At 57.0% G+C, this 50511-nt stretch overlaps 2 protein-coding genes across 5 annotated transcripts; one reads left to right on the top strand and one right to left on the bottom strand.

Moving 5' to 3' along the window:
* Positions 1-26794: 26794 nt before the first annotated feature.
* On the bottom strand, positions 26795-38432 carry USHBP1 (USH1 protein network component harmonin binding protein 1). The gene is given in 14 exon segments (XM_050934465.1): positions 26795-27361; positions 27918-28040; positions 28361-28452; positions 28945-29157; positions 29812-30094; positions 30455-30605; positions 30818-30918; positions 33105-33245; positions 33915-34063; positions 34731-34868; positions 35992-36276; positions 36901-37064; positions 37915-38182; positions 38184-38432. Coding segments are annotated over 14 exon segments (2343 nt in total). The 5' UTR covers positions 38238-38432; the 3' UTR covers positions 26795-27180.
* A 4708-nt stretch (positions 38433-43140) lies between these two features.
* BABAM1 (BRISC and BRCA1 A complex member 1) lies at positions 43141-50037 on the top strand. Of its 4 annotated transcripts, none has more exons than XM_050934519.1 (10): positions 43141-43207; positions 44161-44488; positions 44764-44822; positions 45332-45452; positions 45900-45978; positions 47014-47038; positions 47715-47844; positions 48461-48547; positions 48787-48879; positions 49535-50037. In XM_050934519.1, exons 2-10 carry the CDS (start codon positions 44213-44215, stop codon positions 49733-49735), a joined length of 1071 nt encoding a protein of 356 aa, XP_050790476.1. In that variant the 5' UTR covers positions 43141-43207; positions 44161-44212; the 3' UTR covers positions 49736-50037. The 4 variants fall into 4 exon arrangements, 2 of the variants coding, with proteins under 2 accessions (XP_050790476.1, XP_050790477.1); XR_007771431.1 differs by lacking the exon at positions 43141-43207 and adding an exon at positions 49262-49417 and having other exon boundaries at positions 43941-44488; positions 49535-49632; XM_050934520.1 differs by lacking the exon at positions 48787-48879.
* Positions 50038-50511: the final 474 nt, after the last annotated feature.

The following is a 50511-nucleotide window of genomic DNA, read 5'->3' on the forward strand; positions in this document are numbered from 1 at the left end:
TCCCCCTCACTCCTTCTCCTCTCCCTTCCCTCGCCTGCTGCCTTCGTCCTCCTCTTCCCCTGCCCTCCCCCTCACTCCTCTCCTCTCCCTTCCCTCGCACCCACCTCCCTCCGTCCTTCCTCCCCCTTGTCCTCCTCTTCCTCTGCCCTCCCCCTCACTCCTTCTCCAGTTCCTTTCCTCGCACCCGCCTCCCTCCGTCCTTCCTCCCACCTTCGTCCTCCTCTTCCCCTGCCCTCCCCCTCACTCCTCTCCTCTCCCTTCCCTCGCACCCGCCTCCCTCCATCCTTCCTCCCCCTTGTCCTCCTCTTCCTCTGCCCTCCCCCTCACTCCTTCTCCTCTCCCTTCCCTCGCCTGCTGCCTTCGTCCTCCTCTTCTCCTGCCCTCCCCCTCACTCCTCTCCTCTTCCTTCCCTCGCACCCGCCTCCCTCCATCCTTCTTTCCCCCTTGTCCTCCTCCTCCTCTTCCTCTGCCCTCCCCCTCACTCCTTCTGCTCTCCCTTCCCTCGCACCCACCTCCCTCCGTCCTTCCTCCCCCTCACTCCTCTCCTCTCCCTTCTCTCGCACCCGCCTCCCTCCGTCCTTCCTCCCCCCTTCGTCCTCCTCTTCCCCTGGCCTCCCCCTCACTCCTCTCCTCTCCAGTTCCTTTCCTCGCACCTGCCTCCCTCCATCCTTCCTCCCCCCTTCGTCCTCCTCTTCTCCTGGCCTCCCCCTCACTCCTTCTCCTCTCCCTTCCCTCGCACCCCCCTCCCTCCGTCCTTCCTCCCCCCTTCGTCCTCCTCTTCTCCTGGCCTCCCCCTCACTCCTTCTCCTCTCCCTTCCCTCGCACCCCCCTCCCTCCGTCCTTCCTCCCCCCTTCGTCCTCCTCTTCTCCTGGCCTCCCCCTCACTCCTTCTCCTCTCCCTTCCCTCGCACCCGCCTCCCTCCATCCTTCCTCCCCCTTCGTCCTCCTCTTCCCCTGGCCTCCCCCTCACTCCTTCTCCTCTCCCTTCATTCGCACCCGCCTCCCTCCGTCCTTCCTCCCCCTTGTCCTCCTCTTCCCCTGCCCTCCCCCTCACTCCTCTCCTCTCCAGTTCCTTTCCTCGCACCTGCCTCCCTCCATCCTTCCTCCCCCCTTCGTCCTCCTCTTCTCCTGCCCTCCCCCTCACTCCTTCTCCTCTCCCTTCCCTCGCACCCGCCTCCCTCCATCCTTCCTCCCCCCTTGTCCTCCTCTTCCCCTGCCCTCCCCCTCACTCCTCTCCTCTCCAGTTCCTTTCCTCGCACCTGCCTCCCTTCATCCCTCTCTTCCCCCTTCTCTTCTCCCTTCCCTCCGTCCCTCGCACCCGCCTCCCTCCGTCCTTCCTCCTCCCTTGTCCTCCTCTTCCCCTGCCCTCCCCCTCACTCCTCTCGTCTCCCTTCACTCGCACCCGCCTCCCTCCATCCTTCCTCCCCCCTTGTCCTCCTCTTCCCCTGCCCTCCCCCTCACTCCTTCTCCTTTCCCTTCCCTCGCACCCGCCTCCCTCCGTCCTTCCTCCCCCTTGTCCTCCTCTTCCCCTGCCCTCCCCCTCACTCCTCTCCTCTCCCTTCCCTCGCACCCACCTCCCTCCGTCCTTCCTCCCCCTTGTCCTCCTCTTCCCCTGCCCTCCCCCTCACTCCTTCTCCTCTCCCTTCCCTCGCACCCGCCTCCCTCCATCCTTCCTCCCCCCTTGTCCTCCTCTTCCCCTGCCCTCCCCCTCACTCCTTCTCCTCTCCTTTCCCTTGCACCCGCCTTCCACCATCCTTCCTCCCCCCTTGTCCTCCTCTTCTCCTGCCCTGCCCCTCACTCCTTCTCCTCTCCCTTCCCTCTCACCCGCCTCCCTCCGTCCTTCCTCCCCCCTTGTCCTCCTCTTCCCCTGCCCTGCCCCTCACTCCTCTCCTCTCCAGTTCCTTTCCTCGCACCTGCCTCCCTTCATCCCCCTCTTCCCCCTTCTCTTCTCCCTTCCCTCCGTCCCTCGCACCCGCCTCCCTCCATCCTTCCTCCCCCTTGTCCTCCTCTTCCCCTGCCCTCCCCCTCACTCCTTCTCCTCTCCCTTCCCTCGCCTGCTGCCTTGGTCCTCCTCTTCCCCTGCCCTCCCCCTCACTCCTTCTCCTCTCCCTTTCCTCGCCTGCTGCCTTCATCCTCCTCTTCCCCTGCCCTCCCCCTCACTCTTCTCCTCTCCAGTTCCTTTCCTCGCACCTGCCTCCCTTCATCCCCCTCTTCCCCCTTCTCTTCTCCCTTCCCTCCGTCCCTCGCACCCGCCTCCCTCCATCCTTCCTCCCTCCTTCGTCCTCCTCTTCTCCTGCCCTCCCCCTCACTCTTCTCCTCTCCAGTTCCTTTCCTCGCACCTGCCTCCCTTCATCCTCCTCTTCCCCTGCCCTCCCCCTCACTCCTTCTCCTCTCCCTTCCCTCGCGCCTGCCTCCCTCCGTCCTTCCTCCCCCTTCGTCCTTCTCTTCCCCTGCCCTCCCCCTCACTCCTTCTCCTCTCCCTTCCCTCGCACCCGCCTCCCTCCATCCTTCCTCCCCCCTTCGTCCTCCTCTTCCCCTGCCCTGCCCCTCACTCCACTCCTCTCCCTTCCCTCGCACCCGCCTCCCTCCATCCTTCCTCCCCCCTTCGTCCTCCTCTTCCCCTGCCCTGCCCCTCACTCCTCTCCTCTTCCTTCCCTCGCATCCACCTCCCTCCATCCTTCCTCCCCCTTGTCCTCCTCTTCCCCTGCCCTCCCCCTCACTCCTTCTCCTCTCCCTTCCCTCGCACCCACCTCCCTCCATCCTTCCTCCCCCCTTGTCCTCCTCTTCCCCTGCCCTGCCCCTCACTCCTCTCCTCTCCTCTCCCTTCCCTCGCACCTGCCTCTCTTCATCCTCCTCTTCCCCCTTCTCTTCTACCTTCCCTCCCTCCCTCAAACCCACCTCCCTCCATCCTTCCTCCCCCCTTCATCCTCCTCTTCCCCTGCCCTCCTCCTCACTCCTTCTCCTCTCCCTTCCCTCGCACCCGCCTCCCTCCATCCTTCCTCCCCCCTTCGTCCTCCTCTTCCCCTTCCCTTCCTCCTTCTCCTCTCCCTTTCCTCCTTCCCTCGCACCCACCTCCCTCCATCCTTCCTTTGCCCTTCGTCCTCCTCTTCCCTCCCCCTCCCTCCTTCTCTTCTCCCTTCCCTCCTTCCCTAGCACCTTCCTCTCTCCATCCTTCCCTCCTTCTCTGTCTCTCCTAGTGTTTAGGGCCCTAGGGGAGCCAGTACCCAAGGGAAGGGGAAGGGAGGCAGGGCTGGGAGGAGATATTGGAGTCCCAGGCCCTGGGAGGAAGCAGTGGATCCCCCATGATACCCCAGAGCCAGGCACATGCCCCCGCCCCAGATCTAACAGCTGCCCCTGAAGTCTGTGGGGACTGACCCCAGCCCAGTGAACAGGGCAACTGACCTTCGTCAGCTTGGCCCAAGGTAGCCACCCCCCAGCTTCTCCTTTGCACTAGGTTCTCTTTCACGAGCCCTTCTGCCTGCCCCCCGGGCTCACCCCCCAACCCACCAGCCAGCCACCACTGCACTCCCCCCCTCGGCCACTCCCCCACAGGACCCCTTGCCCCCCCGGCCCTACGCTCCCACACAGGGTCCCTTCCCCCACAGTGTGTGCTGTTAACGCGCATGGCCGCTTTCCAGAGCGTGCTGTGCGATGCTCTGCGTTTCAGTTTCCCTGGCAGTCAGCAGCCCCTCTGCTTGCCCGGCTGCCAGCAGCCCTGTTTGCTTTCGCCACCGTCCCCGCCAGATAACAGGAGCCATTTACAGCGTCTCCAGTCTGCTTCCCATAGGGCCTTCCAGAACATTAAACAAGCTGCACATTCCTGAAAGCCCTGCAGATAAGGAGGGTGGCAGAGGCCTTTCAGGAGCAGGGGAGGTTCAGGGTGCAGCACTTCCTGCTCTGGCTGTTTGTCCAGTGTTACAAAATGTCCAGGATCGGCAAAATCTCACCACCACTGGCTCGTACCCAGGCACCCCGTGATTGTCATCCTGGGAGCAGGGGTATTGGAAACACCCAACCCCAGCGTGTGCCCCACTACAGCAAATTAACCTTAGGAGCAATAATACGATCCATGGGCCTGGCTTTACAATGACCTCTGTGCTGCACAGCATTACTCCTGGGGGAATTCTGTGCCACTGCACCTACACAGAATTTCTGTCCCCCTGCAGATTTCTTTGCTTCCCCACAGAAAAATGACTTTCTGATGGGGAAGCCATAAGAGTGGTCATGTGACCCTCCCCAGCAGTATGTTTCAGGTGCCCAGAGCAGCCGGCAGAGAGGTAAATCACTGTGGGGCAGAGGGCGGGACTGGGAAAGACCCAGCACTGGGCTCAGCTGCTAGTCCTGGCTGGGCTGGGGAAGACGGGACTTCCTCTTCCCCTGTGGCATCCAGGACTGGGTCAGACCCACCTCCAGGTTTCTCCCTCAGCTAAAGGAAGCTCTGCCAACTCCCCCTCCCCTCCGCTTCCTGTGCCCATCAGGCCTTGGCTGCAGGGGGAGAGATCCCTGAGCAGGGAGCTGCTCCCCCAACCACTGTGCATCCAGACCCCCTCTACCCAGACCCTCCTATTGAGCCCCACTCCCCCTGCACCTGGACCACCCCACTGAGCTCCCCACACGCAGAAGCCCCCCCCAGTGAGCTCCAACCACCTTCACCTGGACCCCCCTGCAGAGTCCCATTACCATTGCACAGCAAACCCCACAACAAGCCACTGCACATCCAGATCCTTCCCGCACCTGGATCCTCCACTGAGCCAGCCGGACCCAGATTGCCCCACACAGAACCCTCTCAACCCCCACCTGGATCCCCCCACACTGAGCCCCTCCACACTTGGATCCTGCCTTGCTAAACCTGCCTGCTTACACCTGGTGCACGTGGCATAGAGGGGCAGGGCCCTGGGGTGTTTCTGGGGCAGGCCCCGTCCTTGTGCTGTGTCAGGGTTGGGTGCAACCTCACTGCTGAGTCTGTGTCCCGGGGGAGCTGCACCGTGATCTCCTACCTCAGTGCAGCTAGGGCCGGCTCCAGGCACCAGCGGAGGAAACACGTGCCTGGGGCAGCACATGCTAAGGGGCAGCATTCCAGCCATTCTTGGGGTGGCACAGTCTGAGCGTCTTTTTTTTTTTTTTTGCTTGGGGCGGCAAAAATGGTAGAGCTGACCCTGTGTGCAGCCAGTGGCCTGTGCTACCCAATGCCATGCTGGAGCCTCAACATTTATTTGACAAATAAAATTTGCAGACTTCTTAATTTTTTGGCATAGAATTTTTAATGTTTTGGCACAGAATACCCTCAGGAGTAACAGCATGGCCCTCTCACCTTCACCGCAGCAAACACACACCCTCCTGTTCCAAATGCACAGGCCCCTTGAGCTAAGGGAGAATCTCTAGTGGCTAAATGTAGTATAGGGTTAATGCCACACAGAGCGTGTCCACCCTGCAACTGGGAGGTGTGACTGCAGCATGTGTAAACATACCTGAGCTGGATCAGGTAGGTCTGCACATGCTGCAATCACACCTCCGACTGCCGTGTATTGAGACCCAAAGCAGAGCAGTTGTGGTTGCATCCAGTAGAAGATAGTGGTTACACACACGCACACAATTATTATAGTGGCATCTAGAGGCCTCACCCAAAGCAAGGTCCCATTGTGCTAGGCACTGTACATGCACAAGCACCAGTAAGAAACGCTCCCTGCTCCAACCAGGATACGATACAGATGCAAGGCATGAGAAAAGGAGGATTCTTTCCCTTTTACAGATGAGGAAACAGAGGCACAGAAAGACAAAGTGACTTGCCCAGGATCAAACAGGGAGTCTGAAGGAGCCAGGGGTTGAACTTAAGCCTCCTGAGTCCCCCCGCTGTACCCGAGGCCACCCTTCCTCTCTATTATAATGTAACTTTACCCTTTACTAAATACAGCAATTCTTTCCGCAAAGTACTTCCCACACTGTTCACTCACCTGCTACCCTAGGACTGTGAAATGTGACGCTCGTGCATTCAGTGTGGGCTTCTGTTGACAGGGCAGGACAAGGTCCCCCAATTGAAATGTGACATATATATCCTAGGTCACTGAAAGGTTATCAGTTTACACAAAGGATATTAGCAGCACCTGTGGAATTGTCACCCTGAAGAGGAGGCCTCCAGTTGGGAGGAATTAGTTCTGCGTAGCCAACTGCAGCTGGGGGCATGGCCAAAGGTGAACTGTCTAAGGCGGTTTCTGATAGTTGCTTCTGCCCCAATGGCTGGACTGTGCCCACCTAGAAGATGGAGAGGAAGACATGGATCATTTCACCCCAGCCCTGGAATGCAGCCACCTCTGGAGGAGAACATGGCGGCTGCTTAACAGCACACAGCAGCAACGTAATTTAGGGCCAGAGAAAAGTATCCAGCTGTGGGGATCTAGCAAGATAGAAAGTAGTTGCCCCAGTTTGGCATGTGGCCAGGACACAGCGTGAGCACCCTGCCCCCCTTGCAAAGGGCTCTTCACTACCGAAGTTGCACAAGGTCTTCGTTTGAAGTCTCATCTGAAACACAGCTCCCGCATCAGCACAGCAGCCCTTGTGCAGCACGCTCCCCGCCTGGGTTTTCTCTGCGGGTCTCCCAGGCACCCAGGAAGCAGGTCTGCCTGTGAGCTCTCCAGGGGGGCACAACTAGACGGGGCATAGAGAGACGACGGTAAAGAGCGCGGATGCGATGTGCGGGCCTGCATGTGCAGTGCCTGCTAATTAGCACACGAGCTCCAGATTTATTTTGGTTAATGAAATCTTATTAACGAATCGGTGGCAGGGAGAGCCCCTGTGGGAGCCAGGCAGCTTGCAGGTGGGAATGCATTCTGCCGAGTCAGTGTAATGCTGGCCTATTAATAATTAACAAAGAAATAAACTACAAACAAGGCAACTGAACTGGGGCTCGGGCCCTTGCTGTTGTGTTCATAGAACCATAAACTATCAGGGTTGGAAGGGACCTCAGGAGATCTAGTCCAACCCCCTGTTCAAAGCAGGACCAATCCTCAGACAGATTTTTACCCCAGTTCCCTAAATGGCCCCCTCAAGGATTGAACTTGCCATGCCTTTCACCTTGGGGCCAAATTCTGCATTTGGTTGCGCTTCAGCGGCCTGGTTTTGTAGCAGAATTATCAGCCTGGCTTTGAGGAGCAGAGCCCAGAGCAAAGCCAGGGGACTTGCGTGCTATTCCCTGACCTGCTGTGTGACCTTGGCCAAGTCTCCTCAACTCCCTGTCTGGCCCAGCTTGGTTTAGACTGCCAGCTGTTTGGGGCAGGGACTGTCTCTTCCTGTGTGCGTACAGCGCCTGACACAATGGCGCCCTGCTCTCGGCTCCGGCCCCTAGGCTCTCCTGGAATAGAAACAGGACTAACCTGAGCGTGGTGTGTGGTCGCTGCACTACTGTTTCTAGATCAGGGAGGCAGGTTTGAAGGGCATGAGCAGAGCTGCAACAGGGCTTTTCCAGTGCTCTGTGTATTTCTCCTTCACTTTCACACCTCACACTCATCCTGAAATACAGAAATGTGCACCAACAACGCTGTGACCCAAACAAGCGCAGGGCTTGAGTCAAGCCTGCCCTGAGACCGCAGAGAGCACAGCTAAGGGATGTCTACTACTGCTCAGGACATAAATAAAACCTCCATTTCCTCTCAGCTGACGGTGGTGGCTCAGGAGATACCCACTAACACACAGGGAGGGAGGCAGCCGCTGTGTGGCCTGTAAACTCACAGCGGGGGTGCCGGATGCTAGGTCTTAAGGTGACTCGGTTACTGGAGCTTCTGACGTACTGGCCCCCAAGCAATGGGGAAGTGAGCCCAAACTGTCAGCTTCTTGCTTTTGTGGTTTCACTCGGCCTCCAGGGTCTTTACATTGTAGTTTCTGCAGTGGCAGGTGGGTGGCTTGGTTCTAGTCAGCAAAAAGCTGAGTGTTGGTTATGCAAAGTGTGATTACAGACAGAGTCACTGTCCTGTGAAAGTGACACTCCAGCAGCTCCCAGATCCAACACTCAGCTGAAGGACATTTTCCCCCCCTAACTTCTAATGCTGCAGGCCAGCTAAGCATCTTGCCAGGCCAATTTTGCTTCCTGGAGCATCCTGGCAATGGGGTGGGAGCAGTGATTTCTGTAGATGATGGAGACAGAACCCGTTTGTTTGCTTTTCCTGCAGGGGCTGGCTGATGGGAATGAGGCGGGCACAGCGCTTACAAACATCCCAAACCTGGAGGAATTTTTAGTTAGTTTGGAAGAGAAAGAAGCCCCCTGCTTTCTCTGCCCTTGGGTCTCTGATCTCAAGAGTGAGGCAGGGAGGGGTGAACATCAGCAAGCGCCAAACCTCTCCCTGGTGGAAGTCCAAGGGCTTAGGCCATGTTGCACTTGGGATGAATTTGTCGCAGGCTTTTCAATCTGAGAAGCGTGACAGTAATCCCCCCATAGCAGAGCATCTGGCTTGCTTTTCCCTGCTCCTCTGTCAGCCATTGATTTATGGCCTTTTCCCCTACTTTCCCCCCCTTCCCCAAAAATAATAATCCAGGAACAAAGGAAGAAATTGGATCTTCTTTGCCCAACCTCCCGCATCTCCCCCTACCCCCGGAGGCCGTGTTTGTTTTGACATCAGTTGTCAGTTGGTGAGGGCTTTGGATCTCAGAAGGAATTCCTTTCTCCCCTCCGCTGCCCCGTGCTGCTCCGCTGACTCAGCAACACAAAAGGGCCTCTCTCAGTTTTCAGCAGGAGGAGGTGGGTTTTTTTGTCATTGCTGTTTTGTTTGGGCCTTCAAAAGGGCAGCTCCATGCCTGCCCCCAGAGGCTGCTGCACACAGGAGAGCAGGATGAAAGCAGCAGTGGAGGAAGGAGTCCACCGCGTCCTTAGCACTGCCCTGAAAGTGACGTGAACATTTCGGCAACGCAAAATTTCCTGCAGGCGTCTCTCTGCCCTTTCCTCCTAGGCCACCAGCTGCAGACCCAGAAATGCCATTTCCTCCCCCCCCCCCCAAAATGGGCCATTTTCCTATCAGAATTCATAGATTCATCCATTTTTAAAGTCATTCTGATCATCCAGGGCCTGTTCTACGAAAGTCTTTAGGCAGACAGGTACCTAAAGAGATCTATCAAAGCAGCTAAGTGAGTTAGGCACCTCTGGCCCCTCGTCTGACCCCCTGCATAACAGGCCATATGATTTCTCCTGCTGAGTGTCATCTCAAGAGCCTCGTCTTTTCATCAAATGTGGTTTTCTGTGCCAATTGATTTTCATCAAATAAGTTGGTATAGCCAAAACCATCACATTTCCTTCTCAAGACCATTTCCCATGGCCTTTCAGGCCTGCGTTCACTCCTTATTTACAACTCAAAAAGCACCATGGGTTCTGAACTGCCTTGTGGAGGGTTGAGGGGTGCAGGGGGAACCGTGGGACTTTCAAACCGTCTCCTGCTTTCTACCCGTGGGAGTTCCTCCATTTAAGAAACTGCCTGTCTCACCTGCAGATTGGTGTATCTTACCGCTGGGTAGGTAAACTCCCCAAAACTGCCATGCCCTGAAACATTCCCCCCACCCAAATGAACAATCTTTGTGAGTTATTTGTGAATTTCCCAGTGGTTTCAAAGCTGCAGAGCTGGATAGATAATAACACATCATCTTGGGTCTGACCCTGAATCTCCTGAAATAATTGCTTCTCTCTTTAGCAAGTGACATAGAAAAGCACAAAATAAAGTGCATGGAGCAGAAGTTGGGGGCAGGGAAATACTCCCTGGATGGAATAGAGCCAGAGAACAATTCAATTCAACTCCATACTTTAGTGGCATGGCAAATGCTGCCGAAGCGAACGAGGGAGAGGCAGATTTTCATTCCCGGATCTGGTGGCCAGCGGGCTATAGTATGATGCCACCATTGATTTTACGTGGAAGATGCTTGGATACCATAGCAATGGGTGGCCGGAGAAAACCCTCAGTTAAACAGCCGGCTGCTCTCTCTACTGACACATCTCCTTTCTCCTAAAATCAGGCACATGTTTTTCCTCAGTGCTTTTTCATAACAAATCTTTGACCTTCCCTGAGCATTTGAGACAGTCTCCTCTCATTCCCTTGTATTTCTGACACCAGAGCAGAAAGTGGCTTTCTGTAGGGTGACCAGATGTCCCGATTTTATCAGGACAGTCCCAATATTTGAGGCTTTGTCTTATATGGGTGCCTATTCCCCCCCTACTCCGTCCCAATTTTTCACACTTGCTGTCTGGTCACCCTCAACCTCTCCTCTTAGCACACCGAGTGGCCTACCAGTGCTCTGGGCTCAGGCTGCCCTTGCTGCCTCTGTAGGTCACCGGTTCTGGATTTGGCATGGGTGTCTGCCCTAGCTTTGCACAGCCAGCTTTGCACAGCCACTAGCAGCGAGGTGTCTGCTAGTGGCATGACAGCTCTGTGCAGGGATCTGCAGTGGTCTAGCTTGTCGTCTGCGATTTGTTCTCCCTCCCATGACGTGACTTGGGGTGTTCATAGGGCTGGAGGTTGGAGTTGCCGAGAGCCCGGGAAATGACAGCACATAGGAGTGGGATTGTACTTTCATTTGGCTCTTACGTTTGAGCCTCCAGTTTTTTGGGCTGGTGGCCGGAGAGCTGCTTGCTGATTTGGCTGAGGAGGCACCAGACTTTTAGGGTTCGTTTTTTCAATTCCCCTCCATCTTAGGCTGTCACTGAGACCAGGGCAAAGGGATACGGGTGGGGGTGGGGGCGGGGGAATAAAAATCACTGCTATTGTAGTGAGGCCACGTTTTGCACCTGTTTTGCCCTGGTGTAAATAACTACCCTTCCCAAAAGAACAAGGGGTCCTTGTGGAACCTTAGAGACTAACAAATTTATTTGGGCATCAGTTTTCATGGGCTAAAACGCACTTCATCAGATGCCTGGAGTGGAAAATACAGTAGGAAGATATATATACACAGCGAACATGAAAAATGGGTGTTGCCAGACCAACTGTAACGAGAGTCATCAATTAAGGTGGGCTATTATAAGCAGGAGAAAAAAACACTTTTGTAGTGACAATCAGGGTGGCCCATTTCCAACAGCTGACAAGAAGGTGTGAGTAACAGTAGGGGGAAAATTAGCATGAGGAAATAGGTTTTACTTTGTGTAATGACCCAGCCACTCCCAGTCTTTATTCAAGCCTAATTTAATGGTGTCCAATTTGCAAATTGGCCATCCTGATTATCACTACAAAAGTTTTTTTCTCCTGCTGACAATAGCCCACCTTAACTGATGACTTTCGTTACAGTTGGTATGGCAACACCCATTTGTTCATGTTCTCTGTGTATATATCTCTTCCTACTGTATTTTTCACTCCATGCATCTGACGAATGGGTTCTAGCCCACGAAAGCTTACACCCAAAGAAATTTGTTAGTCTCTAAGGTGCCACAAGGACTCCTCGTTCTTTTTGCTGATATAGACTAACACGGCTACCGCTCTGACACCCTTCCCAAGTGGCCTTTTCTAGGGAAATTGAGCCACCTCTTGCTTGCAGTCACTGTTGCTGGCGTTCATCGGTTCCAAGGCCAGAAGAGACCACTGTGATCAGCCAGTCTGACCTCCCCTGTCCCCTCACACCCTTCCCGGTCTAGCACAGGGCAGAGAATGTCCCCAAAATAATTCCTATAGCAGAGAAGAATGGCCAAGCTTGATTTAAACGTGGCCAGGGATGGAGAATCCACTGTTCTAAAGGTTCACAGGTACTATGGGGTATTTGTTTTGCTGAACTGCAAATGAAGGGTTGATTGAGCAGTTGGTAGCCTGCCTGGTGTCATCAGCTGGTGAAGTTGGACCCCAGATGTCACTCCCCGTCCAAGACGTTGTCCTGTCATATAGTTTTATCGGTAGTTTTACGGGTAGGTTGCGGGGGAAGTTTAGGACATTGTCCTGGCTGCTCCACTCCAAATAAATCTGTGCCCAGCTCTTCCCACCCTAACTGCCCCTTCATTCACTGAAAGGAAAAGCTTGCCTGGGTCACCATGCTCTTTTTGGAATCTGTTTTCTTTCTGTTGTGTAGGGGGACGAGGCTGGGGGTGTTTGACCTGTCACACAGAGATGTTTTATGGTGGCCCCAAGAGAATCTGCAGCTGCTTCCTAACTGGCTCCAGTCTGGGGAGGGGCCCTGCTCCTTGCAGATGTGGGTCAGGGGGATGAAATTGCCCCTGTTAGCAGCACTGTGGATCCATTCTTCTGCTGGGAGCCAGGGATTTTCTTGCCCATTCTCCACTGTTCTGTGTGTCTGCAATCGCTCCCAAATGAAGATGCATGTGGGAAGCTGCAGTAGCTTCGCTTCTCAGGGGCTGATATGGTACAAATATCGTCCCTATTTTCCAGCTCTGATCTAAACCCTGAAATCAGACCTACATTTGCTGGGAGCTGGGCCCTGAGTCCCCAGCTCTGTTTATGTATCTTAACGAACCCCAGCTGAGTAAGTATCCCTGAAACTACCTCACAAATATCTCGCTCAGCCTCAACTCCAAACACCTTCCAGAGCACGTTAATCCACATCTAGGCATCTGACTTTAAACCAACAAAAGCGGGGTAATTTGGAGAGAGAGAGGACAGTGCCAGATCCCTTCTCATCTACATCTGTGGTATTTAGGCAAGTGCTTTCCCCTTCACAAATAAGAGTAAGCATCAGATGAGCTCAGGCTCTTCGGCTGTAGCTGAATTTGCAAAGCCAGCCTTTGCCTCTCACCTTAAATGTCACGTAGCAGCTGTGGCTGGCTGGGGATTTTTGCTTTTAAAATGCAGTGAACGGTCTGAAAAGCAGTGGCACCACCTTCTTCCGTCTCCACAGACCTGCTCCCCCTGCATATAAGAGTCACAGCTGCTGACCATCAACACTGGGGACAATAATCTTTTCTTTCTCCCTCCTTTTCCCTGTCTGGTGTATATAGACAGTGAACTATTCTTTGCAGGGTCCGTCTCTCTCTCTCTATCTGTTTGTACAGTATCTAGCATAATGGGACCCTCAGTGAGCCATGCTCTGATTGCAGACTTTCCCACCCATGTCACAGGCAGAAAGAACCCAGCTCACTTTTCATATCCTGAGGTTCGGCCTTTTAACCATAGCAGAACTGGCATGGCTCAGGGCACAAGTGGTAGGGGATCTGTGCTGCTGATTTTCACAAGCTGATCATCAGTGTCATGAACTGTGGAGGTTTCCTAAAGCCCGAGCTCCTAGACTCATGTTATTACATGAGAATCTTGGCCTTTTTTTTTTAATTTAATATTTCTTAAAGTAAGTTTCTGGGCCTCCTGGACATGGCGAAAAGCTTGGAAAACATGATCTCTTCATGACCTAGAGCAGAGGTAGGCAACCTATGGCACGTGTGCCAAAGGCAGCACGCGCCCTGATTTTCAGTGGCACTTACACTGCCAGGGTCCTGCCCACCGGTCCGGGGGGCTCTGCATTTTAATTTAATTTTAAATGAAGTTTCTTAAATATTTTTAAAACCTTGTTTACTTTATATACAACAATCGTTTAGTTAGATATTATAGATTTATAGAAAGAGACCTTCTAAAAACGTTAAAATGTATTACTGGCACGCGAAACCTTAAATTAGAGTGAATAAATGAAGACTCAGCACAGCACTTCCGAAAGGTTGCCGACCCCTGGCATAGAGGCTCAGAAACTAGAAGGTGAAGAGAAAGAACCCAGCATAGATTATTATTGCAGCAAGGGAGGTTTAGGTTGGACATTAAGAAAAACTTCCTAACTGTCAGGGTGGGTAAGCATGGGAATAATTTGCCTAGGAAGGTTGTGGAATCTCCATCACTGGAGATTTTTAAAACCAGGTTGGACAAACATGAATCAGGAATGGTCTAGATAATACTTAGTCCTGCCTTGAGTGAAGGGGACTGGACTAGATGACCTCTTGAGGTCCCTTCCAGTTCTATGATTATTTAAGATCTCATGATTCTTAAGCCAAGCTCCTGATTTTTGCAGGACTTACCCCCTGATTTCTGATCATTCAGAGATGATGGCGGGGCGGAGGGGGAGAGAGGAGCAGACCCTTCATGTTTCCTGCGGGCTGAGTCCCATCAGTCCTAAGCTAGCACAACCTTCTCTAATGTCAACAGGAAGCTGCAGGTGCTGCTGAATATCAGGCTATTGGTACTGAAAAGGAACTGCCCAGGTGGTTTCTTATCAGTTACATTGCTGGGGCCTGATTCTCCAGGAGCCAAGGACCTGCCAGCCAATTGCGTGTGTGTGAGTGGGTGGGTACGTACATGCTGGGGGTCAGGGTCTGCGTGGATGAGTGCATGTGTGTGTTTGTGTTTACACCTCTGTGTGTGTGTGTGCACATGGGTCTGTGTGTGCATGGCTCTGTGTCTCTGTGTGTGCGTCAGGAAAGAATTCAGCCTCGAGGGGGAGAGAAGGCGCCTCCTGCCCTGGGATGGGCGCTCCCTGGCTAGGGCCTCCCGGCCTAACCATTAACCCATTGCGCCGCGCCCGCCCCCTCCCATTGCAGCGGTGACCTTTGCCCCCTGTTCCTGTCAGGCTGGGGAAGGTTAACATTTGACCTTGTCGGGGCCGCGGGGCCGCCCCAGACGCCGGGGGGGGAGGAGCCCCAACAAAGGGAGCGCGGCCCCGTGGCCATGAGACATCTGCCGGGGAGGCCTGTGAGAACAACTAGCCCGGCCTGGGCTGCCAGGACCAGAGCCAACAGGAATCAGCTTCCCCAGCAGCGGGCAGGGCCAGTGACCTCTCCTCTGCTCTGCACAATGGGGCTCCGCCTTGGGCTGCGTGGCTGCCCAACCATCAGAGCACGCACACACACACGCATACACACACAGAGAGCATAGACACACACATTCACACAGCACACACTCACACACAGCACACACACACACAGCATACACACACACACACAGCATACACACACATACAGAGCATACACACAGCATACACACACAAACACACACAGCACACACACACACTCACACACAGCACACACAACATACACACACAGCATATATACACACAATGCATATATACAACATATTTACTCTCGCACACACAGAGCATACACACACACACAAACATGCACACACAGCACATGCACACATACCCAATCACACAGATAGCATACACACTCATACACTCAGCATACACACACACACTCACATACAGCATACACATGCACACAAAAACAGCATACACACACACTCACAACATATATACACTCACACACACACAGCATACACACACACAGTATATGTATATATACAAACACACACAGCATGCACACAGAGCATATATACACTCACAAGTACAATATATATACACTCACACAGAGTATACATACACACACATAGCATATATATACACACGCACAATATATACACACAGTATATATACACACACTCACAGCATGTATTCACACACAGAGAGCACATGCACATACAACACATATACACTCACAAGGACAATATATATATACGCACACAGCACATATACACACATTATACATACACTCACATACAGCATCTATACACACCCACACAGACACATGGCCTCTCACACACACATGCAGACTCACACACAGACACTGTCTCACACACACTCACGGAGCGTGCACACAGCACAGACACAATCACACAGCACAGATCAGTCTCTCTCTCCCGGTCTCACACACATACAGCCACTGTCTCACACACAGACACACATTCTCAGAGCACACACACCATCTCTCTCACACACACAGAGGTAGAGACACACAGACTGTCCTGATTTTGAGGAGTTTGTCCCGCGTCCCGAGCAGAGTACGGTTGGGACGCCATTTGTCCCAACATTTTGTTTCCTGGTCTTCAGCGGCAATTCGGCAGACAGTCCTTCAGTCGCAGACGGCCTTCGGCGATATTTCAGCGGCGAGTGCTTCTGTCTTTGGCAGCAAGGTTTATTCCCCGCCGCCGAAGACCATCCGCAACTGAAGGGCTCTCCGCCAAATTGCCACCCAACTCCCGAATGGGTGAGTGTTAAAAAAAAACAAGAAAACACCCCCCCCATGGCAGTCCTGATATTTTCCCCTTAACATCGGGTCACCCTACACAGACCCCGTGTCTCACACAGTCCCTCTCCCTCTCCATCCACAGCCACCAGACCCAGACATCTCGTCTGATCCTGCTCAGAGCATTGTCACAGTGACAGGAAAGTCCTGGGCTGAGCCGGCCTGCTAGCTCTGTGGCTAGTGCCAAGAGATGCGGCTCGGATTCCCTCGTCCTGCCCCATGCTCCCTTGGCTGGTGCAAGAACCCAGTGACTGCCTCTCCCCTGTGAGGTCTGATTCCCACATCCTGTCTCGCACAGCCTGTGGCTAGTACTTCTTCTTACTTATTATGGTAACACCAAGGAGAGCAGAGCCCCGCTGTGCAGGCGCTGCCCAGACACTTAGGCACCAACAGCCCTTGCTTAAGTCTCTTACAGTCCAAAGAGATAGGACGGATAAAGAGTGAGAGGAGAAACTGAGGCACAGCGAGGGGACGTGACTTGCCCTTGGTCACACAGCAGAGCCAGTAATAGAACCCAGGTGTCCTGAATGATCCCTCAGCCCGTGCCTCATCCTCCATTAGACCCCGTTGCTGACTCTCAGATATCTCCCTTCCCTCGAATATCCTGCAGCACAGAAGGGGTTAAATGGCATTAAAACGTTGCTGCTACAGAGGCTAGGTGGTGGCTGTGGGGTCCTGCAGGGGGAAAGGCTGCAGAGAACAGGATTGTGGGTGTGACGGGCTTTGGTGGGGCTCCACATAGACCACGGAAACATCTCAAACAGGAAAAAGCCCCACCTGGCTGAACGTGTCTGCCCGTTTGATTGCGAGTGGACACTCCACGGGAGAGACTGCAGCCCTGGAGGTGGTGAGGATGAGGGGTACCGGCAGAGCTGTGGGGCACGGGTCACTTGCTGGAGGATTCTCTGCAGCCTGAGGTCTTCAAACCACGATCTGAGGACTTCAATAATTCAGACATAGGTTAGGGGTTTGTTACAGGAGTGGGTGGCTGAGATTCTGTAGCCTGTGTTGTGCAGGAGGTCAGACTAGATGATCATAATGGTCCCTTCTGACCTTAAAGTCTATGAGTCTATGATGGAAGGCCCAGGAGTGGAATAACAGGGGGGACCATGGATCAGGAGTGTGGGTCGTCAGCAGATCTGCTGGGGGAGTTAGGGTTGGAATAGCAGGCCGGACTGAGAGTCTGGATTGAGGGGCATCAGCAGAGCGGGTGGGGGAGGCGCAGGACTGGGATAGGAGAGGGGGCTGCAGGCCAGGAGTGAGCTGCATCCGCACAGCTGTGTGTGGAACCCAGGTCTGGAAGAGCAGGGGGGCTGCATCTCAGGGCTGAGTGGCATTGGCAGAGCTGATGAGGGCCGTTTGTGAAAGACCTACGCGCACCGCCTGACTCAGCCAGCGCTAGCCGCTCACAGCCAAGATCTGAACCAGGCCACAGAGCAGTTCCGTTCCTCTTTTGATTCAGGAAGGTGGCCGTGGGCAGAAGGAATCGAGCCCTGCTCCAGGCGGCAGGCTAAGGTTGCAAACACCCTGCTCTCGTTATCACACAGCCCAGGAGGAACAGAGAAAGTGATGAGGCTGAAATGCTCCATGTGCACAAGGAGTAACTGCCCAGAGGGGCGCTCGGGGTGGGGGACACACAGCGGGGGGGGGTTAACCCCCCTTATTCCACCCCATGTGGGTCCCCTCTGGAGTGGGGAGCCCCTGTGCTGGGGTGCCGGGCAGTGGTACCATGCCTTTTTAGCTGAAGATATCCAAGCTCTTTGCAGACACCACTAACTTCAGCTTCCCATTCCCCTTCTGTACAGATGGAGAAACTGAGGCATGAAAACACTCACCTAAGGACAGCAGCCGCCTGATCCTAGACAGCTTCACTCCCACCCTGCACTGGAACCACAAGGCCACACTCAGAGCCCCCAGTAACAACCCAGCTAAGCTTGATGTGGTGTTTTAGTGACATGGACACCGGACCTGCTCACAAATCATTAACACACACGCACACACAGCCCTCCACGGTCCCTGAGCTGGTGCGCACACACACACCCCCTCTGCACCGTCCCAAGCTGGCCGAACTCGCTTGGTTTCAGGTTTTGGTTCCCAATTCAGAAATGCCCTCGGCCAGGTTCTCCGGGGGAGTAACTCACCAGGCAGGAGCCCCGGGGAGCCTGGGGAAGCTCGGGGGTGGAACAGGTGCAGGATTCTGTGGTGTCGAGCTGAAACACCAGCAGAGGTCAGGCTGAGTTCTGCTTGGAGCTTTCAGGCCTGTTGGAAGCTGAAAATCAATGTGAAACCACTCACTGGAGCAACGCACGCCTCAGCCAGAATCCTGCCTCCCTCCCAAACACAGAGTCCCAGGACTCCAGCACAGGGCCCACACCTAGCACTGACTGGGACCCACCATCTTGTTTGGCAGAGGCCATTCCATTCAGTGGCTTCGACTCACAGCCAGCCTGGGTTGGATGTGAATCACTAATGTCCTGCCATGGGAGAGCGAGACCCCTGCACCCCAGAAGCAAAGAGCTCTCTGGCCCAGTTGGTACATCAGATTGGGCCCCATAGAGACCAAGGATCTGAGTCTCAGCTCTCCTGCTCTTGTGCATGGGGCTTTGCATTCCCTGTATTCTGTGGCTGTGCAGGGCCCTGCAGGCCTCTGGTATAAACTGGAGCAGCCTCGAGGCTGCTCTAACTTACGCAGTGCTCACCATGGCCCACTATGGGTGCTGGGATACAGAAAACCACCATAGCACAGTGCGCTCCCCTCACCCCATCCCCCAGTGTTGGGGGGACACACCAGCTCCGCACCCAGTGTGGAGGCCCCTGGTGCCGGAGGAATTCTCAGGGGGCTGTTCCCATCCATTTATGCTGCCAGAGAAGCCTAAGCATCATAACAACCAGTCCTCTAGACCAGACGGACGGATGGACAAGGAGAGACAGACAAATATCCAGCAGGAGGGAGGAGTGATCTACCAGTGTGGTTTTCATTGTATAGATGGATGCCCAGGGGCACCATGGGGGAAATGTGCTATGGATGCTAAGCTCTCACCGCTCCCTGCCCCCCACGGTCACGTCCTCACCTGCCCAGGTGCTGCACACCTGCGGCTCCGCTGGCAAGGCTCCGGGTTTAATCTTGGAACAAAGCAACTTGCCAGGATGACGCAAGGAGCCCAGATGGGGAAAGAAAGCGGCTCAAATCTCCCTTTTGCTTATCTTCATTTTGCCCAGAATCCTCCCCGCTGCATCAGCAGCTGGCTCTGGGGTGTTCAGCCAGCCTGGGCTCTGCTGGATTTCCCACAGAGATCACCCTTGGAGCCTCTGCCACACAGGGAGGGGTGCTGGGTACTCCAGGGGTTCCCTGCCCTGGATTCAGATGTGGCAGCAGTGGGGCCGTTGTTTCAGGTGCTGGGGGAGGGGCAGTGGGTGAGGGGGGAGGAGAGCTCTAGCTCTTTGCTAAGCTCTGCACACTGTGATTTTTTTCACAGGCACCCAGGTCCTGTGCCTCGGTCCCAGGGGGGCTTGCCCAGCGCTCCCCAGCCCTGCGTGGCCCCAGCTGTCACCCCATTCCTGTCCACGGTGACTTTCCTGAACCTGCCAAGGAGCAGGCCAAGACAGGACTCGCGGGACCTCGGCTTTCCTCCTGTCCGGCAGTTCCAACAGCTCCTGTCGCGGTTCATCGGGCCCCAGCCATAAGGGGAACCGGGTTAGTACCTGGATGAAAGAACACTTGGGGCCAGAGTGAGGCCTGCTGCCTGGCTGCACAGCACAGCAGGGATGCCCCCCAGTGCAGAGGGCCCAGAGCCAGGAGCACTCCATGGCCAGGACGGGCTGTGACCGGGGCTGTTCCCCAGTGACTGAAGGCTCTTAGGAGCCGGGGCAGCCAGCATGCTAGCCCTAGCCCCCTGCCCCTTAGCCACCCCAGGGTAGGGGCAGAGGGGATTTGGGGTCCACGGGAACCAGCTGCTGCTGGCAATTCACTAGGGGACTGAACCAGCACCCAGCACAGTGCTGCTCTATACTGTTGGGCAGCGCTGCTGCCTGGTTAAACTGCTTCTGAGTCCCATCCAGAGGTGGCTGCATTGCAGTGGCCAGGGAAAGGAGCTTCCCCTAAGGATAACAAACTGCCCTTGCCTCATTCTCCTGGGGGAGGAGAGGCCTGCCACGCTCGTGTCAGCAAAGGGCCTTGGGTGGGAGGAGGCGCGGGGACGGGTGAAGCATGGGTTCTGCATGAGCTATTCCCTCCCACGCTCGCCCTGAAAACAGACCAGAACAGAGAGGGGACTTGAAAGCCGCAGCAGCAGCCCTGGCCTTTTCTTTTCGCTCTCACTGAAGCTTGACCCCGGCTCACAAAGCTCCGAGGACCCTATTTGAATGTGAAAAGGGGCCTGAGCAAAGAGCACTGACCTTCAACCCACAGGTCAGTCCCTCCAAGGGCCAACCCCTGGGAAACCCCGCCCGGGGACTGGGGGGAGGATTCCATACCAGGCCAGTCAGAGGGGGAGAGACAAGAGAAGGGGGTGGCAGAGGGACGGCATTGGCAGCTCCCAAGCACTGGCCGCAGCAGAGACCAGCGATCAGTCCACGTGCGCTAGGGGCTGCAGGCCTGCTCCATATTTACATGTTTTCGGATGTCCCCATCCAGCGCGTGGGGAAATTTCCTCCTCCAGGGACATGGGCAATGGGAACCCACTCGGCACAGACGAAACCTGGCCTGTGGCTGGTTTAGTGCTGTTACACTATCTTTGGTCCTTACGTGATGGCCATCACCGTAGCATCCGGGGCCCTGATGATTCCTAAGGTAGCTGTCTCCCAACACCCCGTAGTAAGCTCTATGGGGCAGGGACTGTCACACCTAGCACGAGGAGGGCCTGGTCCACGAGCAGGGCTCCGATGTGCTACCATAACACACCTCATAAGAATTATATCACCCACCTTTGACAGATGGGAACTGAGATAGTAAGTGACTCAACCCAGGCATCCGTGGAGGGACAGGGAATTGAACCTGGGTTGCCAGCTAGCGTCCTAACCACTGAACCAGCCTACAGTCCCGCTTCCCTTGGGAGCGGCTGCAGCCCTCTACCCTCCTCCTGGCGCCGTCAGCACAGGTGTTTCCCCGCCACTGGGCTCCAATCCCACTGGCTTTGCTCAGGAAAACTCTCCCTGTGCTTGGCCCTGGGGGAATTGAGTGCACATGGGCCGGGCCCGCAGAGCATCAGTCTGCAGTGAGTAGGGATCTAGGTCCCTTGCCTGCGGTATGAGGCTGAATGGCTTTTCCCCCCAACCTTCTGCAGCCGGGCAGTTTGCTGGTTACTTATAGCTCTGTTGACAGAGGCCAAAAAGTGGCTCAGTGGAGATTTCTGGCAGGGAGTGGCAGTTTCCATGGGGGAAAGGTATGTTCTAATCCACCCCTCGAGACAGCAGCCGAAGGATCCCATACGCACTCATCTTTCGTAAAACCTGCATGGATGTCACATTCTTTGCATGGGATGAGGCTGTTGGGAACCAAAAACATGGCTGGTGCTTGAAACAACAGGCTACTGGGATGGGGCTAATCATAGGAACATAAGAACGGCCCTACTGGGTCAGGCCAAAGGTCCATCTAGCCCGGTATCCTGTCTTCCGACAGTGGCCAGTGCCAGGTGCCCCAGAGAGAATGAACAGAACAGGTAATCATCAAGTGATCCCTCCTCTGTCACCCATTCCCAGCTTCTGGCAGAACACAGTGTTGTGATCTCTCATGATCTTATCATGAGTCTTGTGAAATTTGGTGCTTTTTGCAAAGCCCCAGCTCCTGGAGTCCTGTGATTTATGCAAGACTCCCAACTTCCATTTCAACTAGCACCCCCTGCCCTGAAGTTTCAGGGAAAAGCTGGTGAATGTGACCCTAGGGGCTCAAAAGTACAGCTGGACTGAACATTTTCAACTACATGTGTTTTCCTCTGAATCAGAAAGCTTTGAGGAGCCGTTACTGGTTGTTGACAACATTTTCAACAGAAAGGTTCCCGCATCCCTGGTGGACTCCCCGCTTGGCTCCAGAGCAAGATCTGACCTGCAAACCTGGCCTAGAGTGCCAAAAAGGGACCCTCACCAAAACCCCACTTCACAAAAACTCAGCCTGTGTTTTGTTCCGATGTGATATGAGAAGAGCTTTCAAAGCCTCCGAAACCCTTTGCTGAGCGGCCTGATTGCCCTGCAGCCAGCGCGGTTCCAACACCTCAAAGCCAATAAACACAAGCCCACGTTTGCAAAAAGCTTGTGATTTTTGGAGCCCAACTCATGACTTTTGAGGCTGGTGATCCTGCAGCCAAAGGTACCCCTGTCGCCTGCCCGTTCCCATTAACTCCTTCATTGCCAGCCGCCACGCAGCACAGCTTCTTGACGTTCTACTGGGGTGTTCCTGAGAGAGACCTGGAGGTGAGGTTAGGCTGCCTTCTCCCGGCCCTGCTTGCACTTCCAGGGCAGGGCCGCTAGTCCTGCTACAGGGCTGGGCCATGCTAATTGCCAAGAACCTATTTCTGTGCCCGTTGCGCTGGTGTCCTGTGTATTGGGTAATTAGCTCCGTGGGCGCAGCAGGATCCAGCAGTGCCTGGGCTCTGGTGGGGGAGGGGATAATTGTTCTGCAGCAATTAGCTACAAACTGAAATTGTCCTTGAAATCCATGTGGCTTGAGTGCTCCTGTTTTCACTGCAGCGTTTCCCTGCTAGGTCCAGCCCCTTTCCAGAGAAGCCTTTCTTAGCTCCAGTTCCTAGCCTGAGTCTTAGCCTGCCCAGGGAAGAAACACGCGGGCACTTTCCTCCTGCCAGATTGCTGCTAGCCAGTTCCCAGCCGGCGTCCTGCCACTTTAGCTCCCAATGCCTCGTTGAACTCTGCGGGTGTCTGGACAGGACTCCCCGTGAATTCAGCACTGATAAACCTGCCTTTTGCTTCCAGCGGGAAGAAGCCATGGCTGGGAACGGACCCAAGTCTCCACCATTCTGGAGTCTGCACCTGTGTGTGGTTGCAGGACAACTGGGGGGAGCCTGGGGGTGGATGAGTGATGGGATACCGGGACTCCCCAGAAAAGGCCAGGGATGGTGCCTCCAGCAAAGCAGCGTATGACAGCAAGGTGAAGCACCTCAGAGGTTACTCCTAGAAGTGGAGACCTGTGCTGTCCCCCAGGCCACGTGGTGGTTTGTCTGAATCAGGGCCAGCTCCAGGCGTCAGTGAAAGAAGTATGTGCTTGGGGCGGCCAATGGAAAGGTGGCACGTCTGGGTCTGATGGCGGCAATTCGGCAGCGGGTCCCTCAATCCCTCTCGGAGGGACGGACCCGCCGCCAAATTGCCCCGAAGAATGAAGCGGCGTGGTGGAGCTGCTGCCGAAGTGCTGCTGACCGCAGCTTTACTTTTTTTTTTTCCCACTTCGCCGCTTGGGTCGGCAAAAAAGCTGGAGCCGGCCCTGGTCTGAATACGGGCAAGGCTGCAATTCCCTGCGGCTGAATAGCAGGGCCCGTTTCCCACCATATGGGCAAGGTGGCAGTGCCAGTTTGCTCCCCTCCAGCTGAAGTTGCAATGCGTGTCTGTGTGGCATGCCCATCTGCACCCACCCAGAAAAGCGTGCGTGAGCACAATGGGTCACACGTGCACTGTTTACGCCACCTTGGAGCACACGGCCTTTACCTTGCAGTGAGGAACATGGAACTCAGCGGATTTCCGGCGCTGCCTGCTCGCCGGACCCCATCTCAAGTGGGGTCAACCCCCCATAGAATCCTGCTGACCCCAGGCCTTGTGCCTCTGCCCAGCCGCAGGCGCGCACCCGCTCTCGCCGCTCCCCTGTTTTCACATCACAGACCCACGACTGTGCTCAGCTGCCCCTTGCCCCCGCCCTTGCACTTTGACACTTGGCCTCCTTGGGGAAAGGCCGACAGTTGGTCGGCGCTAGGTGAATCAATAGCGCCCAGACAGTCAATTACCCCGGACGACGCAGCAGCTCCTCAGCCCTTTATCATAGACTCAGAGACCGCCAGGGCTGGACCGGCCCACCAGGGGTTAGTGAGTCCAGCCCCACGCCAAGGCAGGACCGAGGAACCCCAGCCCAGCCCTGACCGGCACCTGTCTAGCCTGGTCTTGCAACCGTCCAGTGACGGGGCCAGCAAAGCAAGGGGCACCTGGGAGTCCACAGCCCATGCAAGCTCCGGGGTAGGGTGACCAGATGTTCCGATTTTATAGGGACAGTCCCGATTTTGGGGGCTTTTTCTTATATAGGCTCCTATTACCCCCTACCCCCGTCCCAATTTTTTACACTTGCTATCTGGTCACCCTACTCCAGGGCCAGTCCCAGCTCCGTTGCTAGCAACCTGGGGGCCTCACTCATGGTTCGGGACCCTGCAAGATGTCAGCTGGGTCATGGGCCAACCAGGTCCTGAGTGCGGGGTGACACAGGGGTACAAGATTCCAGCTGGCTCCTGGAGAACGAAAGCCCCCATACAGCAGCACCCCCATGTCAGCCCATTGGAGTCAGTGCTGGGCTGAGCCAGGGCCGAGGCACTGAATCAGGGGCAGATTCTGCTCCCTCTTGACGCCGGGTGACTCCACTGACTGCAGTGGCTTTAAGCCTGCATGGCTGGGCCCCGGCTGCATCCTGTCCCTGGAGACCATCCCTCCTCTGTCTGCACCGCCAGGGAGGTCCCCGCCCACCCGAGGTCACGGCCTCGCTCCTCTCATGAATATGCATCATGCCCTTCTGCCACCATCACCTCTGATCCCACTGTCAGGGTTAACAAATGTCTTCATCGGCGCTCAGGAAATATGGTGAATGTGTGTGTGGGGGGTGTCTTTGTTCCCAGCAAGAGTGAGCTGACCTGCTCTGCCGCAGCCTCCCACCCCAGTCACCTGTGACCCCCGAGAGCAGCTGGGGCAGGGGCCTGGTGCTACAGAGCCTGGTGCCTCTGGTGTCACCTTCGCCAGCCAGCCCAGGTTGCGGGGCAGGGAGGGATTGTGGCTGCAGGCTGAGAGCTGCAAATGACATGGGTGCATCTCAGTCCCATTTCTAGTGGGCAAGGCGTCCCAAGCCCGCAGGCAGAGAGGCCAGGGGATGGGGAGGCTGGGGAGCTGCATTGTGCTAGACGGGCTTGGGCGTGGCAGGGCAGGGTGGGGAAGGCTGCATTGCTTCGTGGCTACGGGTGTCATTCTCCTGGGCTGTCCTGGTAATGCCCAAATCTCCTGTCTAACCCACTGCCTCCTCCCCCTGTGCAGCAGCCCCCTTCTCGCCAGCTCTGCCTCCGATCGCCCTGGCCCTGGGCTCTGCGCTGCGCGCTGGGGACACAGTCAGCATGAGGGACGCCGTGCAGATCCCAGGCCAGCGACAATACCCGATTTCCGCTCTGGCTGCCGAGCTGGGGAAGGCGGGTTTCCTCTCTCCGCCAGACCTATCCGTCCTGGGTGCAGTCAGGGCAGCGAGTGACAGATCACCTAGGCGCTGGTGCAATGCAGGGGCAGGCAGGGCTGTTAGAAACCGCTGCACAGAGCAGGGTCAGGCTGAAGGGGGGCTTGCTTTGAGCAGCCACGAGTCCAAGGCTGGCCCAGGCTCGGCGCTGCTATTAAAACGCGCCAGGCACACATCAACTCCCTGGCCTCAACAGTGATCACTGCTGCTCCTGGCGTGGTGGGCACTCTGATAAATGGATCGAAAGGATTCCCTGCTTCCACCCCCTCTCCAAACTGCTAGTCACATGACTCCATTTCACATATTCTCCAAGGCTGCCCACAGCTTGGGCAGGGGGTGGGACTCATTTTTTCCTCCTCTCTGCAATGGCCAGACCAGGCTAGTGGCTCTTTCCACAATCTGACCAGCACGTCCTGCCCTTCCTATGGAACATGGGAGCAAGACAGTGCCTGGGAGAGACAGATGCTGCTCTGCTCACGAGCCCATGCCTGACCTGCTCAGTGCTGGCTGGGAGCTCACTGTGCAGGCTGGAGCTCGCCATGCCCGAAGGCGACAGCAGACGTCAAAGCCTCTGTGGGCTGCAGAAACCTCATGGCCCAGAGCTGAACAGGAGCAGAACTGGGGGGATTGGCCCTGGACTCTTCCTCAGCTCTTGGCCTTGACAAGATCTTGTGGCAGAGAGTTCCACAGGATAATAGTGCATGATGTGTAACAGCTAGATCAGTTACTAAATGCAGCAGAGTTCAGCAGGGGCCTCCCCTCGAGCTGCTCTGTCAGAGGCTACAAGAATGTGCTCCCTGGGGAAGGTCTGGGCCCTGTGCTCAGGCCACACTTGGCTTTGAGGCTACCCCAGTCGATTTCCATTGCTGGGCTCCCCCAGGACAGAGAGGTGCCATGTTGTGTGCAGAGGCGCCCTCCGCTGGCTCTTTGTTGGCATTGCAGGTCTGTGCTGGGTTAGGTGTGAATGCGGAACACACCCGGCTCCATTCAGAGAAGGTCCTGTTCCCATTCCCATCCCCTGCCATCCCTAGGAGAGGCCCCAGGGAAAGGAGCTGTGTATTTTCTTACAGAAGGGATTGGAGTCCAGCAACCCCTTGTCTCTACTGATGCCCAGAAAAGATGATGGTGATCTCCAGGACCGGTGTTAAGGATGAAGCTGGAGACTCTGCCATGCCAGGCGTCCCCTGGGCAGTTGAGAGGGAACATTTATGGGAGTCTATAACAGAGGACGTGCAAAGAGCAGCCCAGCTAGACGCAGACAGCTCAGCCTCATCCGTGCCCTTGGGAATGTCACAGGGCACAGGGAAGAATCCCATTCAGATTGGAGATCTCTTTATTGAGTGAGTTCCTCTCCACCCAAACGCCACAGTCCCTGGGCCCAGCACAAACCAAAACCCGACCCAATTCACCTGTACAACCCCCCGCTATTAACCCTTCCTGCTCAGCACCGAGAATTAACCACCCAGGCACTAACCTCCCGCCCAACGCTTGGCCCAGTGGCAGAAGCAGCTTTCTGCGTGGGAAACCAGGACAGGCTGGGGCGCATCGGCACAGCTGTGCGTGGGGACCCCAGGGCTGGGCTAGCAGAGGGCCGCGGGTTGTGATTTATGAGCAATAAACTCAACCAACAGAAGACCCTCTGCTCCCAGCTCCCCAAGGATTGGAGAGGCGACCCTGGGCCCTGCCAGCTGGTCTCCCCCTGCACACCCACGGGAGGGACTCAGCCACCCCCGCTGCCCGCCGTGGCTCTGCCCTAGATGCAGGTCTCACTGCCAGCCGCCGCCATGCACTGCTCTTCCAGACTTTGCACAGCCTGTGTGAGCGAGCGCAGCTGCTCCCTGTGCCGCTCGCCCATCGCATCCATCTGGGCCTCCAGCCTCTGCAGCTGAGCCTCCTGCTTCCTCCTCGCATTCCTGTAGGCCAGCACCAGGGCACTGCAGAGAGAGGTGGGCTCAGGAGCAGGGACTTGGCTCGCGGGAGGGGGCAGAAGAGGGAAGCTGCTCCCAGATCAGCTCGGGGGGGGGGGGGGGGGGCGGGGGAGGGAGAGCACAGTGGGGGAGTGGGGTCTGGTGGGTTACAGCAGGGAGCTGGGAGCCAGGACTCCTGGGTTCCATCCCTGGCCCGGGGAGGAGAGTGGAGCCCAGTGGGTTAGAGCAGGGGGCTGGGAGCCAGGACTCCTGGGGTCTCTCCCCAGCTCTTTCACAGACGCCCTGTGCGACCTCAGCTCCATTCCCACAGAGATCTGAGCTCTGCCCTTGTCTTTACCAAGCACTGGGAGCCGTTCAAATGAGGTGTCACCAGGTTGCTGCCCTCGGTCCTTTCCCCTTGGGGCGTGTTGCCCCAACTGGCACCTGTAGGCACCAGACAAAGAGCTCCCAGGCTGTGCTGCAGCCGCAGGAGGGAGCCCTGGGAGAGTCTGGCCTGAGGTGGGGGGTGCAGGGGCTCCCGGCGGGGCCTTGGGAGCTGAGCGCCAGGATTCTCCATCCTGACCTGTGAGCCTGGAAGAAGTCTCTGGTGATCCCGATGCACTGGGCCTGCTGCACCCGGCTGGCTGCGCCGCGCTGCTCCAGGGAGGCTGCCAGGCCCTGGGCTTGGCCCCTCAGCTCCCTGCTCCTGCCACAGAAACAAAGGCTTGACAGAGGGTGTCACAGATCCCATGTAGAGGGAAGCTCCCCTGCCCCCCACGCTGAGACTGGATCTCCCCCTGCCCCCTCACCCAAGATGGGATCTCCCCTCCCCCCAGCCACTGGCTGAGTCTCCAGCCGTGGGGCACTGCACTGCGCCCAAGATCTTTCCACTCTGTGCCCCCCAGCCAGGCAGGGGCCCCGATTCCTTCCCGCAGCCTGTAGCCCCCGTGCAGTCAGTGGCACTGCCAGGGCTGGGAGGGTGGCAGCAGGGACATGGGACTCCCCCAGGAGGGAGGGGGTGCTCACCGGGATAGCGTCCCAACCAGCTCCAGCATCATTGTCTCCCGATCCAGGGCAGCCTGGGGTCTTGCCGCTTCTGCCTCCCGTCTCCCCACATCCTGGAGAAACCCAAAAACATCCCTGAGCTCCCCCGGCACCACGCAGCAGCTGCTCGGACAGGGTCCGGGGGTACCTGACAAGCCCAGCTCACAACCTCCGTGTCAGCTGGGCTCAGAACCCACCGACGCCCCAGCCCCGGAAGAGACATCGGGGTCACAACGGCCTCTCGGCTCCTTGTGAACCCGGCAGAGGCCCCAATTCTCACCTGGATCCCCCTTGCGGCGCCCTCCACCCTGTCCCCCTAGCGGGGCAGATCCCCCCTTCCACAGGGCCATTCACACCAGTACACAATGGATGTGAAATGCCCACGTCAGGGCAGAGCTGCTCTCCCTTTGGGGTCCGTGGCTGCCTCGTGGGCCAGGCCCCAGAGAATTTCCCTTTTGTCCCTGCGTTTCCCTGACCACCAGGTACATCCCTCTCCTCGGGGCCCAGACGGGTGGGGCTGCTGTCCAGCTGGCCATGCCTGTGTCTGCGCCCAGCCCCTGACGTACCCCGAGGCAGCTGCTGCAGCTGGTGCTGTCTCCGCTGCTGCTGCTCCCGGAGCTGGGGCACCGGCCCCGCTGCTCGTCCAGCTCCCCTTGCAGGTGCTCGATGAGCAGCAGATGGGCGGCCTCCTGCGCCCGGTGCATGTAGGTGCAGAGCTCCAGGCCTCGCGTCTCCTTCTCCGCCAGGTGCAGCTGGGTCTTCAGATCCGCCATTGCCTCCTGGGGCCAGAGGGAGGTGCCATCAGGGAGGCAGCAGCAAGTGGCTGGCCCTGGGCCATGGTGGGCTATGGCTCCCCAGGCCTGGCCCTTCCAGCCCGAGCTAAATGCAGGGTCCCAATAGCTGCAGCAGAACTCCCAGCTCGTGTCCCTCTGCAGGGAGCAGCCACAAGAGGGTCCCACGTGCTTGACAATCCCGCCACTAGAGAGCCACATGCCCAACGTGTTGTACTCTCCCAGCCCCTCACCCCACCCTCTGGGCTCCCGCTATGGCCTGCTCAGCAGTTACCCCAGTAATAATATTTCACAAACACTAAGCAAGCCTCCCAGCCCTCTGGGTCCCTGATTTACAGAAAGGGAAACTGAGGCACCGGAGTCGGGGGGGATGTGAATTGCCCAAGGTCACCCACCAGGTCTGTGACAGAGCCAGAAATAGAACCCAGGAGTCCTGACACACACACACACACACACACTCTAGCCACTAGACCTCTCTCCCCTCCCAAAGCCAAAAACAAATCCCAGAAGTCCAGCTCCCCCTGACCCGGCTCTTATCACTAGGCCGCACTCCCCTCCCAGAGCCAGGAACAGATCCCCAGAGTCCTGGCTCCCCGCCCTGCACTCTGGCCACTAGTCCAGGCCGCCTTGCCCCGTGCCTACCCTGATGGCCACTAAGTCGTGCAGCAGCTGCGGCTTCTCCATCTTTGGCCTTGGTATCTCCCCGGGCAGGACCCCGCCTGCGACCCTGACGGCCTCGTCCACCATGGCCTTGATGGCGTCGTTACTCTGGATCACAGCACCGGCAGAACCGGGCACCGCCTGGCAGCCCAGATCCAGCAGGGAGACCTCCACGGAGGCCTGCTCTGCTCGCAGCCGCCGGATGTACTCGTACAGGATCCCCTCCTCTGCCCTTCCGGGCCCCTGGGCCCCGGGGCTGGGGGCGCTGCCGGGATGGAAAGGTGTCGAGAGCAGGCTGGGAGAAGGGGGAGGAGGGGGCCTAGCAGCCCTTGGACCTGGGTTTGGGGCTCAAGGTCCCATCCCTGGCATGGGGGTTGGAGGCTCTGGGGTAGGAGGCTGATGTTCCATCCCCTGGGACTGGGGGGGCTCAGAGTTCCATCCCACTGGATGGGGGACGCTCTGGGGCTCAGGGTCCCATCCCTCGGGGTTGGAGGCTGCTGGATTTATCACCCTGGACTGGGAGCTCGGGGTCCCATCCCCCGGGGCTCAGATCAGAGTCTCGGGGCCCCTTTCAGAAGCCTGCAGCCCTGCTCCCTTGACAACCCTCCCATAGGAGCTCTGCTACCTTTTCCATCCACGGGTCCCGGCAGCCCCGTCCTGCCCCGACCCGGCCTCCTCGCCCTCGGGCTCCGCTCTCCCCAGGAACCTCCTGGCCTCGTCCAGCACGGCCCCCGTCCTGCCGCCGGGGCTGTTGGGGGCGCGGGCCCCAGGCTCTCCTAGAACAGGGAACAAATCCATGCTGGCGCATCCTCGGCAGGCAGGGCCCCCCGCTCCTGGCCGGGCACATGGCAGCCGGTTCCCCCCTCCCCTCTCCCCTGGGGGCACCGTCGAGCAGTGGGCTCCCCCCACCCACCCCTGAGCTGCCAACCCCACAGCGAGGAGCATTTGGTGGCTGCGGGGTCAGAGGGGACCAGCTGCAAGGACTCACCTTTGTCCAGGGCGTCTCCCTCCTCCACTGGCTCCAGCCAGGGCCCCAGCTTCACCCCAGCTAGGGGCAGCAGCACCTCGTAGGCCTCCATGCAGCGCTCGCTGCCGGAGAGCACAGAGAGCAGCCTGAGAGCTGGCGGGGCCCCCAGCCCCTCGTAACCCATCCTGAGCCCCCCAGCCCCTCACGACCCCTCCTGAGCCACCCAGCCCCTCATAACCTATCCTGAGCCCCCCACAAGCCCTCATAACCCCTCCTGAGCCCCCCACAGGCCCTTGTAACCTATGCTGAGACCCCCCAGCCCCTCGTAACCCATCCTGAGCCCCCCAGCCCCTCATGACCCCTCCTGAGCCACCTAGCCCCTCATAATCCATCCTGAGCCCCCCACAGACCCATGTGACCCATCCTGAGCCCCCCAGCCCCTTGTAACTCACCCTGAGCCCCCCACAGGCCAATGTAACCCATCCTGAGCCCCCCAGCCCCTCACGACCCCTCCTGAGCCACCCAGCCCCTCATAACCTATCCTGAGCCCCCCACAGACCCATGTAACCCATCCTGAGCCCCTCAGCCCCTTGTAACTCACCCTGAGCCCCCCACAGGCCCTCATAACCCCTCCTGAGCCCCCCACAGGCCCTGGTAACCTATGCTGAGACCCCCCAGCCCCTCGTAACCTATCCTGAGCCCCCCAGCCCCTTGTAACTCACCCTGAGCCCCCCACAGGCCCATGTAACCCATCCTGAGCCCCCCAGCCCCTTGAAACTCACCGAGCCCCCCACAGACCCATGTAACCCATCCTGAGCCCCCCAGCCCCTTGTAACTCACCCTGAGCCCCCCACAGGCCCTCATAACCCCTCCTGAGCCCCCACAGGCCCTTGTAACCTATCCTGAGACCCCCAGCCCCTCGTAACCTATCCTGAGCCCCCCACAACCCCTCTCGCCCTTCCTGAGCCCCTCAGCCCCACACCCACTCCTCAGCCCCTCACAACCCCTAGCACACCCTCCTGAGCTCCCCACCAGCCCCTTACACCCCCTCCTGAGCCCCCCAGCACCTTGTAACCCATTCTGAGCCCCTCACAAGCCCTCACACCCCCTCCTGAGCCCCCATAGGCCCTCGTAACCCATCCTGAGTCCCCCAGCCCCTCACACCCCCTCCTGAGCCCCCCACCAGCACCTCAAACCTCCTCCTGAGCCCCCACAACCCCTCACACCCCCTTGAGACCCCCATCCTCTCACATCCCCTCCTCAGCCCCTCACAACCCCTCACACCCCCTCCTGAGCCCCACAGCCCCTTGTAACCCATTCTGAGTCCCTCACAGGCCCTCACACCCCCTCCTGAGCCCCACAGCCCCTCATAACCCATCCTGAGCCCCCACAACCCCTCACACCCCCCTGAGCCCCCCAGCCCCTCACATCCCCTCCTCAGCCCCTCACAACCCCTCACACCCCCTCCTGAGCCCCCACAACCCCTCACACACCCCTGAGCCCCCCAGCCCCTTACATCCCCTCCTCAGCCCCTCACAACCCCTCACACCCCCTCCTGAGCCCCCACATCCCCTCACACCCCCCTGAGCCCCCCAGCCCCTCACAACCCCTCACACCCCCTCCTGAGTCCCCCACCAGTCCCTCACTCCCCCTCCTGAGCCCCACAGCCCCTCATACCCTCTCCTGAGCCCCCCACAACACCTCACAGCCCCCCTGAGCCTCCAGCCCTTCGCACCCCCTCCTGAGCCCCCTCAGCCCCTCACACCCCCTCCTGAGCCCACATCCCCTCACGCCCCCTCCTGAGCCCCACACAGGCCCTCGCACCCCACCCTGACCCCCCCACTAGGGGGGGCTCCAGGCACCAGCGCAGCAAGCCGCGGAGGGCGGCCCGTCGGTTGCCATGAGGGCGGCAGTCAGGCTGCCTTCAGCGACATGCCTGCAGGAGGTACGCCGGTCCCACGGCTTCGGCAGCAATTCGGCAGCGGGTACGCCGAAGGCGCGGGACCGGCGGACCTCCTGCCCCTCACAACCCCTCACACCCCCTCCTGAGCCCCCACAACCCCTCACACCCCCCTGAGCCCCCACAACCCCTCACACCCCCCTGAGCCCCTCAGGCAAGCTGCTGACAGCCGCCTGACTGCCGTGCTTGGGGCGGCAAAATACGTAGAGTCGCCCCTACCCCCCACACCCCCTCCCAACCCCTGGAGCCCCCCTGCCCCTCCCACACAGTCCATTCCTGCTCCCAACCCAGCTCCACCCCCTCCCCCTATGGGGATCCCGGTGTGGGTCTCGGGGCCGGGCCCCTCACCTGTACTGCGCGGCCAGGCGCAGGGCCGTGCTGTTGGACTCGTGCTGCCCCAGCAGCATGCTGAGCCGCTCCGAGTGGCCCTTCCACTCCCGCAGCGTCCCCGAGAGCAGCTGGTTCAGGCCTTTGAGCCGCTCGATGCACCTGGGGTGGGAGGTGCGGCGCTGACGGGGATCCGACTGGAAGGGGCAGGGCTGGCTCCCGGGGGAGCCTAGGGAAGGGCCAGTCTATAACCCACCCGGCTCTTCCGCATCCCCGAGTGATGCCCAGACAAATACACCTCCCGTGCTATCCACACATCCTCATCCCACAGGGACCTTCGCCACCCGTCAATGGAACCACCCCCAGGGGGCACCACTGGACACCCTGCAGCCCTCCCCAGCCCAGAAATTCAGCCCAGGACTCCCCCTTCACCCCAGGAGGAGGATGTGCCAAATACTGCGGCCATGGCGGCATTTCATTGCACCATCCTTGGGGGTGGGGGCAGAAAGGGATTGTTCATTATAGCTTTGGACGTGAGAGTCTGCTTAATGCAGGGGACTGAGAGTCAGGACTCCTGGGTTCTACTCCCGCTTTGGGAGGGGAATGGGGTCCAGTGTTTAGTGCAGGGGAGGGGGATCAGGACTCCTGGGTTCTATTCCTGACTCTTCTAGCCCAGACTTCCTGTGTGACTTTGGGTGAGTCACTTCCCCGTTCTGTGCCTCAGTTTCCCCTGTCTGTGCCGGGAGATGATCACACTCATTGGTGGGGAGGGGCCTGGTGTGAGGCTGCCCTATCCAACGTGTAAAGTACTTGGCGATCCTCTGCCCTCACCCTCGCAGCTGCTGCGTCCGAGCTTCCCACTCCCTGACGTGGCTCTCCGACGCTGGCGGGCGGTGCTGAGGAAACAGGCGGCAGAGGTGCTGGGTGCTGGAGCAGCTCTGAAAGCACCGAATCAGACTCTGGGCCGCGGCAACTGGGTCCTGCAGCAGCGATGACAAACAAAGGAATGAGTCTGTGCCTAGCGGAGGCTGCGGGTGGGTGTTAAAGACACCCTGCAGGACGGTGACAGGCCTGGGTCCCCAGGGGGCTGGGATAGGGGCACACGGGTGCTAGTCGAAATGACACCTAGGGTGGGGCATTAACAAAGCTGTGGTTAAACACTGCAGCAGGGATGGAGCTGCCCTGCTAAAAGCTGGTGTCACAATCCATGGCCACCTGGGACCAGTGGCCACAGCCATCAGTGGAGACTGGCCCAGCCATCTCTCAGCTGAGCCGAAGGAGTAAATCCCCTGGCTCTGAAAAGCTGGCTGTTGTAGTCGCTCTGGCCAGTCACTGGAGGGAGACATGGTCACACGCCCGCAGCCCGTGTATTACACCCCACCTGTTGCAGGTGGTGCACACAGGGCCTGATCCAAATGCCCTGCGGTCAGTAGGGGAGGCTTTCCACTGGCTGCAGTGGGCTTTGGAGCAGGTCCGCAGCTGGCTGGCAGCTGCTCGTCCTGGCTCTGAGCTCGGCAGCCACGTAACCCAGCAGCCCGGGGAGCTGCGGCCCAGCTGGCATCCTGACCCCTGCAGTGAGCAGGACCTAGTGGGATGGGATGGAGAAGCAGCACGGAGACCTGGGCCAGCCCCTGGCACTGCACTCACCTGGAATGGCCAGGGCTCCCCTTCCCCGCCGGGGCTGACGGACCCCCTGGTGCTGACAGTGTCACTGGCGGATGCTGAGGGGCTGCAGGGCTGGGACGGCATCTCCATTCTGAGCAGTGAGTCCTGCAGCTCCTTGACCTGAGCAGAGAGCGGCACCCGTCACTCACCTCACGGCTGCTGCACAAGGACAACCGGAGTAGCACCATGGAAGTGAGAGGTGTGAGTTTGGATTGCACCAGCGGCACAGAGATCAGACTGATTCTGACAGCACTTTCACTGCAGGGGAAGCGGTGGGATCCCCCAGGAAATTAACATTTCGAGTCCGCACAGATCCCAGAGCTTGTGAAACTGAGGTCCTCACATCCCAACACGGACACTGTGAAATCCCTCCCTCTTTCAGTGCCCCATCACCCAGCCACCTTCCAGTGGAACAGCTCAGCAGGCTGAGCAGAACCCTGCTTCCTGGGGCCCAAGAGCTCCATTCTCAGGGAGGTGGCCCAGCCTCCTGAGGCAGGTAATGTGACTCCCACGCTTTTTGCCACAAGATGAGAAATCACAGATTCAATGAATCAGAAGGTGGGTGTGGAACAAAACGGCTACAAACACACAGGCTTCCCCACAGGTTGAGTTCTAGCTTTGTCTGCTTTGTTTACCAGGGAGCACCCCCACCCCACATGGAACGCTACACAGCACTCAGTGACATCTAGTGGCCATATAAAACACAGCAAATAAAAAGATCACCCATGTGACTAGGTGCTTGAGATCTTCTTCCCAGATGAGACCTTTGGGTTGAGATCTTCCCAAATTGTTCCCACTGAACAAGAAGCAATGGGCTTAAACTGCAGCAAGGGAGATTTAGGTTGGACATTAGGAAAAAGTTCCTAACTGTCAGGGTAGTTAAACACTGGAATAGATTGCCTAGGGAGGCTGTGGAATCTCCATCTCTGGAGATATTTAAGAGTAGGTTAGATAAATGTCTATAAGGGATGGTCTAGACAGTATTTGGTCCTGCCGTGAGGGCAGGGGACTGGACTCGACGACCTCTCAAGGTCCCTTCCAGTCCTAGAGTCTATGAGTCTATGAGGTCCTGGCTGCTCTGCATGGACAGTAAAACATCCATTGCACTAGTCAGAAGACCTGAACCTACCACCCCTGGCCAAAAGTCTCTTTTCCCGCAGTGTGCAGCACTGCTGCCCTGCTCCCGGACTCAGAGGTGGCTGCGTGTCACTGGCAGGAGAGACATCCCCGCTGTCATGCATACCTTTCTCTGGAGCTTCTCCCGTTCCTCCTGGAATGCTTGCAGGGTGACCTTGGACCTGCTTAGCTCATCCTCGTTGCTCCCTAGCGCCACCCGGAGAGCCGCGTTCCTCTCTGCGTATGTGGCTATTTCATTCTTGATCCAGCTCATGTCCTCTGCTGAGAGCCCTGGGCTGGCCTCGCTCGTCTTTTCCCCCAGTGCCCTGGGTGCTCCCTTCCAGGGACCGCTCCCGTTGTCCTCCGGGAGTCCCGCAAGACCCCCCAGGCCTCGTTCTAGCTCTTCTAGGGTCTGGAAATGCAACCCCCACACCCATCCCAGTCACCCACCGAAGTTACAGTCACTGCATCATGCCAGGAGTTCCGAGCTCTCCCTGTCTTAGGTCTGTGCAAGGCACCTGTCACCTTGGTATCTAGGCTTCATTGCATCCACACCACCTCTGATTCCAGGCAATTTAAACACGAACCTCCAAGATCAGGGGACTGGCTGGCTCGAGAGTGACAAGGGGCCTTTCCCCTCTGGGGGCACCTGCTCCAATCTGCCCCCAGGGCGGGGGCACTGGATGGCTTAGGGGAAGGCAGCCCTTATGGCTACTTGGTGGCCTCTATGGGGTTTGTGCCGGCAGGTCTTGGTGCACTTCCACCTCAGACACCATCACAACTGGCTGTAGCTGCCCCCTCGTGGGTACCCTCTGCAGAGAGGACTAGCCAGGCCCCAGAGACCCAGCTGCCCCTCCCCCAGGGGGTTTGGGCAGGATAGAGCTGGGGCCCAGTGCCAGGGCAGGTCGGGGTCGCTGCACAGGGAAGGCAAATCCGGCCTGTCCCAGCGTGGGGTGGCTGAGAGCCCAGGGCAGGCGTTCGGAAGGGAGAGGGGAAGGGGGTGGTTAAGAAAGTGGGGGCAGGGAGGTCTGCTCACCTTGGCTATCTGGGCCCACTCCTCTCCCGCCGCGCTAGGGCCGCCCGTGCCCGTCTCCCCACCAGTGCTTCCAAGCAGCTGAGCACGGCTCCGCCTGGAGAACACGGCGTTCTCCAGAGAGGTCACAGCCTGCTGCAGATCTAGGAACACGTCGGAGTTGCCTCCTAGCAGGGGAGAGATGGGGACGAGTCGGGGGGAGGCCTGGTGGGGCTCGTGCCCCTTCCATCCTCAGGGATCTGGGCTGCATCCCAGAGGGGTTGCCGTAAGGAGGGACAGATCCAGCAGTGCGGGCAACAGCTGTGGCTCCTCTCAGTGCACAAGGGGACGGAGCTCCCAGCACCACACGGCACCTAACACCTGTGTGGATTTAGCAGCAGGCCTGTCGTCGGAGCGCAGGGCAGGAAGAGAGGGGCCCATGAGTCTGTACCACCAGGAAGCAGCTGGCAGGCTTTTCCCCCAGCCATGACATCCCTGGGTTCGCCCCCTTCAATCATGGCAGTCCCATCCCGCCTCCCCGCAGCTCCGCAGGCCTGTGCACTGTTGCCTCAGGCCATCGTTGCAGGGACCCAGGTGGGCCAAGGCAACATGGCAGCATCCCGATGGGATGAACACAGGGGGCGGCGACCTTGGCTAGGGATGGCTTCCATACACAATAGGCAGCCTGCCACTTCTGGGACCCAGGATCTCTCAGGAACCTGAGCACGGGGGAGCCGGCTCTAGTGAGAACAGGGCCCCCGGCGAGACGAAACCCTTTCAGTGATAATAAACCTTGTCAAGAACTCTTCCCTCAGCGATCTCAAAGTATTTGACATAGCAGGGGTGATATCATTTTTCTCATTTCACAGCTGGGGAAACTGAGGCATGGAGGGGGGAAGTGACTTGCCCTGGGTCACTCAGCAGGCCAGTAGCAGAGGCAGGAATAGAACCCAGAAGACCTGAGTCTACCCACCAGACCTCATTGCCTCCAAAAGGCATGGGATAGCTTGGGGCAGAATATAATGACCCCCCCTTTACCTTCCTCCATGCAGCTCATGGGGAATGGACGGATGGCCAAGCTCCGGGGCCTCTGCACACACCTGGGAAGGCTCGCTGTGTATTCGGAGCACTGGTCTGAATACTCATCTTCCTCTCTGGAGGAAATCAAAGCCAGAGGATGCCCAGGGAGAGAGTGGTCAACTCCACTTGCCCCGGGGACATGGCAAAGGGGGCAGCTGATGTTAGACAGCTGAGTTCCAAGTGCGAGTTTAACCACCTGAAACCAGCCCTCTAAAACACCAATATTTTGCTGCCAGATTAAAATTATGCCACTGAGCAACAGTGAGATCTAGTGAGCACATGCATTAATAGCAAGGTCTGTTCCCAGAGCCCCTTCAGTGCAGCCTTGCAAAATTAGAATCCTGTTTTTTCGTTTCATTTTCATGGGTGAGTAAAATATCAGGAGTTTTTTCATCATCATGGGACAGGAGGACAAGAAAATTGTGGATCTGAGCCCGTAAATGTTCATGACACTTGGACAGGTCTGATCGAAAGTGGGAGATTAGCCAGTTCCTGTCTTGGCAAAGTCACGGCTAGACGGAAGCCAGGTAGGTCAGACCACAGCAGCCAGTCCAGAGCCTTTAAAGGAGGCCATGTTGTCAGCTAAGGAATCAGATGCACAGACACCATGGTGACGGGCAGCGTACAAGACCCGGAATAGAATAGGATGGAATAGATGACAAAGAGCATCTTTGCTACAAGCTGTACCCAGAACTGCTTCACAGAGTTAGCTGATCCAGAGTAGCAAAGGGTCAGAGAAACAGGGCTACCAGCTGGGGAGGCACGGTGGTTTTCAGATGAGAATGAGAGTTGATGAAGTGGCGACGCTGTTCCCGATGGCAGAGGAGAAGGCTCTCGCGCCCCAGCAGAGGAGCTAGGATGGACAGACAGAAAGGGAGCTATTGCTCTGAGGAAGAAGGGGAGTTGAGAGAGAGGCCAGGTCTCTGGCACAGGCTGGAGGATAATTTTGAACTGGTCCCTGGAGCGAACAGTCGGAGAGGGTTTGAATATGGAGTGGAAGTGGGTATGGGAGAAGAGGAGGGGCAGGACACTGGGGAGTGGTGCTGAAAGGAAGCCATAGTGCCATAGGCCATTGGCAGGGCGCGAGGAGGCGAAGGCCTGGGCAAGGATTCATGGACAATCAGTCCCAGGCCCAGTGCGGCTGTATCAACCCCAGTCTTACGCTACCAACTGAAACGGAACCCCGAGCCATCCACAACGCAGCACAGACCTTTCCCACTCGCACTAGAGACAGGTTCCATTAGCCGGCAGCAGTAGCGGGCTGTTATCCTCCATGGGGAGCAGCCACTCGAGGGCGACGTAACACACACTTTGCAGGTGAATTACAGGAAGCTCAGCAGGCCAGAATGCCTGGCTAGAGGTGGATGTGTTTATCCCCATCTGGCATTGCTGCTCTATGCCACAACACCAACAGTGTTAACTGCATGCCAGCCAGTGCCCACCTGAAGGGGCTCCTGATGTCCCAGGAGCTGTTGACAGGGCCTTTAGGGGATTGGGACAAGCAGGGCAGGTACCTGGTTCTCCTCTGCTGCAGCTGCTCGGCCTTGCTGTGGAGCTGGGCGATGGTGACAAGCAGCGTGGTGATGTGCTCCTCGTAGCGCAGGATTGCCCGCTCGTCCACCCCTGCTACATCAGCCTCCTCCTCCCTCTCGGAGATTGAGTCCAGCTCGCCCTGCAGAGAACCCCGCCCAGAGAACCCCAGACATCTCAGGCTCCTTCCATGCCAAAGGATCTGAGAGCCCTGTACCAACCCTGGCCCTGATTCCCTGCATCCTGTCGCTGACACCAATGCAAAGTGCAACATTCAGATTCAGCGGTGTTTCCCAGTCACTCTGCATGGTAAACAACAGCACCAGGCGCAGGGCCACAGAGAATCGGGCCAAGAGGGCACCCACCCATCAGTGAATTGCTAAAGCAGCCAGTTCTGGTGTGGAACGCATCAGCCAGTCTGAACTAGCTGCACAACACAGCAATTTCTAGGACATGAAGTAAAGAATATGGTGGCCAGATGAAAGGTTTCAGGGAGACAGAAGGCCCCAAGCATGCAAAAGTCATGAACCAGTCTCCCAATAATCCAGACACTGGTTTGAAAATCCTGAGATTTTACAAGTGAAACATTGGGGGTGTTTATTCACCCTTTGGGTTTTGAACCTTTGGGGGTCACATTTTCAAGCTTTTCTCCACAGCCAGGAGGGCTGGGATCTGACTTTTAAAAAAATGGAAGCTGAAATTCTCCCATAATCACCTGACTCCAGCAGCTGGGGCTTTAAAGGGGGGAAAAACAGCAAAATGACAAGAGTGTGTGTTGGAATGAGGCCAGGACACTAGAGGATGGGGGGTAACCCCCTGAGTCCTGCCGAGAGTGCCATAGGATCTTTAATGACTACACAGGCTCAGGATGCCTGTTTCACCCCTCAGCACCCCCATCAACCCCCCTCGCACCGGCTCATCATTTGGATCATTGGCACCACTCACTCAGCACCGTGGGCTTCGTTTGGAGGGCTCCCATCCAACCACTGGGCAAGCCCACCTCTGCTTCATGCCTGCCAGACTCTGCAGTGGTGCAGCTACAGCCCCCCCAAGCAGCCTAGATTTGGAAGCTGTACTAGGGAGATCCTATGGGGTGAAATTCGCCCTGGGCAGAGAGGCCAGCCTGCGACCTCGGCAGCACATCAGTCCCGTAACAGCCTATGCGAGGAATAAGCGAATCCTGGTTACTCTCCATGCCCGTGCGGATGGTGCTTTTACACGCCATGCCATGCCCACCTGCAGCTTCCTGCCTGCGCCCCCTTTGGGCTGAGGGGGCAGTGCAGCCCTCCATGGGTCGTTAGCAGCGGGTATGTTAGCATCCCAGCCAGCACAGAACCAGGAAAGGCTGGAGCCGCTTCCTGTTTTCACTGGGAACAATGTCCTCCCCGCAGCAGGACCGAGGTCAGCACAGGGTTAGTGCACTGGTGCCTAGCGTGAGCAGGGAGCCCCCCACCACCCTGGGCCAGCGCCCCCCACTGCTCACCCTGGGCATGCTGGGTACCCTAGCACTCCTGGGGAGTACACACTGCTCGCTCTAGGGCCCTTTCCCCAGGGCAGTACAGGATCCCTGCAGCTGGGGGGGATCCTGCTGCATGAGGGTGGGATTTCTGGAGCTGCATGCCCATGCAATGCCGCTAGGGTGACCAGACAGCAAATGTGAAAAATCGGGACGGGGTTAGGGGTAATAGGAGCCTATATAAGAAAAAGACCCAAAAATCGGGATGGTCCCTATAAAATCTGGTCACCCTAGATGCCAGGATCCTTCTGCAACCCCACATGCAACTGGCTCGTGAGGAGCAGGGCTAGGACTGCCAGTCCCACCCGTGGATCCGCTAGCCATTCCCCCCTCCCTGGGGATCAGTCTGTTCCCTGCAGGCTCCTGAGAGAGTCAGGCAGGGAGAGCGAAATAGGGGCCCAGGGTGCCTCATCCTTCCTCACTGCAGAGCAGCAGAGCAAGTCTAAACCCTGCCCCCTCCGAGAGCAATTGCAAAGCCAAGCCAGACCCATAACCCCCTCCCTGCAAGGAGAGGCTCCCTTGTCCAGGCCCCCCCCAGGAGGAAGCCACTTGCCTTCTCCATCCCTGTTCCTTTGCCCCTCTCTCCTTCCTCATGAGAGGAGTCACGTCTGAGGATCCGACCCCTGGGGCGGGAGGTTAGTCACAGGAAGCAGCAGGGTCCTATCGCTGTGCTAAGAAAATCAGGCACCACCATCGCGTTTAGACGCCCCTTCTCAGCAGCTGCTCTCCGAGACCCCTGGCCTAGCGCAGCCCAGCCACCTATCAGATCATCCCAGCACGGGGAGAATATGGCTCTGCCGGGATCTCCCCCCAGTCTGTGCTGCTTCCCTGCCCATTCCCATTTCCCGATCCTGTGTCTATTTCCTCTCCCTTGGCTGCAGGCGCGGCCTCCGGCTCTGTTGCCCTTTAACTCTTGCGCGTCCCGTCGACAGGAAGGTGGAGCTGGTTCTGTCCTGACCTTGGCCTTTCCTACAGCTGAATGAAGCTTAAGCCTCTATCTAGACCCAGAGGAGTGTTTGAAAGATCCTGCAAGTTGGAAGGTACCTGGGGATAATTATGAAGTGTCCTGCACTGGTTGTGGCCATAGCCCTGCCCTGCCTGACAGGGGTGTGAGGTGCTCAGTCACAGAGGCCAGATAAGTGTCTAGACAGAGGGCTGGGTCTGTCACATCTGAGACCCTTTCAAGTGGAGCAGCCAAGGGTATGTCTGCACTATGGAGCCTACGTTGGCAGAGCCCTCGCATGTGGATGCAGCCTAGTCTGGCTGGAGGAGTTTTCCTGTCGGCATAGGAAGCCCATTTCCCCAGACAATGTTAGCTACACTGACAGAGGCTCTGTTCCGTTGGCACAGTGGTGTCTACACTGGAGTTTGTCCCCACCCCGACAGATGTAGTCATGCTGACAGACTTTTCAGTGTGGATCGAGCCTCAGGCCAAGTCTGCACTAAAAAGTGAGGTCGACCCAGCTACGTCACTCTGTGTGTGTGTGTGTGTGTGTGTGTGTGTGTGTGTGTGTGTGTGTGTGTGTGTGTGTGTGTGTGTGTGTGTGTCAGAAATCCACACGTCCTGAGAGACATCGCTAAGCTGAGCGAACCCCCTGCAAAGCCTCCTGTTGCCCTCGCTACTGGCCCTCCTGCCGCTGTGGTGAGTGCCACAGCTGCAGTGTTTCTAGCGAAGGCATAGCTTGGGATTTGATACGAGACGCCTGTCCCAGAGCACCGGTTATTCTTTGGGTTTTGCCATGGCACCCAGGAGTCCCAGTCATGGCCCAGGCACCCATTGTGCTAGGGCCTGTACAAACACAGGACAAACAACTCCTGCCCCCAACAGGTATTGACCGCAAGCTGAAGTTTATGGCTCTATGCAAATCAGCCTGTGGAATAGTGTACGTACAACGGCACCTATGGAGCTGGGAAGAACTTGGTAGCTACCTGTGTTGTGGGGGGGAGGGGAGAGGATTTAGGCTATATGCAAATTTGAGAAAATATGCACCTCAGAGATATGCAAATTCTGATGCGCCACGAGGGCAGGTCTGTGCAGGGGCGGGTGACTGGAGAGCACAAGGCTCGGGGGAGTGGGGGAGGGGCTGGGTTCGCCACTGGCTCGGGAACAGCGAGGGAGGCCCAGAAAACTACATCTCCCAGCGGCCCTAGCGCTGGCCCAGGCCACTTCCGGGTTACGGATCGCTGCTGGAGAGGCAGGCCGGGGTGAGCAGCGACGGGCCGGGCCGGGCCAGGGGGACCAGGCTGGGGGGAGTGGGGCTGGGGGAGCGATGGGGGGACCGGGATGAGGGGACCTGGGGGGGGCTGGGGGAGCGATGGAGGAAGTGGGGGGGCGAGGGATCGATGGGGGGAGTGATGGGGAAGTGGGGGGGCGGGGGATCGATGGGGGGACCGGGATGAGGGGACCTGGGGGGGCCTGGGGGAGCGATGGAGGAAGGGGGGGCGGAGGGGATCGATGAGGGGACCTGGGGGGGGCTGGGGGAGCGATGGAGGAAGGGGGGGCGGAGGGGATCGATGAGGGGACCTGGGGGGGCTGGGGGAGCGATGGAGGAAGTGGGGGGCGGGGGATCGATGGGGGAGCTGGGGGGAGTGATGGGGAAGTGGAGGGGGCTTAGGGATCGATGGGGGGACCGGGATGAGGGGACCTGGGGGGGGCTGAGGGAGCGATGGAGGAAGTGGGGGGGCAGGGATCGATGGGGGGGCCTAGGGTGGGTTGGGGGAGCGATGGAGGAAGTAGGGGGGCGGGGGGGGATCGATGGGGGAGCTGGGGGGAGTGATGGGGAAGTGGGGGGGCGGAGGGATCAATGGGGGGACCGGGATGAGGGGACCTGGGGGGGGCTGGGGGAGCGATGGAGGAAGTGGGGGGCGGGGGAGATCGATGGGGGGGCCTAGGGTGGGTTGGGGGGAATGACAGGGGAAGTGGGGTGGGTTGGGGGGAGCGATGAGGGGACCAGGCTGACTCACTTGGGTGCTGGGGACCTCCACCCAAAGGCCAGATGAGATCCTCCCAGCACAAGCCATAGGGAGGGGAGATGGGAAAGGCCCCCCCGGCCCCGTCTAGCCCACTCCAGCCGCTGCCAGCCAGTGGAGGGCTATACACGGGGTTGTCCGTGCAGCATCCCTGGACTGAGCTGCTTATCTCCCTCTGCCTGAACCAGGGAGCCCTGTGCTGCATCCAAGCTGGAGTCGCCTGTGGAGCGCAGCAACCTGATGGACACCTCGGAGCCCGTGAGTGCAGCCGAGGAGGAGGAGGAGAAGGCGATGGAGCAGAGGCCCAGAACCCGCTCCAACCCGGAGGGGGCCGAGGACCGAGCCTTGAGCGCGCAGGCCAGCGTGGGGAACCGCAGCGAGGGGGAAGGAGAGGCGGCTAGTGCTGATGAGAGCCCGCAGAGCGCTGCCACTCCCAATGGCAAAGACTGGCAGGTCCCGGCGCAGCCCACAGAGTTCCAGGTCAAGACACCCAGGGTGAACTGCCCCGAGAAAGTGGTGAGTGCCAGCGTCACGCTCCTGACCTGCCTTCCGTTGGGTGGATCTCCTGCATTCTCTGCCAAGGCCCTTCTACTGGGAGAGGGTCCGCGCTCAGGTCGCTGAGCCAAATGGACTTGATTTAACCCTGCACCCTTCTTTTGGCCATGTGTGTGTTTAAACATTGCCACTCAGCCGGGCCGTGGGGGCTAGTGGTCCATGTAAAGCCGAAGCGCCCAGCGTGATGGGCTCATCAATGACATGAGATGCTAATGCTGCTGTTTTCTTTAATGCAGATCATCTGCTTAGACCTCTCTGAGGAAATGTCTCTGCCCAAACTAGAATCCTTTAACGGGTGAGCAGCTTCTGTCTATTGGTCAGTGTTTTGTGAATGCCGTCCATGCACTCTAGCAGACATGGCACTAGCCTGGGAGCCAGGAGATCTGAGTTCCATTCCCATCAACTCCCTGGGCAAATTACTTCCCTTACCCGTGCCTCAGTTTCCCCACTTGCGAAATGGGGCTAATGATACAGAACTTCCTCTTGTAAAGTGCTTGGAGGTCTATGGATGACATGGGGATGGTGAAGAAAGGCATGGGTGATGGTGGGGTCCAGGTGTCAGGCCAATGTTCAAAGTATCAGACGGGGCAGCCCAGAAAATAGGGAGGGAGTGATGTTAAAGTGAGCCAGAGGGAAGAAGCAGAGAGGTTTTGAGACCCAGTTTGGATCAGCCCTGCGGATCATGGGGCTGGGACTCCCTCAATGCCCCCTTAAGGATGTGATGGATGGATGCTGGGGGCGGAGGGGGATGGGAAGGTGTTAGACAGTCGCTGACCTTGGCGTGCTCTCTCGCTTGCTCTGTAGATCCAAAACCAATGCTCTGAACATCTCCCAGAAGATGATTGAGATGTTTGTGAGGACGAAGCATAAAATCGACAAATGCCACGAGTTCGCTCTGGTGGTGGTGAACAATGATGCCACCTGGGTGAGTGAGACCCCCGCAGTCCTGGCACTTTCCTTTCGAATACCGAGGAGCAGCCAGGCTGCAGCTGTCCGAGCAGCCATCTAATTGGGTTTTCTACTTCTGATGTAAGTGTTAGTGGTACCCCAATCCTACCAGTGAGGTCTTCTATGAAAAACAGGCGAGAAGGCCCAAATTCCTAACTTGTAGAAGAAGTAGAAAATATTGAAAACAGTGATCTCAAACCCCCCTGGCAAGTCTTTATCCATCACAGAAAATACCCAGGGGCAAGCCTTGGGCGTCATCTTTCCAGAGCGCCTTTAATAGCCTCTCTCACAACCCTTTGTGAGACTGGGGATCCGGCTGTGCTAAGCACTGGACAGATATAGTTCTCCTCGCACCACCATCCTGGTGGGATTCTAGAGGGAGTCTCTGTCATTTTCCTTTAACATCCTCTGTCTTGTCTCTTAGCTCTCCGGTTTCACCTCTGACCCCAGAGAAGTCTGCAGCTGCCTGTATGACCTGGAAACTGTGGTCTGCAAGTCGTTCAGTATCCTTTGATAGGGGGTGGAGGGTGGGTCTGTGCTGTAGATGGATGGGACTGAGATCCTTCTTGCCTTCCGATCCCACAATACCACTAGTCGCCTGTGAACAGAGTGACATTCGCCTTCAAAACAGGGCTTGTGAGCCCTGCAGCTGCTGAGTCTTTGGACAATGTGCACTCGCAGATTCTCAATCCCCTGACTTTCTAGAAAGCTTAGAGCCCAACTCAGGCCTGACGTCAGGAACTTCCCAGATCCTGAGACAGTGAATCCTGTTCAGGGAACGAAGCACTGTGTTGTAACGGATTTATTTCATAACGTGTATGTATGATCCGGGGGATCCTTTGATATTTCTGTTGTTTGCTGTTTTGCCGGAAGATGGCAGCAGATCTCAGTGTAAGCGAGTGCTGCCTGTAGGGAACAAGTGCAGGGACATCACAGACATCCCTCCTGGTGTGGTGACTCAGCTGAGTTCGGCTGGCCTTTACCTTGAGCATGGGCTGCAGTCAGTGCTGATGCACCCGAGGAAGGATGGTGCAGTGGTTGGGGCACTGTCCTGGGTCTCTGAAGACCTGGGCTCAGTTCTCTGCTCTGCCATAGGCACACTGGCAAATCGCTCCTTTCTGTGCCTCGATTCCCCACCAGTTCCATATGACTAGTAGCCCTGCCCTGGGAGGATAAATACATTAACAGTTATGAGATGCTCACCTGCTCTGGTAGCAGGTCACCTAGGATAGATGGAAAACTCAGCATTTTATTTGGAAATAGTCTGCTGTCTGCCTGCCCTACTAAATACGTGTAGATGTTCCAGGCCGTCCCCATCCCCTCTGTCTATCTCTCGAGTGTGACCGATCAGAAATGTCTGACTGTTTATCACTCACAGTAGCTCCCAGAGGTCCCCGCAGCTTGGGCCCCATGGTGTGAGGTGCTGCACAAACCAAGTGCCACGCCAAGTGACCCCAACGAGCTCACCAGCTAAAAACACCTAATAGCAGGAAGGGCCGCATGTGTGTGAGGAACAGTCCTTATCTCTCGGACCCTAGATCTCGAAGGCCTCTTCAATCTCATGTAAGTTTGCTGCTCCGTGGAAGGCAGAGATTGCAAATATTGCTTTGATAGTTGCATTGCCCCTTTGGTCTGAGCGGTTTAGCCAATGTCCAAGGCCTTGTTTCCATTAGGATGAGAAATCAGTTATACAAATCAGGTCTCGTTCTTTGTGTTTTCTTGCTGATTTAAAAAAAAAAGTCCTGTTTCCATGAACACAGTAGAAACAAACAGCAGCAGGCAGCTTCTTTGCTGAGAGATCCCAGGGTCTGCCACTCCAGCAAGCTCTGTGCCCAAGAATCTCTCTGCTTCCTCTCTGTGTCCTGCTCAGAACTCCTCCTGCTGGGCTTCTCCAGAACACACAGGCTGCAACGGATGTCCTAACCCTTGTATCTGCAACCAGGGAAACCCCTCAGACCATGGAGCTTAGCTCAGATTTGCTATGCGGCCCCATTATCTGCAGCTGTTTTTATTGCATGTGGTTTGTTCTTCCTGTAGAACCTGAAAGCAGGTGCTTGGCCCATTGGCTTTAACAGAGTCTGTGGTCATCTCTGGAGCCAAGATTCGCCTGCTGGCAGCCACTGGCCCCTTCCAGCATAACCGTAGCTGTGTAGGTGCTTATTTAGCAACCCAACCCAGCGGCTTCATGAGCGCATGTGCTGGTATTTCTGAACCACGTTCTTTCTCTTTAATGGCACAGACAGCAGAAGATTGAGCTGCCGGTGACGGAGAACATCCAGACAATCCCACCTCCATATGTGGTCAGGACCATCCTGGTGTATAGCCGGCCGACCTGTCAGCCTCAGTTCTCCATGACAGAGCAGATGAAGGTAGGTGCTTCCTGGTTTTCCTACTCATTGGCCAGAAAGCAGCGTTCCAGTGCCACTGGATTACTGTCCAGTGGTGGCTGGCTGTCAGAGGTGCTGGGCACCCTCAGTGGAATCAAGAACCTTTGTGAATCAGGCCAGAAACCCCTGCAGTTCTCAAGATCCAATGGTGCCTGCTGGGGCCTGACCCCAAAGCCAAGTCTTCTCACGTGCTTGCTATGGGGGGAGATGGGTGGGGCTGGATGGCTCAGGCCAGATAACAGGGAGTAGTTTGCATCCAGCCCAGGTCAGCAGTGATGGCCATACGACAGGCTGTTTGGACTGGCAATCGTGCCACACAAGGCATCGCTGCAGCCAGCACCAATCGGCCACGGAACCAAGGATTTAAGTGGACCAGGGACACCAGTCTTGTCCTGAGAGATGAAGGGGATCTCATCAAGAGGGTGGGTGAGGCACAGGGCAGGTGCACTGCTCCTTGCTATACTGAAGGATCTCAAGCACCACATAGGTCAGATTGGTACCTTTCCCCCCAGCTGTTTACCCTGGCATCCTGCTTTGCCATGGAACCTGCTAATCAGACTCTTGAGAAGGAATGTTCTTTTTTCCCCCTTCTCTACAGAAAATGCTTCAGTGCCCTTATTTCTTTTTTGACGTGGTTTATATCCACAATGGCGCCGAGGAGAAAGAGGACGAGACAAGCTGGAAGGTGAGAGCCCCATGGGATCTGTCGCGTGACCCACCCTCTCTTGTCTGAATCCTCCCCACTCCATGAGACATCGCTTCAGGCACGGATGAGGCTCTGCTATCCCCGTCTGTCCTGGGCCGTTCCTCGCACGTCCTCTCAGCAGTTAAGATCCATCGATTTTTTTTTTTTTTTCCCCCCCTCGCTGAGAGCTGGTTGATGGAGATGTTCTTTCAGTCAGCCCCTTTTGCGTGTTCCTCCAGCTGCCCAATGGCGATGCCTGTCATAGCAGACATGCTTGCTCCATTCTTAGCATGTGGCCCAGCGATCCCCAGAAAAGATGGCAAACATTCGAGGTAAAAGCTTAGAACATCAGCTGAGGACAGAGCCAGTATTTGGGTGTGTGTCTGGATCCACTCTCTATTTTAATAATTTCTAGGACTAGGACTGCAGCAGTTGAACAGTGTCTCAAGTCCAATGCTTATTATTAACCCCTCAACTGCTGCTGGGGCCCTGGTATTGCAATGGTCTAGGCCCGTGCACTGTTGCATATTTGTGCTGTAATATCTAGGCCCAGCGGGGTTCCATGTGCGGTTTAACCCTTTGTGCTCACTCTGATATTGACCTGTGGGATTGGTATTTCACTGGTAAACGGTCAGTTCAAATCCAGCCTCGGTTACTACCATTCTTACTGAGCAAGTGTTTGCATCAGCTCGTGATCAGATTGTACATTTCTAGTGCCGTCTGCCTGAGGATCACATCCAGGTGCTAATGAGCTAATGCTAATGAATTAAACTCCATGGCATGCCAGAGGTCAGCCAGCATTAACGCCCATTTAACTGATAAAGCAACCAAGACCTGGCACAGAGTGACTTGCTTGGAGTCCCACAGCAGGTCAGTGGCAGAGCTGGGAATAAAACCCACGTCTCCTGACCCCAGCAGTGTGCTTTAGCCAGCCCTCGTCTTGTGCTCAATGCCTGATAGTAACTGAGCTGCTCTGTTCTTTGCCAGGAGATGTACACTTTTTTCAGCAACCTGGACACCAAAGGCACCAATTACAAATATGAAGTGTCTGTGACAGGCCCTGCCGTGGAGCTGCACAACTGCATGGCTAAGCTCCTAGCCCATCCCCTCCAGAGGCCCTTCCAGACCCACGCCTCCTACAGCCTGCTCGAGGAAGAAGAGCCAGCAGAAATCGAAGCCACGGTGTAATAAATGATCCCTCAAGTGCCCAGTTCTACCTACCAGTGTCACATAATTCAGGAGGCCTCTTCTCGCTGCAAGGTGTCTTGTGCACTGGGTACTGATGAGCCAAAGTCTTGTAACAGTTTTTTTAGTTTAACTGCCCATAGAATTGCTGCCTCTGTCTCTGGAAGGCAGATCTCTAGGAAAACTGTTCATCCAATGAACTCTTCATAAAGCTGCCTGTATGAATTGCCTTTAATATTTTGTTCTTGCCAGTTAAAAGATCGGATCTTTGCACCACAAGATAAAGCTTGTGACAATGGCTTTAACTGGCTGGACGACTGTCTGCCTCTCTGCGTGTCCAAGGGTTTCACTGTCCAGACGTATTGTGTTTTAAATAGTTGCAAGGAACACAAATGGGATTTTCTGTGTTACAGGTGTGTGTTTGCTGGGTTGGCAAGCTCCCGCCTATGTTAATTTCCACACCTTGGCACGGCCTGAGCTTTTGATTGGCTGCCCCTATCAGGACCCCTTAGGATGCCCAATAAAACCACCAGGCTGGTGGTTTTATTGGGCATCCTAAGGGGTCGGCCGGTCGAGGGAACTGATGGTTTAAACAAAAAACTTTGCAAAAATCTGCTTTGAAGCCAAATCAGGTGAATAAAAGGCTGGAAGGAAACTTTCAGTGCCAGGGTTTCTGGCTCGTTGTCTTGTTTTGAGCCCAGGTCTCCCCCGTCCCCTGCTGCAGCCTAGGGCTTAGAACAGCTCATCCCTGGGAACCCCCAAGCAGCGCGCGTGAGCCC

Source organism: Gopherus flavomarginatus, chromosome 24 (genome assembly GCF_025201925.1).
Source record: "Gopherus flavomarginatus isolate rGopFla2 chromosome 24, rGopFla2.mat.asm, whole genome shotgun sequence".
NCBI lineage: Eukaryota > Metazoa > Chordata > Testudines > Testudinidae > Gopherus > Gopherus flavomarginatus.

Excerpts from the sequence above, each read along its gene's own strand:
- BABAM1 (XM_050934519.1), top strand. The coding sequence starts at position 44,213 with ATGGACACCTCGGAGCCCGTGAGTGCAGCCGAGGAGGAGGAGGAGAAG. Across the intron at positions 44,489-44,763 it reads TGAACTGCCCCGAGAAAGTG|ATCATCTGCTTAGACCTCTC; the intron begins GTGAGTGCCAGC and ends TCTTTAATGCAG. Across the intron at positions 44,823-45,331 it reads AAACTAGAATCCTTTAACGG|ATCCAAAACCAATGCTCTGA; the intron begins GTGAGCAGCTTC and ends CTTGCTCTGTAG.